This window comes from Pungitius pungitius, chromosome 2, assembly GCF_949316345.1.
Source record: "Pungitius pungitius chromosome 2, fPunPun2.1, whole genome shotgun sequence".
NCBI classification, from domain to species: Eukaryota; Metazoa; Chordata; class Actinopteri; order Perciformes; family Gasterosteidae; genus Pungitius; species Pungitius pungitius.
The window spans coordinates 1,739,919-1,804,512 of NC_084901.1; the positions used below are offsets into that span (position 1 = coordinate 1,739,919).

The 64,594-nt window shown below is 49.8% G+C and overlaps 1 protein-coding gene across 7 annotated transcripts; it reads right to left on the minus strand.

The window, feature by feature from the left end:
- Positions 1-35,489: 35,489 nt before the first annotated feature.
- Positions 35,490-48,362, minus strand: gata3 (GATA binding protein 3). Of its 7 annotated transcripts, none has more exons than XM_037462003.2 (7): positions 44,168-44,612; positions 43,607-44,017; positions 42,353-42,829; positions 40,243-40,299; positions 40,040-40,086; positions 37,803-37,928; positions 35,490-35,863 (listed from the first exon to the last, which is right to left on the minus strand). In XM_037462003.2, exons 2-7 carry the CDS (start codon positions 43,839-43,841, stop codon positions 35,573-35,575), a joined length of 1,233 nt encoding a protein of 410 aa, XP_037317900.1. In that variant the 5' UTR covers positions 43,842-44,017; positions 44,168-44,612; the 3' UTR covers positions 35,490-35,572. The 7 variants fall into 7 exon arrangements, with proteins under 7 accessions (XP_037317900.1, XP_037317896.1, XP_037317901.1 ...); XM_037461999.2 differs by having other exon boundaries at positions 42,296-42,829; XM_037462004.2 differs by lacking the exon at positions 40,243-40,299 and having other exon boundaries at positions 35,491-35,863; positions 44,168-44,611.
- Between the last annotated feature and the right edge of the window lie 16,232 nt (positions 48,363-64,594).

The following is a 64,594-nucleotide window of genomic DNA, read 5'->3' on the forward strand; positions in this document are numbered from 1 at the left end:
TGTTGCCTCTTTCATTCAAACCCCTTTTACAGCATATTTTCTTTTTAAAAACATTCATTGTAACATCGTGAAAAACATTGAATCATTTCTCTTTAAACGCAGACTGTCACACACACACATGCGTACCTGCATATACATTACCCCCACTTACAACATGCCACGGTGGCCCCTATGGACTTATTGTCTCTGTTTGTGTGTCCATTGTTGTGCCTGGTGGGCTGGTGGAGGAGGTGGGGGGGCGGTGGGGGGGGGGGGGGGGATTAATGCTTCCTTGTTGTTTCATTCAGTCTCCTTTTTTTTGAGCCAATAAACGCTCCATTTCTTCCCAAAGATGCCGCACTGCCTCACACACACACACACACACACACATGTAGATACACGCAAGCTCAGCCGCGGCGCCCTTCGGGCCCTCCTGCGGGGCCACCCCCCCCCCCCCCCCCGAGTGTGATGAGCTGCCGCCCTGCACCCTCAATCTCTATCTCGACCCCAGCAGAAAGCCGGAGAAATTACGCGCCTTTTTCCTGGAATGTGATTAGATTCCTGATGTTGGCAGCCGCACATCTCTGTTTTTTAATTGGGTTCCGAGGCGCGACGAGATTAGCCTCGTGACATCATTGATGGTCTGTGTGTGTGTGTGTGTGTGTGTGTGTGTGTGAGCGGGGAGTTGGTGGTGGCTGCTGATAAGAGATGGTAAGGGGGGGGGGGGGGGGGGTTAGTGGGTGAATCCGCTACTCCCCCAATGAGTGATGCTGACTAATAAGCATCACTAGCAATCTGTGGGTTTGTTCCCCCCCGGCCCGCGCACAAGCATGTGTTTGAGCCCGCACATACATGTACACACACACACACACACACAGGTATTTGTTTGCTTTTGTCTGTTGGGTGGGGGGGGGGGGAGCGCGTTGTGGCGGTATTAAACATTCATGCAACATTAGTCACATCTCTTTAGTGTCAATCGGATAATTGTTGCTTCCACAGATGCAATCCACCAAAAGTGTGTCATGTGACATCGTAAATCATGTAAATCATCTACGATATCCAATAAAATCTCCACTGGCCAGGATTTGCCCAGCTGTGTGTTGTTATATTATAAACCCTAATCGTGTTTGGCATCATGAAACAAGGCCTTTCATCTTGTTATATCCCTCCACAATATACATTTTTATATATATATATATAAAAGTGGACCACACATCTCTACCTGGAGAGGTCAGAGTGGTGTTTCACATGTAACTTTGGGCATCTCTGTTTTAATAAACATTTCTGAGTAGATACGCGTTTTATAATCAAAGTCCTTGCGGTTACTAAAAAAAAAACCACTCAAGGGGAACTTGATTGATTAGTAGTTGACACTTTTGCTGATTTCAGCGGCCCCTGTGGCCCGAATCGGTGCTGTTTTTAAAGCCCCCTTCAGAAAACAGTCTGCCCCTCTCAGTCCTGGTTCTGGTTCCGGACCGGTCTCTGCTGCAGGATTATGGGTCTGTCCACGGTGGACCGGTCTCTGTCGGAGTCTGAGCTCAAGAAGGTTCTGCAGAACCTGAATGACGTCATTTTGTTTTCTTCGGTAGCGATGAGATGACAAACTTTAACAAGGAGTACAAAGAAATCTCAAGGACACTGAACCATGACCCAAATAGTGTTATTCTGTAAAAAGGCCCGTTTCGCTCCTTCATACAAACAGACATTCCGTCTCTACGTTATGGACCTGAAACAGGAAGTGCACAGGTGCAGAGACCACCGGGACCCAACAAGTGAAACTTTCACACACGGTGACTGCTGAAGGTCATGGACAGTGTGAATGGGGGGGGGGGGCGAGAGGAGGTTGTGGGTGTAAAGGTCTCCCACTCCTCACCCCGCCATTAGCTCGCATCCCCTCCTCCTCGGGCCAGAGAACAATCAGCCTGGCGTCTGATACTTCCTGCCCAGGCAATAATTACCCCACCTAATTAAAACTTAATTGCCGGCCTCTCCGACCGCCATCTTAAATGAGCAATGGGAGCCGGGGCGGGGGGCGTAAGCCTGCTGGGATGTTTGTGTGGACGGCAAATTGGTTTATCCCTATCAGATTCCTCAGTCCCTGGCCCCGCGCACCCTGCTGCACCGCTCCACTGCCCAGAAACACAAAGAAAGGGAGAAGGCTTAATGTGATGGAGGCCAGACAAGACCTAATGAGATATACTGGCTTTTTTCTTCTTCTTCTTCTTCTTCTTTAAACCACACTTTCACTCCCAGTTTCGATTAGTTAGCCTACAGGAGCCGATCTGGGAGAGAGTGATGAAAAGTTTGCCTCGTGAGCAGAGGAGGAAAAAAAAAAAAAGGCTCGAATGAGGGAGGACTGGGGGGGGGGCGGAGGATGGGGGGGGGGGGGGCAGAGATAAGGAAGTTAGGATTCATGGCCCCACTGCAAAATCATCAGGGGTAAATGAAAGAGAAATGCTGCGTTAATCGCTATGGATTCTCATAATTGTTACGATTAAATTTCATAATTGACTAATGGCCAGCTGCGGCTTGCATTACATGCAGGATAAATACATCACATTAAACATGCAAGCTGAGAGGAGATGAGTGGAGATGGATGGGCAGATAAGACAGGATGGATGGACGGGTGGACAAGCTGCAGGGAGCCCAGCTTCACATGAGAGTCAGCAACAAAGGTAAAAGGTGTGTTAGGCTGGATGCCAGGGTGTGTGTGTGTGTGTGTGTGTGTGTGTGTGTGTGCCTGTGAACACCGATTTTCCCCAAACTCCATCTCCTGCCATCCTTCACTCTCCTTTAACTCTCTAACTCTAAAAAAAAAAAAAATCATTTATTTTTTTCACTTCATCTCCATCCCGGGGAAACAAGCGGGGAAAAAAAGGCAGTTGTGATGAGCAGATAGCGGGGTGGGGAGGGGGGGGGGGGGGGGGGGTCGGGTGGAGGTGAGGCGGCGGCGGGAGAGCGAAAGTTTGGAGGGTGATTAGAGAGAGATGACAGGTGACATCCATAAAGGGATTACAGAGCGGGCCTCAAAGACAGGGCCCTAATCCTGGCTTTGTAGAGGCGCAGATAAACAGCTCCGCTGATGGCTCGCTCTCTTAAAAAGTGAACATGAGCTACACAAATAACTTCCTAATTCCCCCTTTGTAGAAGTGTGCGCACGCTGCAACACAAATAAGTTCCCTAATTCTCCCTTTGTGCCGAGTGAGCCCAAGAAGCACAAAATAACTTGCTCTCGAGGTGTTTGTGAACAGGATGCTGTGTGAGAGGCGAGAGGGACTGTGGGTGTCTGTGTGTTGGCGGGTGAGGGAGGGGGGGGAGGGGGGGGGGGGCAGAGTGCACATACGTGTTTTGGAAACGTGCGATTGTACTCGGTTAGTAGTTGTGACTATTGACGGATTTAAACAGATGCTTTGGACTGAGAGGTAAAGTGGAAATGTTCTTCATGTACACACACACACACACGCACACACACGCAGAGACACACACGCAGTTGTCAGTTTGTGGTCTAATTAAGCGTTACCTTAAAGACAGGGAGGGCGCGTCAGGCACACGCACACACATACACCACACACACCTGTGCTGCACAGACAGGAAAGACCACCAACTGAAAGTCTGGTTTCCCATGTAGGAGTGTGTGCACGTGCGTGCGTGTGTGTGTGTGTGTGCTCTTGTATATATACACAGATGCAAAGCGGACTGTCAATAGTTGTGCACAAACCTTTGTTCCCCCAACGAGAGGTGGATGAGTTACAAAAGAATATTCTGGGATCATGTTGTTTCAACTCAATCATTTATTTAATCATATTTCCATCACTTTGAAATGACTCATCTCGTTTGTGTAAAAATACTTGCTTATTTATTAGAACTTTTGTAATTGAGAACATTTCAACCCCACTTTCTCTTTTGTTTTATTGCAGAAGACGTGAATCTAGAGATTAAGACTAAAAAAAAGCTGTTGTTCTCATGGCCTTCTATCCGAAAACCTTTTATTTTGAAGGGGCGGTGGGCATGTGTGGATCTCTTTAGAACCCGGGCTCGTTAATCCAAGCGGTGACGCCGCTCTCTTGTTGGCGAGCGCTCTGCTGGAAGTTAAGAGGACGTCTCACTCGCGCCCGATTCTTCTTCCCGTCGAGAGCCCCCGAACGTCCTCGCGCCAACTTCGGTTTGGGCAGATGGCGTTTGGATTACGGCGCCGATCACACTCCCTCTGGCCTTCTCTTTCTTCCTTTTTAAATACGCACGGTGAAATCTCTGTCTGCATTTTACACTTCCCCCCCCCCCCCCATTACCTGGTAATGAATAGATCCGCGCTCTTTCTTCTTTTTCCCCCTTTTTCTGTTGAATTCATGCAAATTCGTGCTGCATTGGTGACTTTGTAAGGTATGAAAGTGAAGGGGGGGGGGGCTGGCTAATGACTTCATTTTCTCTTCCTCCCCTGAAGCACAACGATGCTCCGACGCAGAGAGGAGGAGGGCGAGATGTGTGCGATGGACGAGGTCGAAGGCGGAGGGAGGTCGAGTGTGGGTGCGACCAGGGGGGGGGGCAACAAACAGGCAAACAGCAGCTGCATATAAAACACACACACACGCACACACGCACACACACACACACACACACACACCTCAGCCCCCCTCTAATAATCCGCTAATCCTGTTTATCATCAGCCAGCTCTTCTTAGTGCGAGCGATACATGAGAGAAATCACACTCACAAACACACTCCAATGTGCAGAGCCGAGATACTGTACAAATACGCACATCTCTATTCTTGATTTCTTCCTCAATCTTCACTCTGTTTTGGGTTTCTTATTTATTTATTTTTTTGCCGCTTTCCTCTACGCTGTGTTATGCATCGGCCGCGCAGTCACACATCACAATCCCACATCAATGAGGGGAAATGGGAGCGTTTGCTTCTTGCTTCAGTGTCTGAAGAGTTTTACTAAGCTGTGGAGAGCTCACTCGCAACCCCCCCCCCCCACCACCCCCCTTGCTGCTTTTTAACTCCACATGAGCGCGGTAAAAAATATTATACTTCCTCGCGGGACATTGCGAGTGAAATTGGCCTTAAACTGCGGCTGAACTTTTCTTCCTGGGCTAAAGAAAAAGCTCGTTTTTGCGCGATATTCCGCCGTGAGAATGGAAACACGAGGCCTAATCACAGATGATCCTCTGCCTCCTCCACCTAAGACGCAAATAAATCTATATTTTTCACATTTTCTCTTTTGGGATGCTGATTCTACCACGGGCTCAGCGAGTTGTAAATATAGCCGCGGTCGCCGCCTCTCGTTCCCTTAAAGGTAATCTGCCGCTTAAAGGGGGGGGGGGCGTCGTTGGGCTGCTGTTTGGCTGCTGAGAAGCGGAGAGCAGGTTTAACCCCAGCTTCGCATTGTGCGACGCACTCCGAAGGGAGAGCTGAGCGGGAATAAAACGGCCTCGGTTCCACAAAAAAGGCAACGAGCGGCGTCGCGGGCTCTGTCGCGGCGGCGAAGCGCTCGGGACGTTTTTCGAGCTTTCGTGACCTCGCCGAACTTTCAAAGAATTATTTCGACGCCTGAAAACAAAATACAAAGTCAAGTTAAAGTGCTCATCTGTGTGCAGAGTGAGGAAAGAGGAGCTTCGAATAGCATGTAGCCTGACGCACGGTTTAAAAAAAGTATTTAATCCATAAAATTACACTCAAATTTCTCTGATTCAACACCTTTTTTTACAGCCACGCTAGGAGCTCGGAAGCTAAATGCTAAACCTCATTCTCACGTGCTTAGATTAGCAATGTTAGCATGCTAATGTTTATCAGGCCCAGCATAAGGCGTTCTATGCTATCCCACCGTGCTACCATGCTAACATTTGCTCATTCTCAATAAACACAAAGTTCAGCCGAGGCCGATGGGCAAGAATTGGAGACTTAAGGATTTTATGATACCTTATGACGGCACCAGAAACCTTCTGGTCTGTAGCATTTGGAGGGATCTATTTGCTGGAGAGAGAGATGCTTGTTAGTTGTTTAAATCAAGTCCCTGTCAGACGTTCCACATTTCAAATAGTTGCACTCGTCTCCAGCTGTATAATTAAAGAGCGAGGGGTCGCTCGGCAGCGGGCGAGCTGTTTAGCCACCTATCTGCGGCCCCCATCAACACCTCCTCCATGACAAATTACATGCACAACTTGAGCGGAGAGATGGAGGCGGTGGTGGAACCTCCTGCGGATGGTCGAGACAAAGGGCATCGTCTGGAAATCCAGCTTTCTGCCGTAATGTGTTTTCTCTTAAGTGCGAGTGTGACACTTTGATGTCTGTCCGAGCAGCGAGGTCCGGTCACCGAGGGGGGGCGGGAAGGGGGGGGACCACCTTCAACCCCGCGGGGGGCCGTTCCATTTCCTGAGTCCAGGAAGCCCACTTTTGAGGCCGCTCCCCGGGTTTCGGTTTCTCCTCATTTCCTCCTCCGACGCCGCTCCCCGGTTGGAGCGCAGGAATGCGGGGCGGCGAAAGCACCTCGGCGGCGTCCCGCCGACCTCTCTGGACCCTCTGAGAAGTAAGACGTCGGGGGGGGGGGGGGGGGCGGCGGCGTGCGGGTGATCCGTCCGTCGTGGGGAGGCGAGCCCTCGCCGCGTGCACTCAGCCGCAATTATGCTTCTGAGATACTTCTCTAAACTTTAATAAGTGAAAAAGAGAAGGCTGTTAAATACAGCACATGGACCATCTAAGCTGACATAACCCTATTATACACACACAAGTTGCCACACACACACACACACACACACACACATTCCCGGACACACACACACACACACACAGTCATTTCCTCAGATGGCCTGTAATCTTTGCAGGCCTCCATCTCACCGGCTTAGCCCAGTGGACTGGGGCAGCCGCTGCCAGCTTTCTACCCAGGGCGGGGGGGGATGTGTGTGTGTGTGTGCGCGTGGGGGGGGGGGGGCACAGGGGAGCCGCAGGGCCTGGAGGAGCCCCACATGGATTGTATTTGGGAGCCTGAGGCATGAAATGGAATAGGTTTAATCTGTTATCACCTGCAGGGGAGCGTCGGGGCCACTGACAGATATAGCAGTTGAGGAAGGGGCGTCAGGATGGGAAGGGGGGGGGGGGGGGGGCGGAGGGGGGGTAACCTCAGTCCCCGCTGGTAAATGAAATATCAGCCACTACAGGCGGAGATTGATATTAGTTTAATTTCTCTGAAGCTCACCTCTTCTTCTGCCCCCCTCCCAATATCATCTTGTAGAAGGAGGAGATTCAGTTTTGCCACATTAATGCTGGAAATGTCTCCTCATGGTCCACAGCCTGTCAATCCGTTGGAGGTGTCTCAAAAAAACTCAATCTCTTCTTCTTTTTTTTCTCTGAACCTGAATTTTTGGGACGATTTTGTGAAATTTGCTTTCATGTCGAGAATTACGCGACCTCACTGGACTCATTTTACATTAAATAGACATTCAACCAATGGACTTGGACGTTTATTCTAACAGAGTCATTGCTTTATTCTAATTTGTTTCACACACCATCTTTTGAGCACCTCAAGTTTGAGAAGAGCATTTACTGAGGGATCCTCCTGCAGGATCCGATCCGCTCGGCACAGGTTTGGAAAAACATGCGACTCTTATTGTCGACGACGCGCACATCTCGGCCCGCAACTTCCTGTTAAGGAGAGAGCGAGGAAGGGGGGGGAGAGAGTGGGAGAGAGAGAGAGAGGTCTGGTTTGACACTTAGGGGGCGTCGGATTGGTTGAAGGAGGCAGCTTCTTCTTTTTTTTTTTCGTCTTTGAACGTCGCTTTCAGGCTCCTTGAAGTGGCTCACCGTCTCTGCTACTGTACGAAGGGGAGGGGGTGGGGGGTGAAGGTTATGAGGTAGCACTCAGCCACCGGGGGGGGGGGGGGGGGGGGGGAGAGAATGTTGGGAAATGTTGTCATAATGACCTCAAACAGAAGAAGCTTCACCTTCCTCTATGTGAGACACTTTGGGACACCTCATGATGTCATCATGTCAATCCCCCCCCCCTCGCCCCTTTAGTGAACCACATCCACTTTAATAGTGTATTCATGCCTTCCCTGCCTCATATCTTCAGAGGTGATGTTGTTGTGGGTAGTTTGTTTGCTAAATTGTACCCGACACATTCACTACCTTTTCCTTTTTTTTTTTTTTTTCTCGCGAGACAAATCATTTTTGGGTTCACGCCGACATCGCTCTAAAAATAGGTGTGGTAGAGACGTTGATATTTCTCCTCCACGCATGTTTGCAAACTACTCTTTACCCACACACACACACACACACACACACACACACTGCGCTCCACTTTGCCAACAGCCCACGCCAACACACACAGATGCGCCACCCGAGCGAGGAAACATTCCACCTCGTGCGTCTCAGGATCGGCAGGCGGCCCGAAGGGGGCCGAAGGGGGCCGAAGGGGGCCGAAGGGGGCCGAAGGGGGCCGAAGGGGGCCGAAGGCTCAGAGCGCGCTGTCGGGGACGCGAGAGGAAGCGGCGGTCGACCAGTGTTTGTCAGGTGTGAACACGCACCACCGCTGTCCCTCTGTGACGCATTTAGCCGCCCACTGGGGGAGGGAGGTGTGTGTGTGTGGGGGGGGGGGGGGGGGGGAGCGGCTCCAAAACAGGCAACCCCCATCCTCCCCCCCCCACGCTACATCTTCACACAGTGCAAAGCTAACAGGACCGCCACAGGTCCACTATTGTGATTGCAATCAATCCCCCCCACCCTCGCCCCCGCCTTCCCCCTGACTACCAGCACAACAGACCAATTAGGTGATCAAACAAGGCTCCTCCGTATTTCGGCACCTTCAAGGCTCCGCTGTGCAAGCGGGCCGAGAGAAGGACCAGGACACGGCGTCGGGCCGCTTCCTGTGTGACGACTTCCTCCACGGAGGCGAGTCCGCTCCACGGCGAGGGCCGGCGGTGAGGACGGGGTCAGGAGGGTGGAGGGACGGGGGGAGGGGGGGGGGACGGGGGGACGGAGGGCCGGCTATGACAGGCTGCGACCGGGAGCCAACGACTCCCGGCGCTATCGGCGTCCCAGATCGCGGGATGAGCGAGAACAACGAGATTAGCCCGTAATCAGATGACATCCGATACTCCGAAACGGTCCGACCAGGAAGGGGGGGGGGGCGCAGTCAGGCGGTTTGAACGGAGGCGAGGACGTAGGGGGGGCAGGGAGTCGGTGGGACACACATTTCATCTTTTCATCACTTACATCACCACGTTATGTACATTCACTTTGTTCCCTGAGTGAAGGTGAAGGTGGATGAACCTTCATCTTCACACCAAACATCAGCACAAGGACCTCCCCTTCCTCAACCTGCTTCAAAAAAAACTAACTTTACCGTCAGCAGTTAGTTCCCCAAATCGTTCCAAAGCAAAGTGCTGTGCAGCCACTTCCCCCGATGCCACGTGTCACCGAGTGGGGGGCCGCTGCGTGTGACACGCACTGCACACGCAGTACGGAAAACCGAGGCGTACCGGTGTGTGAAAGGGAGGCCGGGGGGGGTTTGCTGACGAGAGTCGGTCTCAGCAGGTCGTGTTTGGAGTGTAAACACGGGCCAAAGTGTGAGAACGGCTCCGTGTGCACGACGGCGTCAAACTCCTTTTGTTTTGGTTCTCAGGCCAATAGATGATGACGAGCCGGGTTACCTTCTGCCGGCGTGCAGGTGGCTGCAGGTGGGGAGGGATGGCGGGGGGGGGGGGGCAGGGGGGGGGGTGACGGCTCAGACACGGACAAAGCTCAACAATCAATTCCCCATTTTTCCTCATCAAACGTGGTGAAACGCAATAAGATGATGCGCTGCTTCTACAGCTGAACTCTCAGTTGCACTTCCAGGAAATTGTGAGGAAACAAAGCGAGCAAAGAGCTCGCTGAGAGCGCCGCCATCTGATAAGGCCTCTCCGCAGCGCTCACCACGTACAATCACAGCGTAAAGTAATCTCATTAAGTCATGGAACATTACTAAACCTCGTTAGCTCATTAGCTCCTAGCGCCCGTAGTGATTAGTCATGTGGAGGCCCCGCCCTTTCCTGTACTCCCACTCGCTCCGAGAGGAAGCAGGAAGCCGCTCGCATGTCAGTCACCGCCAGACAGGAAGTGCCTGCGAGACGGCAAACCCTTTAATGCTGCAATTATTGTAACTATTGTTTGGCTCATTACACGGAGATGAGGTGGGGGGGGGGAGAGGAAGGAAGTTGGGAAGCTCTTAGGCTACGTTTTTTTGGGTCCCGCGGAGGTCTGATGCTCCGCAGGGATGTGAGTTGTGCGCATGGGAACGCTTGTTTGTTGCATTTCATCTGCGTTTCTCAGAGTAATTATCTGGGCCGGTGCTCCCGGGGGGGGGGCGGGAGGGGGGGTGGTCGGCGCTAGCTAGGGGTCGGGATCGCGGGTACGCTCTCTGGACCGAAGCAGCGGAAGGAGAATCTGGGTTTTTTTTCACCCTCATGTGAGATCCAGTGACACCAGAAGAATAATGGCGACGCAAAAAGCACGGCGCTCACGGAAAGGAGGCCGAGTGTCAGGACGTGCAGGACGGTAATCAGAGGAGCGGAATATTCCACACTGCTGTGGCCAAGATAGTAGAAGCTTGACAAGGACAATTAGAGGAGCGGCAGTGATTGCCTCGTCTTTCTTTTGACGTGAACTTGATGCGGGTGCCTAATCCTCCTCCTCCTCCTCCTCCTCCTCCTCCTCCTCCTCCTCCTCCTCCTCCTCCTCCTCCTGTTTGTGGCCGCGTGCGACGGCGCTTTTACATTTCGCCGCCGGCAGTCAGATAGCGAGGCGATTAAGAGCCGAGGGAAACGCCGCAAACCGCCAGGAAACAAAGCTGTTGTTAATAATCACGACAGACAGATAGGATGAAATAATTAGCTTCGTGGGAAAGAAAGAAAAAAAAACTGCAGGTTTTACTGGATTATTACAATTTCAAATTAAAACTCAAATGTTTTGTCCTCTTTTGATTTTCCCAAAGTTTCCAGATGGAATTGACGACTTTTAGCTTAGCTTCCTGAAATAAAGCTTTACCAAAGGTTTTCATTGTATTTTACATTATGCGCTGATCTAATAGGGTCAGTTACGATTTTTTTGCTATTTACCTTTAAAAACACAATGTAATTATTGACTTTAGTCTAAATGTATTATATTTAAATCGACTTAAACGTGAACAGTTCAGCTTGCATTCTTCAGCTATCTAAGGTGGAATAATTAAGCTGGCGGGCCTCTGTATGCACGGAGTGACCTCTTCACCCGGAGAAACAAGCCTGTCCAGTTACACACACACACACACACACACACACACACACACACACACACACCTCCCCCTCCACGTGTTCGGCCTTAAAACAACAAAAAGGAGACATTAACATTTGACCTCTGGTCTAATCCTGGGAGCTGCTACTGTTCCTCACATTGTTTCCTCATTGTGTCCCTTCTTAATTATCCCTCTGTGTCCAGAATGGCTTGTGGGCCTTTTTCTTTTTTTTTTCTAAACCAAACAGTCCCAGGAAGTTAAAAAAAAACGGAAAAGAACAGCCCGTTTGTGTTTGCTCCGTAGACATCGGCTCTATAAATAATACGGACACCTGGGCACCTTTGATTTAGGTGATTACTTTGTCTTCAGTTGGGGTGAAAAGTCGAGTCGATCACTTCTTTTCCTCATTAATACCTCGTAATCTCACTCAAAGCGTTTGGAGATGGATGAATGAGACAGAAGAAGAATGTCTTTGATAAACTCACTCACGTCCCTTGGGCTGAATGCGCCGGGGTCGGCTGATTACAGGGCTACGTTAGCCCCCCCCCCCGGGGGGGCGGCCCATTCACTGGGAGGTTAGTACACACATTTATGGTATTTACCCCCATTAGCATTGCTAAGGCTCCGGCTGAGGAGTTTGTTTAGTCCTGCTGGGGGCCGCCGGTGCTCCACGACCTGCGAGGGGCCGTCAGGCTGAGGGGGGCGTCGCCCTGTTTGTGGGCGTCGCCGTGTTTGTGGACGATAGCTGACCCGCCTTCTCCCATTGGGTCGGCTTTCCTTCTCTCTGACGCCTTTTCCTCCGTCCTGAGAGCCCGGAATGACCTACGTCACCGGGTGGAGGTGAAAGCGAGCACAGGCTCGTGTTGTTAGCTCAACAGTCACAGAGGAGACGGCGCTGAATTTGGTCTCAACATCAAGAGTAATAGTTACACAAGTGAAATGAAATCAATTAGAGTAAATGGCAATAAAAAACAAAACAATTAAAAACTAAAAGCATTCCTGGTCAGAAATGATTGATCACCAGCGACAAAATGTTCTTTGAAGTTCTGCTTCAGGTTTTTTCCCCTAAATTTTCCCCTAAATTTATTAATTTATTTTCAATATCACCGGACCTTTTTTTCTTCTACAATGCTCCTTATTTGTCCGTCTGCAGAATGAAAGCAAGCAAAAAAATGATTTGCATTCTTCTTCTTCTTCTTCTCACCAATGTCCTTCAAATAAGTAAAAAGGATCGGTTTTATTGTTCATTACACGAAGCTGAGCGGCAGGTCAAGAAGTCAATCCGCCCAACAATAGAGCCGGAATAAAACCACACAAGTGTGTGTGTGTGTGTGTTGGCCTCCCTCTGACTGCACTGGTGGCGGCTCTGTTTGGGCTGATGTCTTGGCGTCGCCCCCCCTCCCCTCCCCCCCCCCGCTCAGCCAGAGCCACACGAGACAAATAGCCAATTTGGTTTTATTGTGCCGCTGGAGGTCCACTCGACCCCGGAGGCACACGACGGAGCAGAAGCCCGGGGAGGAGGCAAAGGGGAGCCGACGTGGTGCACACAAGCGCCGCCAAGAAAGAAAAAAAACCCACACCCAGGTGGACCCCCCCCCCCCCGGGGAACAAACACACTGGTCCATTCAAACCAGTCTACAAGTGGTCTGATGAAAAGACAGCGTATTCTGAAGAGGAATCAGCTCTGCACTACTTTCTTGACCTTTTATTCTTTATGCCCAAACTTAATATTTTCATACTTCACCAATCGCATCGCTGTAATGGAGTGAAAGGTACGACATGTGTCTTTGAAAAGTAACATTTGAAACTGTTCCACAGATGGAGATGTAAAATTCTACTTGAATGAATTAACTTTATGTTCCAACTCTCCTCCTCTCCACAGCGGCACACAATACATCCGTCTAATCCCGTTAAACACACACACACACTGTTGCGAGGCGAACCCGCCTCGACGGGCAACAACACACTCCCCGACACAGACACACACCCCTAAGGCCGTAAAGGCCATAAAGCTGGCAACCGGAGTGACCTCTAACCTCTACAGTAGAGGATCCAGCTGAATGAGGACGAGGCCTGCGGGGCTGTAAACTCACCACTGTACTCCGCTCTAAAGGGCCCCCCCATAAACCCACACAGTCGTTGGGAGGGGGGGAGGAGAGGGACGGAGGGTGGGGGGGGGGGTCCCTATCCGGCCCATTGGGCGCTGGGTGGGACAGATGGAGTGCAGAGATGGGGAAAGGTACGGGACGGGTGTACGTAATTAAAGCGTCGTCGGGACTCTGAGGAGACCAACAGATGGAGAGGAGTAACCCCCCCCCCCCACCACCACCACCACACCCCCACCTTTGGCAAGCACAGGAACGCTAAGAGCAGGGGGTGTGTGTGCGGTCCTGGGTGTGTGATAAGCACATGTTCCCCTGGGTGAGTGCTTGAGTGATCTAACAGGGGCAATTAATTTGTTTTATATACGATTTAACTCCTCCGAGCTGCCACAAAAGGAGGCGGGTCCTCCGGGAGCTCTGAATGCTCCCTGATACAAACCGGGACCACAGGGGAGACGCACAATCAGCCTGCTAGTGCCAGAGCTTTCATGTGTACTGACGAGGTGGGGGGGGGGTCCACATGTAGACCCATTGCTCTCAATGAATATGTAATAGAAACTGATGAGGCTAATGACTCGTAGAGGTGACCTACTTCTTCACGCCAAGGAGATGGAGGGTCTCTGGCTTTTCATCATATGTCGCACGTCAGGAGGGATCTCAGGTCGGGTCTACGATGTCCAATGAAAGAGGTTTCAAAATCGTAAACATTTCCCAAAAAAGATGGAGAATAACCGTGGTTTTAATTCGGGGGGGGGGGGGGGCGATGTAATGAGAAGTGCTGGATTATCGGATTTCAAACCCCTGGCAACAATCTGTGGCTTTTCATAAGAGCGAAGTTTCTTTATCAGTCGTATCTTATCTCTGATTGAAAACTCAATGCGACACCACATAACATGACTTTCCTTTCCATTGCGTTGGCTTTGAGGTGTTGGCAGAGGCTGCACAAACGTTTCCTGTATTATGAAATCAAGTCGTTGTTTGGGTGAAGCCTCATTTGTTGGATCCAAAAGCAGCAGTTTGGCCGACGGCGGAGCCCAATCGAATTTAGATATTCCACTTGTTGGCAGGTCAGAGTGTCGTCAAATCCCCTCGAGTGACAACGTCACCCCCCCCCCCCCCCCACTCCCCCCCCCCTTTTGATTGCTCATCTCGTCTGGAACATTTTAGTCATTTCCAAAGGTGCATTACATCATTTATCTTCCAGAGCGATCCAACTAGGGGAGGTTTCACATTTCATCATGTCGTCCGCTGCCCACCAACATTTAACTGAAGAAACTAATGATTAATCACAGCAGATCTGGAAGGAAACAACACAACGACACAAATACTTCCTACAAGCCGGGACTTTTTTTCCTTTTTTGGCCCGTCGGCGCCTCATTGATGAAGATCCAGTGTCAAGGTTACTTATGAGGGGTCAGGGTCCGGGCCCTCTGAGGCCTGTGTGGGTAAACACAGAGGGGGGGGGGGGGGGGCAGCTCCCCGCCCCCAAAAACGCTTAACTATCCCTCATCAAAACCCCTTCCACGCCCCTTTCCTCCTCCCTTTTTTTGGCCCTGGTTTGGTCTCATTAACCCGTCCACCCCCCCCCCCCCCCCCCCCCCCACTCCCCCGCAGTGATGCTATCTGCCCATCAGTCCGTATTGGTCTCCTGAGAGAGCCCCGAAGGCGCTGGGAACCAGGACCCCCCAACGGTTCTCTGGAGAAAGAGGAGAGAAGCGGGGGACAGCGGGTCAGACGATGGAGGCAGTGACCCTTTGAAAAGGATCCGCGGAGGTGGGCATCAGGGGCCCCTTTGTGACCCGGCATCCTCTAATTACAATTTTTTTTTTTTAAAGACAACCTGGACCCGTCGATAAGGAGGGCCTGGGTGCCATCAGCTGCAGATACGCAGACATGAGAAGACGCACAGGAACAACGGACTGTGGGAATTATCTGATGAGCTCGACCCAACGCGACAGTGAAGCCGGGACGAGGATGTCGATCGATCGGTCCGGGGGGTGGGGGGGGGGGGCGCAGCTCGTTTGAAGGGCGATAGCGATATTTAATGTTTCCCAATGAGATCGGTCCTCGTTTGAATCCCAAAATTAAGTCCGGCCTTGAAATCATTCTGCATTGGAAGTGATTCCTCTTCTACTCCGACTCAAAAACCTCTCTTTGTGTCCACAGTAAACGACAAAAACAGGTGAAAACAAAACGCTCGATGGGAACGCTGCACTTCCTGTTTGGAGAACAAAAGCATAATGGGAAAATGGGAGGTCATTACTTACATCATGTTCATCACAAATGGAAAAATGTCACGCTATCAATGTCCCAGAGGTTTGCGAAACATCAGAATCGGAGGGGCCCCCCCGAGGTCACGAAGCCATCGGTCAGAACTGAAGATGACGTTTAATCTCCACAATGGCCTCGATCAGGTAGCATTCCACCAACAACAACAACAAAAAAAGAAAAACACGACTTTTCTCTCATTTGCCAAAGTGTCGGCCCAGGAAAAACTGCAAGCTGCAGATACGGCTCTGAGGAAACATGGACTCTCCTCCCTGGAAACGTTCATTGGGCTCTGACCCGTTTAGCCCGCGTCTTAATGAGGCGAAAAGCCGCCGCGCTGATCGGACCTCAGACGCATGAGTAAATAACACCCAGGGGAATGCTGGGAAATTAACAAAGCACATTTTCGGTCCGAATCGTTCACACATAATTATACACAAAGAGAAAGAATGAAAGCCAAAAAGGAACCTATTTAAGAGGCCAAATGGAGGCTGATAAGTGGTTTGACCTCAGCGCTGGGAGTCGTAAAGCAGTCCAGGCTTTTTTTTTTTTTTTAGCTAAAAAAGACGTTATGGAAGGAAGGAGAGAGAGAGAGAGAGAGAGAGAGAGAGAGAGCAGTCAATCTTTCCTTTCATGCTCTGATTTACAGCTGCGTGTCAGGGTTAGTTGAAGGAATTTCATTTAAAGTGATCGATGCGTCTTGGCGGCGGCCCGGCGTGACGAAAGGCCCGGCGCGAGCAGGTACACTCTCCATTCGACGCCACGCCAACGCCGCGCGATGCTAACGATGCTAACGTTAGCTCCGAAAGCCCCGCCGTCAGCACACTGCGAAAGGCCCCAGTGCATAACTCAACACAAACACACACGCACCCTGGTACAAACAAACACACACACACACAGATTACATCTGGGTCGGCTACTGCTGGCCTCTCACTTTGATGAGCCAAGGAGCCAAGAGTCTGGGTGCTGGATTAAGATGGCTGATCCAGATTCACACACACACACACACACACTCCCTCGAGTGGTTAACCCTGATCCCCAATTCATTTAAATTGAGTAGTCTTTTTTGTTGTTGTTGTTGTTGTTTTGTTTAAAGAGAACACAATGACTCCCTCCACAATGGGTAAAAAGTGCACCTTTGAGATTAGACCCACATCAACAAGCACTTAGTCATCTGAGAGGAGGCCTTTCTACCGTGTCTCCTCTCCCTCGCACACAAGGACCGGGCCCTTCTTTAGTCTGGGCCTGTTAATAAATTATATCCGCGGTCTAAAGGAATGATCCATATTATTGGAGCTGCCGGAGGCTTGTATGACTGGGCTGTGTTGTGTTACACAGCGGAAAGCTCCCTTGATTCTTATGGAAGGCGACACCAGCGGCGGCCATTCAGTGAAAAAAAAAAAAAAAAAAAAAAACGGGTGGATACGGTTGGATTGATGCAGATTGATTCATGGTCCAAGCATCGAGCTTTCCCCCGTCTGTCAATCACAAAGTAGTCTTTAATTCAGGACCTGATTGCTTGAGGTGTGGGGTTCTGAAAGGCCGCTGCAGGGGGAACCGGTCGGTTACCAAGACAGAAGTGAAGCCCTTGAAAGAAGAAGTTCAGATGATGAAAAGTCACAACAACCCGTCAGGTTGGCATTCAATGAATTTCAGCCATAAAAGCAGAAGAATATTAGGTTCATGGGGTCTTTGTTCTGTTATTTCGATAACAATGCAGAATCTTGCTCCCTTTTTGCCACAACAATAGTTCATTGTAGCACAGCTGAAGCCTTCGTTTGCCCAAACTAGTCCCTAAAAGAGTTAGAAAGTTAGACTGAGGCGACCGTGCTGTCTCACGTTGGACGTCAACAGTCCAAACATTTGCACAAACGGACGTACAAATCTCAGGACAGACAGAGAATATGCTCCCCTGAGGGATGTCACCTGCGTCGAGGTTGTCACATTTGCTGTGAAGTGACGGAGAATAAAACCAGAGCAGAAGAACTTGATTATTAAGTGATAATCAAAATGTATCACCAATTCATTTTATGTCTGCAATTGTGTTTATTGAGGTTTGAGTCCTCAGCTACTACTAAAAAAATCATCATCATCATCATCCGCGTGTCTGTCAGCGAGGGATTTAGGAACAAATCGGTCAGGTGAACACAAAGCAGGTAGTTTGTGCGGAGTGAGGAATGTTTGACAGTAACTGAGCAGCAGGTACGGCCTGTGGGATTACCAACGACTTTGAGTGAAAGGCGACGGGGAGCGTTTAAGTATCCACCTGATCCCTCGCTCACGGAGACACGCACCAATCACTTAAAACATCCACACCTGTAATTAGCCATTCTGCCCACTGCCAGGAATCCTGGGTGCGTGCGCCTCAATTTGTCAATTTCCCTTTTGGTGAGTGCCATCTGTCTCGTCAAAATAAACCTCCCGCTCCACGCGTTCATGTTTTGTAGGTGTGTCCCCCCCCCCCCAAGCAAGCCCTCCACAGATGGACACGTTGACCGAAGTGAAGTTCCATTTCTCCAATGAAAAGGCGCTTTTTAAGCTTCCCTCAGACGAGTGGAGCCGTCTCCGCGCGCGATCTCCTCTCAACGCCGAATGCGTTGCAAACCCGGAGCGAGGATGAGACACAAGAGGAGACTGCCAAGCTCCTCGCACCTCCTCGTGGCCCCCCCGAGCGTGGATTTAGTCGTCCGTTATTGTGCAAGCCGCTTCACGTGTGCTCATTGTCCCGTTCAGAGGAGGCATTGCTCAACACATTCCTTCGCCGCCCGCCGCAGTTTAACGCCGAGCATTCAAAGAGGGGGCACAAAGACGGAAGGGGAAATAATCAGTGTAATTGCATGCGCTTACACTCACGGGGCAACGCGGCTAGAAATGTAAGCTGTTGCATTATCATGGTTGGAACAAGACGAGCTGTAACTGTAGAACTCAGGGAGCCCTCGGGGCGCAGACGTGTTCCGACTGTTTGCTCCTTAAAGCCAATGAAGTCTGGGCGCTCCCCCTACTTTGCTGTGGTTGTGTACCGAGAGCTTCATGGTATTTAACATAAGCCATTTGTAATCACATACGAGAGAGAGGTGGAATTGGATCACAATTCTCCTCTTTTTACCTGAGGAGAGGAAAGGAGACACCTTGCCTTGCCTTCCTTCCACGCGGGATATTTGCTTTGCATCAAAACTGGCGGAGCGGCGCTTTATTTTTACGAACAACGTGTTTGAATGAATCGGCTTCCAGGACCTCGCAGGTCCCGTCTGAGGTAAACTGGCGATCGGGCCTTCGGGCGACGCCGACTGGCGCCTCGAGAACCTTTTCTCCTCTCTGCAGGAGCTCAGGAGAGCTGCCCGTGGTTCAACAACAGATCAGTCGGAGGAAGCTCTGGAGCCTTGCCAAGGCTCCCTATTTAACAATCGCAGGGGAACTATCATTACATCTTTATTTCTTCTAATGAAACCTGGCAAGTGCGACTGGATGAGTCACAGCTCCCACACACAGTCAGACACGCGGCCGATCACAACGCAAAGCATGCGCCTTTGTGTAATCATCTTTTGTACATAACCTGTTTCTATATGTGCAGTTTAGTTTAGATTGTGAGTGTGTGTAGCTGTTTGCTCTATTGTCATTATCCAATCCGTCAAATAAAAATAGGTACAGGATGGACTCGGGCCTTGCAAAAAGCCTGAAAAGCCCTTAATTATAAGTAAGAACAAAAAGGCATTACTTCATACAACACATCAACGCTTTGTGTACTACACAAACCAACCACAGCCCACTGAAACCGGTTGACTCCCAACAAACATGTGACCAGAGCCGGTGGGTTGATGCCTCGCTCGTGACGAGTTGTGGGCTCGAGAGACTTCCGTGACCTCGGGCTCCGTCGCCTCCGTCTTGCAGGCTTCCCGCTGGTTGAAAAAAAAACAAAAAAACAACCCAAAGGTGTCACTCAGTAAAAAGGTGCTCTCGCTAACCACGATTCCAAATTTAGACCTCGGCGACTGCGCGCTCCGTGATGGGGTTATTTTCGGCACCGTGGGTGGAACCTCTCACCGTCTCCACAGAGGAAGAAGCACCTACCGTGCAGATATGCATATGTGAATGGGTTCCTACCATGTCCATTCACGCCAATGCTGTGCTAGCGTTGATTTTGGTCTCTCTGTCAGAACGACAACCGAGAAGAGATGGAGGCGCTTTTTCATCCTCATTTAGTGCAGCCAACGAGGGCAAAGGAGCGTTGACCTCGTGTGTGTAAACCATGTTCCTACATCCACGTGAGACTCCATGCTTACAGTTGCCTCTGCAACTCAGTACTGCCTGCTGTGTGTGTGTGTGTGTGTGTGTGTGTGTGCGTGTCTTTGCATGCCTGTGTAACAGAGCCCTGGTTGGGCCCGAGTGGTTCTGATCCATCCGTGGCCGGCATTCGCATCCAGGGCTTCTCGATTGCGCCGTGTGTGTGCGTCCTGGCAGGAGGCTGGCAGCCAGTGTAGCCGCGACTGGCACCGGGCCACCACCCCCCCCCCACCCCCTCTGTCTGAGAGCACAATGGGCGATCCGGTAAAACAATACAGGCCCGGGAACAAGGCCCTCTATAGAGTGAGCGACACACTATCCCTGAAGGAGAAACAACCCGAAATAGAAAGCTGATTTCTACCCTTCCATCACTTCACTCTCTACCTGTTCCTCCCCTCGGGGGCCAAGCGAGCCGCTTCCAGCCCCAAAAGGCTCAATTAAAGTCACCTCCTGCACCTCTCTAAAGAATCGGAGCTCTCATCCTACTTCGCTCTCCGGAGAGAGAAACCACTCAGTGCTTCAACTTGTGGGACTCAAGCACGTCTGGTGCTACGAGGGTCTACAGAGCCGCCAACTCTCACGCTTTCGCCGTGCGACACACGTTTTTGCCTCTTTTCACACGCCACACATCCAATTTCTCACGCAAAAAAAAAAAAATTCCGGCCAAAAACTCCAAAACTCCAAGATAGATGGCGCTGGTGAGCGCCGCTGAAACATATGCGCTGCAAAAATAAGCCACAGAAGAAGAGACACCAGTGGCGTGAAAGAAAACCAAAACGGACGAAGAAACGGTCACTACCGACTAGCTAGGTATGTAACAATCACTCTATTAATCTTTAAATCTTGAAAGAAACTATTAGTTTGTGAATGTGAACATGATTACCTAATCTCGTGTCGTTTTTGTCTCTTTAAGAATACAGCTATTCACAACATGGGCATGGTTTCAGTTAAGAATAAGTATAGTACCATTTTAATCAAAATATCAATCTACCTACCTATGTCCAATCTTAAACACTGCTCTATGAATAAGGCTTACATGTGGTGCGTAGGCCGTCATTTAGACAATAGTTTTCTGGTTGAATGTTCAGCTCAAGTCTAGAATGCTGAAGATGAATCAGAATAAGTTCAGGTATTGCACGTTTAGCAGACCACTCAAAATCCACTAGAATGCAGGACATCACATCTATATAATCCAACATGTCATGGGGGGGGTGGACCTTCAGCTATGTCTGCTTCACAAAATGTAACTAACATTGTCCCATCTCCACTAGGCTGCCCCTATCAAAGGCTTTGTGGCTCCCCACAAACCACCAGAATGCAGGGTACAACACGGGTTCAACAGCAAATTAATTCCAATTCTCTGATATATGAGCCACCAACTTGTGTGGCTGTGTGCGTGGCGTGATTTTACTCACTCCAAGGTTTTTTGAAAAGTTGGCAGGTATGAGTCTATCATTACTTGGTTGGTATCGTTTGTTCGTCAACAGCTAAATGAGGAACAGCAAGTGTCCTTAGTGACATTTGCATAAGAAACAAAGCCTGTGTGTGAAGAACATTCACCGTGACCCGCGACTAGCTTCTGCTTAACGTTAGCCACCTAGCTAGCTGACTTATTCATGTTAGCCACTTAGCTAGCTGACTTATTCATGTTAGCCACCCAGCTAGCTGACTTATTCATGTTAGCAGTTCTAAATTTTTGTTGATCAAAATGACTGTCAGATTTCCGATGAATAATCGTCAGTAATGCGGAAACAAATCGACTAATTCTGTGAAGTTAGTCAACTCAGAAAGTGACATCAGTGACCTTTTTTTATTGCTTCCTTAAGAACAAGAAAAACCGATTCGCCTTGATTGGTTATCTAGGACGAGCTCCGTATCTGGTCTCTTATCATCGGTTTTTTCATACCAGAACATATCCCCCCCCAAAACACAACTTCTGTGTCCATAAGTCTCATTCATTGATCAGTTGGAAGTCCCTTTAGACTTCCAACACAAACGACCGGTGGCTTTTCCCTCGAGAGGAAAAACCCCCGCGCATTTTTGATAACTGACATATTCAAAGAGGCGGAGCCAGGCCACCTGAGAGGAGGGACCGTTTTACCTGGAAGTAATCAGCCGCATGTGTTGCTCAATAATAATCGCACACGGTAACGGACATATTCCCATTAGAGAGAGCAGAGCATGCTCGGAGCTGTATATACAGTCAACAAGAAGGAAGCCCCTCCCCCCTTCCCTCAAACTCCCCCCCCCCCACAGAATAACACACACACACACACCGAGCTCTGACCCGGCCCTGCGGGTTTGACAGGTAAAAGAGAGCGGAGCAACCTGTCGATGCAGGTAGAGAAACATTCCATATGCAAAGCCTGACACACACACTAAATACACACAGACACACTAAATACACACACACACACACACACGTGGGTAGAAAACGGGGGTGTGAGGAGGACGGCGCCGGCTCCCTCACTTCTTCTTCCTCTCATGGGGACCCTGGGACCCGTGTTTGCAGGTGGAACGTCTCCCTTTGCTGCTGACTGACACATGGGCCCGTTTTATCACACCTGTACCCAACACACACACACACACACACACCTCATGTGTAGAGTTATATTACCACTTATGACACATTACACAGTCGATGAGATCCCTGATCTGATAGCGTCACCTTGCCCCAGAAAAGGTCAACAGAATGGTTTTTTATGGGAGGAGGGGTTTTTAAACATGCTAACCTGCTAGAGGCTTGTAGGGAAGAGGTGTGATGGTTTTTCTACGTCTGGGTTTGTTTTATGATTATTTATCCGCAGGTACATTGAAAAATAACCTTAGTAGGACTTTCTACGAAGCATATTAAACATACTTCATACTAATGTGCTGTAATCTGTATTCTTTCTAAATATTCTAAATTTCTGTAATAAAAGAAACATCATAAAACATGTAACATTCACTTATACGGTGAAGAATCACAATACTTCATATGTGATGGTTCCTAACGGAACTTTTTATACTAAATTACTGCATTTTCTTATACATCGTGCTTTGATTTCAACTTTTTTTGCATGTAGACAGGTCAGCTGGTTTATTAGAAATAATGTCGTTGAATCTCATGTCCCAAAAAAGATAAAAACATCCAAATGAATCATCATCTCCAACCGTGAGGTGAAGTGTTTCATCTCTCGGTGAGGTTCTCTGGGTCTGAGGGACCCGTCTGAGGCAGAACTTTCAAGTCAAATCTTGCCTCTGTTACAACAGCGGAGGAATGTGAGCAGTTTGTTCAGAGTAAAAACCAAGCGGTTCAATGACTGAAACATCAGCTCACAGTGCATGAAGTTTAAGTCGCGTACTTCCAGTCACATGACGTCTTCACACGCCCGAAACCCCTTCCTCGTGCACTTCATTTCACCTCTCGACTGAAATAAAACAAGTGTGACTCACCTTCCACGCTCCCCGAACACGCGTGTGTGCTCAGGTATGAGTGGACCGGTGTGTGTGTGTGTGTGTAAAAAATGACCTCGAGCTAAAAAAATGGAATTGGAAATCAAGAATGTTAATGTTGCGAGCAGCCCCGCAGCGAAAATGACTTCTCTGTTAATGAACAGTTGCATGTGAGCATTCCTTCATGCAGTAGCGCGTCCCTTCCTTCTCCAGCACGCACACACACACACGCGCACACACACACACACACGCACACGCGCACACACACACACACACACACACACCTGTCTCTAGCTGTCCCACCTGTTCCTCTCTTTTTGTCCCTGCCTCCGCCGCGGCAGAAGGCAGGTGATGGTTTCGAGTCGCCAGCAGCGATTGAGCTTTAACTCCTGGCCGGTGGTCAGGGGTGTGTGAACCATTGGCATGACCCCCCCCCTGCCCCGCGCCCCCCAACCCCCCCCCCCCCCCCGGCCACACACGCCACCTACGGAGCCGGCTGCGGCCTCGCTGTGAATGGAGCCTTAAATGAGGACCATTATCCGGTTGCACAAGCTCCCACCGGGGCTCCCCTGGGGGGGGGGGGGGTGGGGGCGAGGGCGCCATTACGGCTTCTCGGCCAGGAGTTAGGGGTAAGAAAGGCAGGTGGGGGGACGTGGGGTGGGGGGCATCCATTACGGCTCCAGGGGATGTAATGCCCAGATGGCCAGGTGCTTCGGAGGGGACCTGTCCCACCCTGCAACAATCCCAGCTTTCATCCAGGGGCCCTCCACCAGGCCCCGGGACCCGGCGGTCACGCAGCGCTGGTCAAGCGGAGAGAAGAGGAGGAAGAGGAGTGGAGGAGCAGGAGATGTCCACCCGCCCTCAGCTGCTAACGACGAGCCAGGTTTGGGCCTCCCCGTGACCACGATCAGCTCGTTAACTCTTCAGCTCGTTAGCTCTCCAGCTCGTTAGCTCATCAGCTCGTTAGCTCATCAGCTCATTAGCTCATCGCGCGGCGGCTCAGAGGAGAGTCACGCGTGAGGAATCTGCGATGACAGCGAAGAACATGGAGAAAGTTAAATGATTCCAGGACTTTATCTTCTCAATCTAGTTCTGATTCACCCCTTCGGCACTCGCGCAAACACACACACAGGCCTATTGTCACGCCACCAAACAGAAACAATAAGCACCTCAAAAAAAGAAAAAAAACAACAACAAAAAAAAGAGCACCCAGGGGACTCGCGATTCGCCGCTCGATCAATCGGAGCGGCGTGCGAGCGCTCGCTCTCAAATGATGACGAATGAATGAAAAAGCCTGCGCGCGTGGAGAGAGAGCGCCGCGTCGCCCTCCGGGGACAGGCCAGCGAGGGGGGGGGGGGGTATCGGGTTACCAGGATCGACGCTTCAAGTCCTTCCATTGTCATCGCGAAGATCCGACGAAGGGGGGGGGGCTCTAAGTGGATGCACTCGCAACAGAGCACCTGTTCTGAGGCCGCTAATTAAAGCCACGCGGGGCGGGCGACATTGATTCGAGGGGGTCGTCGTCGGGGGGGGGGGGGGCTCTGTATGTGACGGAGGCCCCGGAGCGCAAGTCAGACGCAGCGCAATGAGAGGCAGGAAACACAATTCGTACACCGTCCACGTTATGAAAAACGTCGCGTTAAAGACACCCGAGTGCATTCTGACGGGGACTGAAAAGAAAAAAACCTTTTGCAGGAATCTTAAAAATGTTCATCCCGAGTGAAAAAAACCCGCCAAAAAAAAAACATTCTTCCAGCTGTCACTCTGTCAGCGACCCGTCACGCTCCAATTTCAACTGTACTTTCAGTCAGGGAGACAAAGTTAATCACGGAGTGGAAAAGAAAAAGACAAAAGGGCGCAGCGGGCGTGAAGGCGATGCCGCAACGTTTTGGTTTCGATAAACAAAGTGCGACGTGAAGACGAGCACAAGCGCGGCGAGGCGTTGTCTCTAGCGAGGAGGAGAACAATGGGACCGAAGGTTGGACGACTTTTGTCACGGAGCAGCCGGATTTCGCTGAATCGGCGCTGAGAGGAGGGACGGGACGGGACGGGGGGGGGGGAGGAAATCAGAGGCTGCAGCAAAAGGGTCGAGGTGTCGTCCCGAGTTTCAGTTGCCAGCGTAATTACCAACAAAAAAAAAAAAAACTCCGAAAACCTGCTCTACGGGTTCAAACCAGAGAAGAAGAAGAGGAGGAGGAGGAGGAGGAGAGGTTTGGGACGTGATACAAAGTCGGGGGTGGCAGGGAGCAGGCCGACAGTGTTAATAACTCATAAACATCCCACCGTAGCCCCCCCTTCCCTCCACCAGGGGTGGGGGGGGGGGGGGGGGGGGGGGGGGGGGGCGATCGCCGCGAGGCATCGGCGGCCCGGGTGAAGAAGAGTTCAACCTCGTAAATACACCTGATGACAACAAAATATAGCCCCCTTCGCTGGTACAGTCTCCCGTGAAGGTCGTTGACCTCTTTAGACTTTACTCCATTCCACAGTGGGACTGAACTCAAAACTTTAGGAGCTGTCAGTCTTGTCAGTCTTGACTCCTTGGGATTGATTTTTTTTTTTTTTTTTTTTAAAGGAGAACGTTCTTATCTCGTGAAAAAAGGGGCACATTAATTCAGGTTTATCAGAATAGTGTCGCACCGCTCAACCTTTTTCCAAGGGATTAATTGCCAAGTGTGAAAAAAAGGACAATAAGAAATAACTCGCAATCACGGCCCGGCAACAACAACAACAACAACAGCAAAAAAGAAAGAAACCGCTTTTAAAAAAACGTCTGGCTTGTTGGAGCTCATTTACCCAACATCTCTTGGCATGTGGGAGTTTTTATTTTTCTTTCTCCCGGGCCAACAATCACAGGAACATTTTCATCTTCCTGGAATGAAAAAATATAAAACAATACGCAGCGGAAAGGACCACTTAGTGGAGAACAAAAACTAAAGGAGTGATGGAGATTCAATAAAGAGCAAGGAGAAGTGTTTTCCTTTCCTGAAGACCCACTTGGGGCCCTTCCCCCCCCCTTCTCTTTTCTACCCACGGGGCTCATCTCTCTCTCTCTCTCTCCTGCGTGTCCGGACGGGCTTCAGGTAAAAAAACAAAAAAACTGGTCACCCGAGTCCTCCTCTGCATCTGGCCCCGCCTGCATCTCCCCTTTTGCTCACCTGCCCCAAGGCGAGCCTCCCCCCCACGCCCCCCCCCCCCCCCCCCCCCTGCATCTGGCAGCGTGAGCAGGAACAGGAGAGACACCACCGGGACGATCTGCGCCCGGGGAACATGGCGTGAAACAAAGCCCCCGCTGTGGAGCCAAACTTTTGTGTCAAACAACTTTTTCGTCGCTTTACAACAAAATTGTTTCCAAAAAACCGAAGCCATGTGTGCATTCGACGGTCCAAACTTTTGTTTGCGACAAAGGGGCCAGCTCTCCCTCTCTCTCCCTCTCTCTCCCCCTCTCTCTCTCTCTCTCTCGTTAAGCTGCAGATGTGTTAATGTGCGTGATCGGGCTTTTTGAGACATTTGAAGAAACAGTCGAGTGAGTACAGCAGAGAGAAGGGAAGAAAAGGGGATGAAAGAGGATGAAAAAGAGCTCATTTCTGCCGACACGGACGGGGACGCTCAAAGGGGACGGCGAGCCAGGGCGGCAGAGAGTGACCGAGCCACAATGGAGGCACAATGGAGGCTCTCCTTCCCCCCCCCAACGGCAGCCATCTCCCCTCGCTGGGTTTTTCATCCCACCGCCGCCCCTGCCAGGCGACGACGTGGGCCAGGCTTGTTCAGCAGAGCCGAAATAAGACAACACTAATAAACGCCAACTGGGTGGGGTGGGGGAGGATGGGGGCCGGGGGGGGGGCGGGACAAACAGCTTACACTTTTTCATTTTACACCAAACTAGTCAGGGCTGATATCCTGCCCCAATGTTTAGGGTGGGGGGGGGGGGGGGTAAACCCACCAACCATCACTCGCCCCTTCCTCCGCCTCTCAAACTGCGCCCGACCTGTTTATCCAGTGGCAACAAGGTGGCCGTTGGAGCGAGCACCTGCTGCTTCCTGGTTCACGGCCAGGCGGTCGGGAGGCGTTCAGATAAACAAACTCCGTCTCGTTCTGGTTGGGGTGTTGACAGCGTCGCATTCCCGCTTTTCATTGGTTCTTCTTCTCTTACGCAACGGCGTGATGACAGATTGGCTTCCCTCGCTGGGGTTAAGCATATATATATGTGTGTGTGTGTGTGTGTGTGTGTGTGTGTGTGTGTGTGTGTGGTGTTTACTTTGCTTATTCTGCAGCTTAAGAATGGCTTGCGCATGGCACCATTAAGTTGCGGCGCTGCGGAGCAGAGACGAGATGAGCGGTTCATCTGTCTGTTCCAGTGGAAACTGCCACCCCCCCCCACCCACCCCCCGCCCCCCCCTTCACCCCCATCACACATCAGCAGCGAGGCCCCGAGGGAAACTTCTCCGAACTCAGAATACACCGTCGCCTCTGTTGCTCAGATGAATCATGAAAGACGCCACGGCCCGAGGGGCCTCCAATAGCACACAAATCAAAACTTACACACGGCTTCGGTCTTCCAAACGGTCTTCCAGCTCTCCGTTTTAATCTCGAGGAGATGCATTTGAGGCAGAAGGTCGTCACGGTGGGGCCTTTGTTTCGCCCGCTTTGTGCGACTGTCACTCGAGTTCAAGGTCATTCAGCAGCGTTCGTATCTTAAGTAAATTAGAGTGAACGCACACTCCCGGCTCGGCAGGATCGTCCTTCCCGGAGTTTGTCTTCGTGTCCCGGCCCTTTCGTGACTGCATGGCGTGAGGCCTGAGCGGCATCCGGTGTGTCCCGTACGGTGTCCCTTCTGGTTCCAGGTTTGGTTCCCAGGGTCCGGTTTCTACCAACCTGCTCTTCGCTGAAACCTCGTCAAACTCTGTTGAATGCGTACGTTCCTTCATGGCATCATTTTAACCATGTGCTCACACGCTGACGCGACTTGGCCGAGCTGAAGGTGGGACTGACAGGCACCGACGGAAATATTTTTTGCCGCTGCAGGCCACAGCAATCTGTTCAGCAGATGAATCACATATGAAAGAATTGTCATCAATCTTTTTTAATTTTACCCAAATTGAAATGCTATTTGTTCGGTTCACACAGAGACGGCACGCGAGCTGCAGTACGAACCGAAGCGCTAACGTCGGCTGTTAATCGTTAACCCGCCGGGGCTCCACGGCCATGTGATCACAGACCATCCGTGACCCCACCCCCCCCCTGCCAGCGCCGCCGCCGCCGGTCTGTACGCCGCCGCAGCGGTCAACCCGGGCCGCCGTTACCTCAGGAAGGAGATTTCGCTGTGAAAACAGCAGCCGTCTCCGCTGGCTGCCTCCAGTACAAACACTCCCAGGGGGGTGGGGATGCAGGGTGGCTGTGGGAGCAGAACCGTAGGGGGTGGGGGGGGGGCGGCAGTTTGGAAAGCACATTTTGTTTCTCTCTGTATTGCGTCATCTCATGATCAAAACTCTACCTGGTCCACGACTTACACAAACAACACCGTGTGTTGCAGTTGAGGTGACGACATCTTGAAACGAGGAAGTCTGTTAATAATAATCTGCCAAACTGGGCTTGTCATCGTCGTGACGCAGCTTCACTGTTTTTCCTTTGAAGGAAATTGTTCTCTCGCGGCACGTGACCTTTTTACCTGCGGAATAAGCACGTATCCTCTTACATCCTCCTCGATTATTCTCACAAATGTGGGTGTTCCCAGCAGCACACGTTGACCCCCTCGTGCTAAAAGGGAGCCTGGTATGCGGAGTACGTCACGCTGCTGCAGCTTCACCAGCAGCTCCCCCGGCGACGCAGCGACGGAGGACAAACGAGCAGCGAGAGGCATCGACCGGCCGCCGTGGACCGCGTGGACCGCGTGGACGGCGTGGCGTTAGCAGAGCAGAAGGGAGGGGGAGAGAAGGTCGCACTGATGTGTGTTTTGTCACTTCCCATCATCACTTCTCCCACTTCCTGGGGGTGCCGCAGATGGACAGAACAGGTCCCGCTGTGCTTGCCAGCGATTGGCTGCGGCCCAACTTTTTCACCCAGTAATGCTTGTCCGATTGGCCCAAAGGGAGACAATGGGATGTGTAAACAGCCCCGGGGCTCCGGACAGTTGACCGACACAGCACTCCCTTTGTTAGTCGGGTAGCTACTCTAACTGTTGGCAGTCGCCGCGCGCATGATCGCACACGCCCTCACAGGGTCGCACTTAGAGTTGGACTTTTGTCGGTTGAAAGCTGCCGATGAGCAGTAAACTGTTAACTCACTCCTGCACAGCATTAGGAATTATTCCTACCAAGTTCTGGTAGTGTCAATGATGGATTCCCCCCCCCCAAAGTAATTGTTGAGTTGTCTCCAACTGGAACGGCCCCAAGTCGAGTGTTTGCCTTTGGATTGTCGAGCAGGAGGTGCGTGAGAACTCGTCAGAGTCGCAAAATGCGACCAATGTGCGGTGTTTCAGCATCGGGTGAACCTTCGAACCTACGCATTTTTTTTTCTCAAACCGGCCCTTCTGGATTCTAATTCCAGGTCTCGTCCACGCGCTCTCATTCGCCATTGTGTAAATTACTTCCGCTTTGTCACCTAATAGTTCCTGAAGAGCTGGAATCTGGATGCTCAGGTCCCATGTGAAACCAGGTCAACCGTGTCGTATTTTATGATTTTGCTACGTAATTCTTTAGTATTTGTAGTGAGCCTGGTAATAAGAGCCCAAACCATGTGTTTTTTCCTCAGAGTACTGCTGCTTTATGCCTGATTAAACCATAAAACATGATTGAACTTTTCAGAGGTTTGAAACCATTTTCATGTAATACGGCCAAAATGTTTCCTTCCCGTGATACATTTATTTGGTCGTGCCACAATCGGTAACGGACGCACCGCCCGAGTCCAGAACTAGAACTAGAGGAGAACCAGGTGCGTTAGCAAACGTTAGCATGCTAGCTAGCCAAACTAAGATGTCAATTTGGGCTGTGCGAGAGTTCTGCAACCTGTAGACACATTTCTCTATCAGTTTATTACATTTACTTTGACGTGTCAAACATGAGTGGCTGGTTGTTACTGAGGATGTGTCGACAACTTGGAAACAGAAGTATTGTATCTAACGGAGACGTGAAGAATAACTTCAACAGATCTGGTCTGCAGTGAGAGGAGAGCTTCTGTTTCCTTAAATGGGACTTTTCATGCCAAGAATTTCTACATGGCAGATGTTTCTTTCTCCCAATTTCTTTTGGCACGGATGGCAGGCCGATTCTTCGGTCTAAACCTCTTTGTAAAACAGTAAGAAATATATCCTATTTTATACGTATGAAATCGCAGAAGAAACCAGACAAAAAACTAAAATAGATTGAAAGTAAACTCATCCCCAATAAAGAATGCAACATCTGCCTTATGACATGAACTTCTCACTCCGTCTCCTGGGGTGATTAAGGGCCTAGTGCAGATATAAAAAGAGCGGCGCTCTCTTAAAACACACCGTTTGCACACAGTGCCAAGATGTCATCAAACACAGCGCGGCTAATGCATGTGTCCCTTGGCACTGCGTCCAAATCAGCGTAGTAACACAAACACCAGCCCACACTGATTTGCTGTGGATTTGCCACTCGGCTCCGAGGTGCCAGTCAGCCGTCAGCCGGTCGCCGCTCTCTCGAGTTCGGGCGTCTCGCGGCGCCGGTTAAACCCCCGTTGACGGTTTGTGGAAACGGGCCCCATGCAAATGTGCTGCTGCTCGCCGCTACGGTTTTGACAGGCGGGTTCCAGTTTTGCCGCGAGGCCCGGGAGGGAAGGCTGTCTGTCACACAGGGACGAGGCAGTGGGACATGTCCAGAGGACAATGTGGTGCAGGGGCGTGCACGGGAATACTCTCATCATTGTGAATGAGTGGACCGGTCTGTATTTTGGCACTTTATTTTGAGGTAATACATAATATAAGTGACTTTATTTGCTTTAAAATACCTTTATGCATTCTTGGAATCATTCAAGCCCATTTGATCTATTTAGCACAATTTCACAAATTTTCTGAAGCTAAGCTAACGCTCACCATAGCTGTGACTTAATATATAACGCACAGATGTGACAGTGCCTTAAATATACCAACCAAGTACATTCTGCTTGAAGTATTGTGCAAAACACATGATGTTTATTCTGTGTATTTTAACTGTTGCAAAGATCCTCTTTGCTCATAAACTCAAAAACAAGAGAAAAAAAACCAGACCCGAGCCGTTTTACCTTTCTCTTCGTTACCATCTTTGACTCATGCAAACATCTCTGAAGGATTCTGTGCTTGACCCCGCCCCCCCCCTGAACTCTTCCCTCCAACACGTCGCCTCACTCTCTTCCTCGTCCTCTTTTCGGGCTCGTCATTCATTCCCTGCGACACGTTCTGTCATCCGTGCCTCGCTGAGTGAACCTGTGAACTTTGCGCCCCCCCCCCCCCCACCCCCACCTCCATTACTCCCGCTGGTCCGTCAAAGCCGGCCTCTGAGTCCTTGCTGCTCGAATCCGAGAGACATCCGAGTCGCGAGAGACGGTTGGAATGCAGATTTTTCCACGCGCACTTATTCACGTGAACACTTCAAACTCATCTGTTAACAAATCTCTCATCAGCAGCAGCCTCCAGAGCCTGTTGCTAGTCTGTGAGAGGGAGTGTGTGTGTGTGTGTGTGGGGTGGGGGGGGGGGGGGATGAGGGTTTAAGCGCGTTGTCTGCTAGGCCGTCCAAGAAGCCCCAGGGCACCTCAGCAAAAGAGATAATTATCTTTTATCTGCGATGTTGTGACGGGAGATTATGGTTCAAATTTACGATTGTTAAGGAGACAATGCAACGCGAGGCTGCTCCTTTCTAAAGTGGCGATGGGGGTCTCGAACAAGTGAGGGAACTCCCACAATGCCGCGGCGGCTCATCCCTCATGTTTCAGGCTTCAGGTCTTTGAAAACAAAGGGACGGGATCAGAGCGACAAGAGCCATTTACTTTGAAAAAAGAGCTATAGTAATCCTGTAGTATTTTTGGGAGGATGCTGAATAAGCAGCACATTGTATCTTGTGTGGGTGTCAAAGTGAAATTGAAAGAGATTGAAGATAGCAATGAATCCAATAAGATCCCTGTTAGCGCTTCAAATGCCCTTAAATTAAGCCTTAAACGACCTTATCTTTTGTTTGGCTGAATAAGTGTCATCACAGTTAAAGTAGTATTTACAGTTTGTTATCTCATTATAACATTTGTATTATATAGGGACACTGTCCTCGCTGGCCCTTTGAATTGTTCAGGTTTTCAGGCTTATTGATTACATATTACACGCTTAAAGGAGTTTACATTTTTGGCAACACACTTTACAGATTCTCTTGTGTCCATCTGTCAAACGTGCTGCTGCAGATGTTTAGCGTAGCGTAGCTCAGAGACAGGAAACTGGGTTTAGGAGTGTGCTCAGTGCAAAATCAGGAATCAGGAATCATCACTGATGACCAAAAACGCCCCCCCCCCCCTCGATCCGATGACCCCGAGTCTGACCCGACCTCTGCCGAGCGGTGACAGCGGCGATGCCCGGATGAAGACGGACTATTGCTCACAGCCGATTACACCCACCTGTCTGTCATCGTCCTCACCTGGGAGACGAGAGGCAGACGCAGGAAGACAGCGAGACGGACGGGGACGGGGACGGGGGGGGGGGCGGGGGCAGAGGTAAGTGGATTGCGACTACGATGATGGAGGTAAGCGGGGAGAAGAGATCACAGAGAGTTCGTCCTCACCTGAGCCCGGCGCTGTGCATCCACTCAAAGGGGGGGGGGGGGGGGTCAGCCAAAGGCCATGGGGTCCCACGGCGGGGCCAAAGCGCTCCTCAATCCCTCTGTCCACACACACTCACCATTCCCGCTCTCATCCCACGTGCCCCCTTGACCTCGCTATTAAAACACAGGAGCAGATCCCCCGATTGGTCACAGCGGCTCACAAACAAATGACGCCAAATACCTGACTGCTGTTCGGGCCTCTTTTCTTGCGGCTTGTCCAAATAAATTCCCATATTGAAAAATGTGGTTCCCATCGGCGGTAGGTAGGAGAGGGGGCGGGGGGGCGGGGGACGGGGCGGGTGGGGGCGGGGGGGTTCTGTTTCAACAACAGCTTCCGGTGGCGCGAGAGCAGCGACCACGTGAGGAGAAACCCGTCTGATGGACGCAGCGGGCGGTTCCTTTATCTGCGCGGTAGGAATCCGGATGAAAGGCTGAACCACTTGGTGCTGGAAACCTGAGATTCACAAACGTCTCGGGGGGGGGGGGGGTCACACTGATTTGTTGTGGACCTTTTATTTGGATCTGGCGACTCTGCGGCGGCGAATCGATGGGGTCCGGTGTGGAAACGCGTTTTCTGACTCACTCTGTAGCCTTTAGAGACCCAGTTTTATCTCTTTTGATTCATTGTTTCATTTGAGTCTTTTCATGTTCATGTTCCTCCATCTATTCTTGTCTTTGTGTTACTGTTTGTCGTTCTATGACCATGTTCCACCGCGTCCCACCGTGGACTGCCGGGAGCTTTGCGGGCCTGTGGGAGGCCTGCGTTGACCTGACGACCTGCTGTCCACGCGGCATCAGGAAGGCGGAGGAAACGCCACGCGCAGCGTGGTCGGTTCCCTTCGCCGACGGAGATGATTGAGAGAAATGTGGCTGAGTGAAGGCTGGGTGTCTGACGTGTGTGCGTGCGGCACTGTGTGTATTTGTGTGTCGGTGGGATGAGACAAAAGACCCTCTCTGGCCTCTTTGACCCCGCCGTTTGATTTGTTCCTCCATTGGTGTGTTTATTTCTGCTCTTCCTGTTTGCACTCAGCTGACCATACAAGTGGTAAAGAATGCATTTATATATATATATATATATATATATAAATACATCTGTATATATTTTAATGTGTCAAAGGCCACACACAGGAGACAGAAAAGACGGCTCTCGACCACAGGGCTAACATGTCAACAGAGATTAAACTAGTTTATTATTTTCAAAGAGGAAAAAAAAATACGAAACAAAAAAGCAGTCATATTTTACACTAGTGATTATTATTAAATTTTTACAACCATTCAGTCTGCATAACATAAAGAAATAATTCTACATCTTTGTTTATTTCGTATTTTTGGTACTCTGATTTATACATACAAATAACAAATACAGGAACTTTTTTCACAATGCATATAATCTGTGGGCAGGAAGAAAGTCTTTCAGAACAAATGTGTGTGCGTGTGTGTGTGTGTGTGTGTGTGTGTGTGTGTCAGCGTGCACGCGTCAACACAAAATCAATTGCCCGAGACCTATAGCACATCCAAAAGTAGAAACAAAAAAAGGAGAGCCGCTGACTCTCTGCAAACTTAATGCAACACACTGGACGCAGGCAACAAACAGAGTCCTGCCCTCCTCAGAAGCCCCCCCCTCGTTTTTTCTTCCCTCTGGGACTCCGAGGCGTCCTCTCGTCTACTCGTACCCTCCTCGTCGTTGCCCCGGGGGGGCATTGTTTCCTTTTTTGTTTTTTTTTCTCACTAAATTAAAAAGTCTTCATTAAATGTACTGTATTTCATACAATTTGTACAAATATATTCAACGTCTGTCTCTCCAGCCAGAGGAGGAGGAGGAGGAGGGGGAGGAAGGAGAGGAAGAAGAAGAAGAAGAAGAGAAGAAGAAGAAGAAGAGAAGAAGAAGAAGAGCGGGAGTGGGTGGGGGAGGGGGTGTTTCCTGTTACACAGGTGCAAAGTGAAGGGAGGCGGGTTTAGGGAGAGTTCATTGTAAAAGTTTCTCAATGTTCTCGTGATGTTCGTGTGTGCATGTGTGTGTGTGTGTGTGGGGGGGGGGGGGGCGTTGAGGGGGATGGCTTTTTGTACACAAATGGAGCTCCTTATGGTGGGGTTCAGCCGCGAGGGCGGCCGCGGCATGTTGGGGGCTTGAAGAAAATGTTCTCTCATTCCCTGGAAAGCAAAATCCGCCCCCCCCCCCCCACCAAGAGGCCAGGGGGCCACGGTCAAGTCTGCAGAGCATTCACATCGCAGAGGTACACTTTGATTTTATAAAAATAAGATACAACGGAGGACAAAGGAGGCGAAGGCCTGCTGATCTCTCGCCTTCGGGGGGGGGGGGGGGGCAAAAGGAGCGGGGAGGAGGGGCGGGGGGGTGCCGGGGGGGGGGGGGGTCGGGCTTATTTGTCTTTTGGGGGACGTAGAAGCAGAGGTACCGAGGGGTGTGGCGGCGAGGCCCACGGCGCGCGGGGGAGGCGGGGGGGTGGAGGCCTAACCCATGGCTGTGACCATACTGGAAGGGTGGTGGGGGGCGAATGAGAGGCCGGAGGAGGGGTGCATGGGTGTGGGGGTGCTCAGCATGTGGCCGGAGTGCGAGAAGGGGGGGAAGGAGGACATGTGACGGGACAGGGCGGCCGGGCTGAAGGAGCTGCTCTTGTCCATCAGGCTCTTGGAGAAGTCGTCCATGCCGTCCTGGGACTTTTTGCTCTTCTTGGACTTGCTGGACATCTTCCTGTTCCTGGTCTGGATGCCTTCCTTCTTCATGGTCAGAGGTCGGTTGATCTGCTCTCGAAAGGAGACAGAAAGGAGGCAGATTAGTATTTTGTCTTTAAAAAAACAACAACAACAACAAAAAAACAGAAGAGAAACGTCGCCGAATGTGGAGCAATGAATCCTGAAGTGAAACACACAGGATTCTGGGAGACGTAATGATTTGTAATGGAGTCCCATTACGGGGCCGACCTGACTGTCCCATCATGAAACGGATGGTTGTTTATACCCGTGTGTGTGTGTGTTGGGGGGGGGGGGGGGGATTTAAAGTGTATCTGAGGCCTTGGCTGTGCCAGAGAGAGAACAGGGGGGACGGAGAGACACGGCGTGCAGAAACCGAGACGGAGAAAAGGCTCTCTGGCAGCCGCCGCCGACCACGGAGACACATGGCCACGGCGGCGCCGGCCTCCGCCAAGTCCTCCTTCCTCCTCCTCCTCCTCCTTGACCGCGCGGCCCGTCTCCTGGCTAAAACTGCCCACAGCTGCCGTATTCCAGCAAAGGTTTAGCCGAGAGCCGGATGATGATGATGGAATGCGCGGCTTCCTCCCAGCGGGGGGGAGAACGCCACTTTCACGGCAAGCGGCAGAGATTTGTGGTTTTATTCTCTAAAGATGTGGCTTTCTCTCTCTGCCTGTCTTCTCCAGTAAAGCCGGCAAACTGCCCCCCCCCCCCCACCCCCACCCCCCCCCCAGAGGATAGAAGAAAGAAGCCCCGGGCCCCTCCGGGCCGCCGCCCCGGCACATCAAACAAGGCGCAGCGCCAAGGCGTTTGAGTCAGTGACCGCCGGAGAAAACACACAGACCCTCACATCCTCTCTCCCTAAACACCAGCAGCTAACCACCAGAACCGCCCCCCCCTCTCCCCTCCCCCCTCCCCCTCCCCACCCACCCCACCGAGCAGAGAGGTGTCAAAGCCAAACACACTTCAGTCAGAGACGGGGGAGATGAGAAAGACGTGCGGTGACTCAGACCCCTGATTACTAGAGAGCCGGGTGTTCACTGTGGACACCTTTTGGGGGTTTTCACGAGCGGTTTACGTGAACTCACACACACACACACGCACACACACACACACACGCACACACGCAGGACTTTGCTAAACTCCCCATGAAGAATGTGGAATTTGTTTCAAAGGGCGCGAGCCCCAACAGGAGCCCGGGTTTACCCTGAAATAAACTAGGCCGGGGGGGGGGTCGGGGGTCACTTCACACGCTGATATGTAAGAAATATTTATTCCTCTCTCTCCGAATGCGTCTCTGCAGCTACCTGCCAAAAGGATCATGGGAAAAATGATTTAACAGGGAGCGCTCGCGTGACAAGCAGGGCAGGAACCTCTTCCCCTGACACACTGAGGGAGGGGGGGGGGGGGGGTGTGTGGTCAGAGAGAGGGGGGGGGGGGGACACATTCACTACATGTGGCCTTTGAGCAGTAATTATTATTATATGTTAGGGCCACAATAGCTGTTTGATTAAAAGTGACAGTTTTTGTAGGATAGAGAGAGAGGGGGGAGAGGGGGTGGTGGGGGTGGTGGGGGGGGGGGGGGGAGATAAACGGGTCCCAGGGGTTTCAGATTGAGGATGTGAAATGATGTGGTGAGGGCTAACCAAACCCCAAAACGAATCAGGCGGATTGGTGGTCAGAGGGGGAGGGGGGCAAGGGGGGGGGGGGGGGGGGGGCTCAGGGTCCCTGGCGCGATTGGAACCAAAAGGCAAGAAATATGAAGTCGGAAAAAATAGGGGGGGGGGCTGGAAATTAATGGAATTATAATTAAGCCCCTCCTTTAATATTCAGAAGCAGGGCGGCTGCGGGCTTCGTTTTAGATTCACACTTACTGCCAATAAATCACATTCATTTGTTATCTTCGTGCCCCGGAAAGTCTCTGCAGGGACCAGTCCGACCCAATATTCTCAGGAGGGGGGGGGGGAGGGGGGTAGGAAGCTTCGTTACTTACATTGTGCAGTTTGTAGTACAGGCCGCACGCGTTACACACCGGGTCCCCGTTGGCGTTCCTCCGCCACAGCGTCGTCGTGGTCGTCTGGCAGTTTGCGCACGACGTCCCCGCCCGTCTGGCCGCGGACTGCAGCGCGCAACACGCGGGAGAGAGAGGGAGAGAGAGAGAGAGAGAGAGAGAGAGAGGGAGAGAGGCCAGAGAACGTCACATGACCACGCAATGACCCAATGAACAAGCGGCTTTATTCGGACACGTTCAACGGCCGGAGTCGAGGGCGTCGTTTCTTTTAGAAAGCACTGAAATGCACTTTGAAATCGGGCGATTTATTTGGAAATGCACCAACTTTCATGGTGCTTATCCGGGATATAATAATAAAAAATATAGGGATTTAAATACATTGAGATAAAGGTTGTGCCTTAGCAGATACACGGCGTCTTACATTTATTTCATTGCATATTAACTGCATTGTTTTTATTTTTCACTCACGTGCATCAAGTGAAGCGTTTTAAACGCCGTGGTGGTGAATACAGGCTTTATTCTGACTGTGCGCGCTCTTAATGTCCACCCATACTTCATATTCTGCATTCAGTGCAAGCTGAGGAAAATACTTTCAAATAAAGACTGAAATAGCAAAAACAGAGCTGCTTTCACTCGAGGCTAAAAATAGAGCACATACCTCCTAGAGAATAAATATTTACAGAAGACATAAAGAGCAGTGGTTTGAAATGGGAGAGCTATTAAATGTGATTAAATTGCCCCTCCTAAAGTTCATCCTTGTGCCACGAGGGCTTGTTTTAAACCTGGTGACGTTAAACAACAGGAGCGAAGAGGAAGGGCCTGAACATGTGGATTCAAACATGGGACACCGTGGATAGAATAAATGAACACATCATGCAGTGAAATGAACCACGTGAGCACGTAATTGTGCGCCAATTAAAAGCATAATAATGGAAAAAGAAAAAGTGGTTATTTTTAGCTCGCCGCAGGCCACCATGCAGTGAAAGTCATGTCTTCCCATGGATTTAGCTGCCTGTCTTGCTGCAGTGGTTTGACATTGATGTTATAATCCTCAACAAAAAAACAAAACAATCAATAGACAGGTGACCGCAAAGGACACACGTAAGGTAAAAGTAAAGGGACTACATTATCTCGGGGAGGGATTTCCAATTATACACACGTGGTGGCCTAATAACCCCTGCTGCTGCGCGCGTGCTGCGAATAACCAATCAGATCCGAGGAATAAGCCTCTTTAAGTCCATATTTGATCCGTTTTATGTCTGCTTCTGATATTTACTTTCACTGCATTTTCTTCATTCATCTTGTAGATTTAATTTGTTTATGAATTATTAGACCAATACACTTAAATGCATTTAAAAAAAAACGTTTCGGCCCATTACAACGTTAAATGTGAGCAGGAAAGACATCAGTTGGTTAATGTTGTTCATTTTTAACTCAAACGGCCCTAAATACTTCTCTGGTGTATTTTTCATTTCTGCCCTAAGAATAACTTTCGGCTCCTCCATAAATAAAAATAAAACGACAAGGTCAAATGTTGCGTGGCAATCACGCACCTGACCCGCGTATTTAAGGACAGATTGTAACACTAAACAATCTCAAGTCGTGACTCTGCTGGCCTCCCGCAGCCCCTTTCTGTTATGACTGGGAAGCGGCCTGTGTTGTTAAAGGCGACTTATCTGCGCTGCTCAGATATCCGGCAGCCCTTTCCTGGGGAGGAAGGTTTTCACATTAGAGGAAAGAAAAAAAAAAAAAGGGGGGTCCAGAGGCGGCACTGCTGGACGGCCATCTTTGCGAATGAGAATTGAGAATTATTTTGGTTCTCTTTTTTTCACAAGAAGTCATGGAAGGTGTGTGTGTGGAGGGGGGAGGGGGAGGGGGGGACTTCTCTAAAGCTCGCGAGAGGGCCTTTCCCTAAAAATAACTGCAAAAAAAAAAAAAAATAGTTGCAATTGTAAGAATTGCAAAAAGAAAAATGTATCGTAAATACTAGAATGTCAAAATAATGGAGCTCATTGAATGCAGGCCTGCAGCCACAACTCTTTAACGGAGGCAATGCAACTCCAAAATACACATTCAGCCCTAGTGTTTGAACAGAATACTGTGAATCAATGACAATTTTAGCAAATAAAAAATAGCAACGTCATTGCATTTATTAAAAAAAAAAATAATAATAAAAAAATGTGCAGTTTTTTTCTAAGGTAGTATCTGAAAACAGAGACCTGCACTTGTCGAGTCAATTTCCTGCAGCTAATAGGCCTACTTCTTCCTGGATAGGGGAAAAACAGAGAGAGAGACGGAAATGTCATCAATAGAGAAATGTGGTGGAGACGTACCAGCCGCCGCTTGGGTTTGATGAGAGGCCGGTTCTGCCCGTTCATCTTGTGATAGAGTCCGCAGGCGTTACACAGATAGTGACCCGTACCGTCCCGCCTCCACAGCGGAGTAGACGTGGCCCCGCAGTTCACACACTCTCTACCTTCTGCAAGAGCCAACACACGCGCGCACACACACACACACAGAAACAAACACACGCACAGGACACGGAGACAGATCAGGTCAGTTGGTCCCTTTGAAAATAATTCGTAATGCATATAAATGATGCTGTAAAGTTCTGTTTGCATCAAAACAAATTACATTCATGTAGCATTGCAAATGAGTTCTACTGCAGCAGGTATTATTTATAGCACTCGCACAAACACACACACACGCACGCACATATGTGGTGAACACAGCGTTAAGGTCCTTAAGGTATTTTTATCTTCATAAAATATCACAAGGGATTTTCAGACTGAGCTAAATTAACTTTGGTCCTTATAAATTATAATGAATCGCCTCCTTCTTTCTTTCTTTCATCAGCCAATCCCTCATCGTGATAATAATTACAGTAATAAAAAAATATGTAGTATGCAAATGGCATCTTTGAACACGCGGCGTCCTTTGTCGTGGGCTGAGTGACAGCGTTCGCATGTGTGAGTGACACTTGGGGTGACACCGACAGGTGAGACGCGCACTGACGGTTTGATTAAGAACGGGCCTGAAAGCGAAACAAAGGGCGCTGCAGCCACCGTCGGATTATTTGAAAGCACAGGGATTTTTTTTTTTAGTGCAACGCCGAGGGCATTTTGCATTTTCATGCAGCCACACTTCCCCTTTTTTTATGCGAGATGCAAAAACACAAAGCTCGACTTCTTCACACATACAGAGAGAGAGAGAGAGAGAGGCGCATCAGTTCGAGTCGTGCTGCTTGTCGACGCTACATGAGTGTGTGTGTATGTGTGTGTGTGTGTGTGTGTGTGGGGGGGGGGGGTGGGGGGTGAGGGGGGGTGGTGTACAAAGTAAAAACGGCCAGGGACCGTGCAGAGCACTGCAGTACAAACAGGCCTCTCCATTGCAGATTTTGCATGATGCTGACGGTGCGTTCAGGCTTCCAGAGAAAGGAAGTTAACACTAGCCTTCAAACAACGGTTAATGCTCATCAGATCTGGAAATATCGCAAAACGCAAATTATCTCACATTATGCTCCGATTAAAAAAATCAGTATTTGCATTAGGAGTGTGATGTAAAATAATCCCGATGATATGCATCGACTAATCCACTGTTTTCTATAGCCGCTGATATTAATCTCATTACAGGAAAAAACTGCTTTTCAACAACCTTTAAAATAATTACCCCCGCGCTATCAATTTGGAAGGATATCTCCCCCCTCTCTCTCTCTCTCTCTGTCTCCCCCCCCCCCCCCTCTCTGTGTCTCTTTCCCTCGGCGGCGGCTCCCTGAATGAACGAGCAGCATCCGGTGCTCCACCGCTGGATAAACAATGCAACTGTGGCGCGCACTGGCCTGACAGTAATGGGATTATCTTAAACATATAAACGGGGCGACAGGGCCCAGAGAGCTGCCCCCCCCCCCTCCCCCCTCCTCCCCCACTCTCCCTTTCTCTCTCCCTCGCTGTTAGTGTGGAGGACAGCGAAGGGGGGGATTGACACAAATAAGTGTACAGCATTCAACTCTGAACTCTGTTGAGATGTTTTTTTTTGGGGGGGGGGGGATTCAGGGAAGAAGTGAGAATAAAATAGTTTTAAAATGTATTTTGTTATTTTTTACTCTAAATGTAGTTAATGTATTAATGAATACATTCAATATGTTTTCATTGGTATTTTAACGCTCCATATATAACTTTTGTTGTATTTTTATTTGTATTATTATCGTTATTCTGAATTAATATGTTCAAATGAGTGCATAAAATAATATAATTTCTACAGTTATTATTTCTACGAGGAAAGAAAGAGCATGGTGGTATTTTAATGCGCCTCTTTAGAGGACAGGTCGATGGCCTTTGGCCCCGAAGGAGCGTTTTCATGAGAGGGATGAATGAGGTGCTCATGGGCATTCCTTCTTTTTAAGTATGAGATCATTAAGGCTGCACATCTGGGGAATAATGTTAGATCAAAAGGGAATGTAATAAAGCGCAGCCTACCTGAACAGGACCTTGCTTTTGGTCTTGTTTTGGAACCATAACTAGAAGGTGACCCACCTATCAGGCTACTTGGTGGGAAGAGGCCTGGGCCGTATTCGGGCACATAGGATGGGTATGTGGCGATGGGGTGGTGGTGGGCAGAGGATGACCCTGCTCCGATTGATGCCACGCTCCGGCTGTGAGCCGACTCCAGTTTCATACTCTCGGCCAGGGTCACCTGGTACTTTATGCACTCTTTATCCTCCTGCCGCCCGGAGCTGGTCCCCGGGTTGGATATACCCGGGTCCGGGGACACGTCTTTCGGCGGGGTCGGGGGAAACGTGAAGAGGTGTGGACTGGAGTGACCGGTGGACAAGGAGGAGGAGGAGGCCGGGGGGTAGACGGACAGGCTGGTCGGGGAGCCGTGGTGCAGGGGGTTCTTGGGGAAGGGGCTCAGGTTCCAGGGAGAAGTGCTGTGGTGCGGCGCGATGCCTTTGCCCCCCTCCAGCCAGGGCAGGGAGCCGTGCAGTAACGAAGGACGGCACACCTGGCTACCTGAGGCAGCACAGAAACACAAGAAAACCGTCAAAAGCCTGGACCCCCAGTCCGCAGGGCCCGGACACACACACACACACCGGCAGAGGAAACACGAGCTCACATTTACGCACTGATTTACCGGACACGTTTACACATTCTGGTTAATATCGAGCACGGAGATTTCCTTTTGCCCCCAGCTGCCCTCCAACAGAAGGAGAGACGGGCTGGAACCTCTCATGCAGAGAAAAGGGAGTTTCTATTCCACTCCACGGGCCTTGATGCCGCAGAAGAAACAGCGTCGCGAGTGACTGTTGAGGAAGTTCTGGTGCGCAATATGGGGAACTTCACAAATGACTACGTGCCCGAGAATGAAACGTTACAGTGAGGGTAAATATTGTGCATGCGATCGGAAGCGAAAACATGGCTGTTACACAAATATTCTCCGTTTCTGCCAATAAGTTTTAATTTTTAACTCAACACCTGACAATAGAAAAAAAAGCTAAAATTACGCACAGGCTGTCGGAAAAAAAATATTCGGTTTTTTTCAGTCAGATTAATGTCGCATTTTTTTCCGCGTCTGTGAAGTTCAGAATTTTATAATATCGGAGGACAGAGACCAAAGACAAACTGGAGGTAAACCATCGGTTTCACAACACTTCTCCGGTTCAGTCAGGTCTGGATCCCCGTCAGAAAATACAAATAATTCTTTACTGCGGAGAGCGGAGTCAATTACGCGCGAGGATCCAACCTGGATAACAGTATTAAACAAAAGGCCCAACGAGGCCGTGTACTCACTGTGTGGAGGAGGAGGGTACCTCTGGACGGCTCGCACCGAGTTCCCATAGTACGGAGAGACGTGGTTTCCCTGTGCGTCGATATTAAACAGTACATCCACATCGTCAGCGAGCTGATACTGCGAAGGGTCCATGTATGAGTGGCCGAGGCCCGGGTGGTGTGAGCCGGGATGCTGCTCGTTCAACACCGCGGGATGATGGCTCATCCATCGTGGCTGGTCCGCACTTACTTCCATCGCTTTGCTTCTCCGTGTATTCTTCTTTCTTTTTTTTGTCTCTCTTTAGTAAATATTCATGCGCGCCGGAGCAAGCCGGTACAGGTCAAGGTGAGAAAGAAGCAGTCCCAAATCCGTGTGTCTCTATTTTTTAAGGGGAGGTTAAATCCACAGGTTCTGCGCTTGCTTCCGATCACCTGGAGATAGAGAGGAGAGTGGAATTGTCCAATTTTCACCAAATTGTTTACATGCAGCACGAATAAAAGACTTCAACGAATTACGCCGGATTTTGTTTTTTAACAGCAACAACAAACAAAAAAATATATATATTTAAACACGAAACATACCCCACATTGCAAATGCCGCAAAAGGTGATTGTCATATAAATACGTCCAAAGTGGAATGCAGTCCCCACGAGCACAGCTCCCGAACTTCTCCCTCTTACCAAAAAGAAAAGAAGAAAAAAAAAAAGAAAAAGTAAAGAATGCGCGTGTCTCGGGCCGCTCAACAAGTAGTGCGGGGCAACGCGGGGCAACGCGGGGCGCGTTCGTATCGGGCGGCTCCGGTGCGCACTGACCAGCACCAGCGAGTCAAAGTCACTGATCAAATCTCTGTTTGTGCGCAGTTGTAGCCTTCTCCATTAACTGCTCCCCCCCCCTCGCGCGCTCTCTCTCTCTCTCTCTCTCGTCTGTGTGGCTGCTGCTCGCTCAACCTTGCTTTACCTCTCCCTCTCTCTCTATAGCTCCCCCCTTTTCTCTCTTTTTTTTTTTTTTTTTACAGTGAAGGCATTCTTTCAGGATGGCGCCAGGCAGCTCAATGCTTGCAGACAGCTGTGGCGCGACGCAACTTAAGGAGGGTCTGTCAGTGTCATCAGTTAAGGGGAGGGGCTTGCCCTAATTGAATATAACGTGAGCCAGGAGGGATGCACTGTGCTGCATGGTTTCTTTTTTTTTTTCAATGACTTTGTCAAAACTCAATATACTCAAAATATTTAAGTTTGAAATAGGCCTCCTAAAAGTTTACACCAAGTTCTGCATTTAAACACGTTTATGTTAAATATACATGTATACTCCTCCACTTTTAGTGAAAGCATCCGAGCCAATACATTTGAATAAAAGTAGTATGAATGAAAATGATTTGTGTCACACACACAGAGAGATGGGGGGGGCTGCAGGGGAGCCTGTTGCTCCAGGCCAGCGGCACGTTTACGCTTTTAAATTGTGTGACAGTGCGTCCTCTCGCGGTGACAGGAGCATTATTCCCCTCGAGGAAGGACAAGGAAACCTGAGAGACAGAACTCCCAGCCCCCCCTTTGGAAATAGAAGGAGCCCAGCGTGGCCCTTTGCTGGCTGCCAGCTAACGCACCAACATGTGCGCCATAACCTCCCCTCGGACTGACAGGCAACGATGGCTCGTGCCATTATTTATTCAAAACAGTGCATTAAATGCAACACGATATTCGGGATTCCTGCGCTCGGGGTCACGCGGCCCGCGGTGCCGCGCGGTGAAAGTGCGCTTCTCCTCGGGGAAGTATTCTATGTCGGAAGGTTCCAGTTTGGCTTCTTTTGTATTCTCTCAGATTGTCAGAGCAGAGATCGTCCGGGCGCGCGCGCGCGCGTGTGTGTGTGTGTGTGTGTGTGTGTGTGTTTAGTCGGCGCAGCCACGGCGACGTCGCTGGAGGTGACGTCACCGCGGTGTATAAAAAAATAAAATAAAAAAGTCAGGAAATGAAACCCCCTCCTCCGCGGCGCACCAGCCACAGCAAGATCCTGTGTCGGAAGCCTCAGGTAAAAAAAAAAAAAATCGGTTAAAATAAATTTAAACACAAGGCCGCGCGCTCAGGTGACGACTCCAGTGTGTGTTTGATTTAACTAATTCCCAATTTACCCCCCCCCCCTTTCTTTTGATACCGAGGCTGTTCTCAGATAGACTTGGCAGAGCGTTGTTATTTCCCTTTCTCCCGGATAGACCTACCTGGTGGTGGTTGGGGGGGAGGGGGGGGGGGGGGCGTTCCGCACTGAGGCGAACCCGAGGCTGAACTTGGATGCAAACTGCTGTCGCTGCTTTTGTCAAACTGTCAGCGGACTCGCGTAATTATCCTCTCCAAAAGTCCCGCGCAGCGATTCCCCGCCAAAGTGCCCCGTTAAAAGGTGATCGACACGCGGCGGCGGATGCAGATTAAGTTCGGTTTGTTTCTTGACTGGATGTATCCAAGCTTAGAGGACGGGACGTGGAGGCCGTCCCGTGACTCCACGTCTCGAGCCTCGGTGTCAATAACGGAGCTTATTCAGCAGCGGAAGGAGACGCGGCTTTGAAAAAATACAACATTTAAAAAATAAAACAAAGGTTGTCATTTATAATCCCCCCCCCTGAAAAAATACTGTCTCCGCGGAGGGAGAAATTGTGGCTTCACTTTCCCCCCTTTTTCTCCGTCTCTGGGTCGAGAACGAACCCCCCTCCGTGGGTGTATTTTTTTTGCAGCTAATGGCCTACAAACAGCAGCGCGTGTTGTGCGTAAAAGGAGCAGCTCTGCGCCTGATGGCACAGATATGTGATTATGTCAGATGGCTCTGATTAAAATCCACACATGGCACAGTTTCTTTCTCTGCGTCGCGGCTGAGAATTTAAGACACGAGTGGATTATTCCATTGCCAGTGTGGAGGATGAAATGTTTCAGATAAAGTCTGTGTGTGTGTGTGTGTTTACTTTGTGTCACCCCCCTCCCCCCCAATTTCCTGTGTATGGCCGCATCTGCAATTACAATCATTGTTTTTCCTCGTAAATAATAATTCTTTCCGTCAGCTGATGTCAGCAGAGGTCATATACATTAAAATCACACACCAACAATCATTATGAACGTAGTAAAACAACAACAATCTACTACTATTTCAGAAAAAACGTACTTTAAACTTCTTGTATTCATTTTTAAAATAGATGATAAATAAATGATTTTTTAAAACAGGAGAATGAGACATGGGAAATAATTTTATACTATTAATAATTTCATTTCAAAAGCTTTGGTATCCGGGTACCATTTTACAATAATAACAATAAATCCAAATAATAGGACACCATTGCTTTTTATCAAAACGTAAAAAATACAAATAAAAGAAATACAAATACAACTGAAAGCAGTAGATGAAAAGCGTTACGTGTAATGCGTGAAGCTGCGCGCGTGTCCAACAATTGAAGATGGATGAAAGGTGCTACGTGCGCGAGGCATGCGGCAAACTAGTGATACACAAAACACACACGTACTGGTGAAATTGTTTTTTTTTATACACATTTGGAAACCGGGTTAACGAACCTTTATGTAACCCCCCCACCCCTCCTCCGTGAGTCATCTGTCACCTTTCTAGTCTTTTCAAGAAAAGGAGCTGCTGTAAACTATTCAGTCAGCATGAGAACCGACTCGGCTTCTTAGAACAAAACCAGGGCGCCAAATTGTGCTGCCCGACTGACTGCGTGGATTTCCTAGAATGATTCAAATGAGAACGCACTTCACGGGCTGTTTTGTTCGCGCGAAAGAGGAAAAGGGAAAGCAGCAGTTCTTATTTGGTGAAAGGGTCCGAGCCGCGCGGCCTTTTCACCTCCTCTGGATGCAGGAGAGAAAAAACGCTCGGCTATTTTATTTCATTCATTCTGCTGTGAACACGGCGGCGGGTTATTGGTGGGATTTGAATTAAATCCAAGCTGAGAATTCAGCCTCTCGTAATAAAACAATAAAATGTGACCTTTTTTTAAATAAATATTTCCATCACAGCACAACACCAAATCACAGTAAATATCCGCATCCTCTACACTCGCTCTGCCATATCAAGACGTATCGACCAAAGACGACATGGGCGGGGGGGGGGGGGGGGGGGGGGGGGGGGGTAATAAACGGGAATGGAACGCAGCCTCAGCAAACCCGAAACCTTCTTCTTTTAATGACCCGCCGGGAAGGTAATCAGATCAATTTCACGGCTCGTGTGGGATTCTGCGCGCATTCCGCCAACCTGAGCGGCGTATTAGGGTCGTTAAAAACCCTCATCTGGTTCTGAGGTGTGTTAGCTCATATACGTGGGGGAGGGGGGGTGGTGGTGGTGGTGGTGGTGGTGGTGGTGGGGGGGCATAGTTGTCCGCCGTTTTAGGCATCGCGTTTGAAGTGGAAACGGCCAGATGCCATTGAAAGAAATAAGCAGCTCGTTCAGGTCAGCGACAACAATGGCGGACGTTGTGGATGTTGTAGCCAGTATCATCAACACTGCAGACCCCCCCCCCCCCTCCCTCCCCCCCTTTAGATATTGTAGCTACACCCGGCAGATTTCGTTAATTTTTCCGTTTGACTTTTTTTAATTTTTTTTTAATTCTCGCGGTCACAACAAAAGTTTCCCATCGTCCGCAGAGGAGCCGCGAGCCAAGGAGAGAGGAGAGGAGGAGAGGAGAGGAGGAAAGGAGAGGAGGAAAGGAGGGCAGCCCATTGGCGTACACGCGATGCGGAGCGAGTCTAAATATTTACTGACCTGTGGTGGACGAGTGGACGCTTCCCCCCCCCCCCCCTCGCGTCTCCTCTCCTCTGTGCAGACGTGAAGAAAGAGTGACATGGAGATGGAAACGCCGATGGCATTTAGAGAGAGAGAACAAACCCGCGCGCTCTCACATCGGCGGCGGTGTCGGTGCGCGCGTCCCTCGGTCCCGGAGTCGCACCGTCGTCGCGTAAACGTAACACACCGCGAGAAGAGACACACGCGTGCACAGTGGGCTGCACCGGGCGGGCTTGCACGCGCACCGTGGGCCAAACCAAGAGGCGGCCCCCTCTCTGCCGTGCACGCGTCCTCTTCCGGGTCTGAAAGGCGTCACAGGTTAGAGGCTCAGACGCCCAATTAAAGGCAGTGGAATCCAATCACAACGTCGCAATGTAACCTTTTAAACAGGCACACGTGCTTAGTGCGTGCTTTTTTTTAACATGGAAATATAGGGCTACTGTTATTTATGTCGTATTTCCTTTTTTCCTATTTTCTGGAAGTAAATGTAAAGAAACCTGACCAGGTGTCGCCCACTGGCACGAGCCGAACGCCTCGTCGTTACCAGGTGTCACGGAGCAGCAAATGTAAAAACACCGGGCACAAAACACGCATTTTGCAATGGTCGCGTGGGAGAAGAAAATGTTTTAATCGTGCCACTTGAGGCTGCCGTGTAGGTGTACTATCAACGAAGCCGACTAATACGAACGGAGCGTGCACGCGTATTTGAGTCCTGCAGATGAAGCCATGCGGCCGGTTGTCTGATGGACAGCAGAAGATCTGCGCCAATTACACACCTTTCCCCTCACCAACGTGCTGACGGGTTGTTGTTGTTGTTGGGTTTTTTTTTTTTAAACGGCAATGCTTTATTTATTTATTTATTTATTTGTGCACACACGCACGCACAGGCACGCACGCACGCGCACGAGCGACAGAGGCCTGCTAGCCTCCTCGTTGACACCACGGTTCATTGAAAGGAGCACCAAGCCAAATCCGATCCTTCTCCCTGAGACGCGCTGAGGGGGGAGAGGATGCTGCGGCTTTGTGTCTCTCGGCGTAAACTGATCACTCTCAAATCTATCTTTTGGGCGGGGAATTCAATTAAGGTAATAAATTAGCGATAATTGCCAAAAAAACGTCTTTTTATAAACTTACGAATGCATCTGTATTTGTATTTTTTTTTTTTTTTTAAACCGATGAATAATTCAGTATTTACACGCAGTGGAGCTTTTCGTTTACGGAATTAGTATTCTAACATCTAAATAGAATTACGAAATAACACATCCAGATAGCAGCGATTTATTAATCTGCCTCTTGACGTAAATTAAGTGCTTATTTTGGGGTAATTATTGGCTCTTCCATTTTAATGTAAAGGTGAAGTTAATAAGTGATAAATGCGCGTACTGATTGCTTTGATACAAGCTACAAACGTGTAAACCACAGATAATTAAAGCATAATATAGGTGAAATAAAAAGATTAATTATAAGGGGTGAATAAGGAGAATCAATTTGTTGTTCTGTTCTGATAGAATTTAATAAAGGAGAAAAAATCACTGGGATTTTGAGAGGGAGCGGATATAAAATGACGTGCTTTTGGGGGTTTGGAGGGGTAAAGGGAGGGGGGGGGGGGGATTCCGAAGAGTCGATCCTTAATTAACTGTAAATGCTTTCGGGTTTACCGTCTCCGTTACCGTCCACGCAGAAGCACTCCAGTCTCTGCCGGTTTTTTTTTTTTTTTGGGGCGTTACAAAAAATGGCGTGATTCTTTTGGAATTTAACCCGAGCTCCCCGCGTGACAAAAACCTCCAGTACGTTGGTCCACAACAACAACAACACAACAACCAGCACGCGGGCCTTTCTCCGTCCCAGCTGATAATCCCACCGAGGAGCCAAAACGTCACCTTTACGTTCTGATCAAATACAGCAGTCTATGGTCCCCATGAAACTCCCACCTTTTTAAAGTTCATTTTGCAGTTTGCAGCAGCACCAGATCCAGTGAACCGTTATCTGTACGCGCCCCCCCCCCCCCCCCCACCCCCACTCTTCACCCCCCCCCCCCCCCCCCCCCCCCCTCCTGCACCGTGGCTTTTCTGCCCCGCTATGGCGCTTAAACGGAGTAAATCACCCGCGGTCACCCGCTTTTATAGCTTCCCCGAGCAGCCTAAATTTTATTAGACACTTCCCACTCTCCAAAAGTGAAAGAAACGCTGCTGCATCTAACCCCCCCCCCCCCCCACCACCCCCTCCCGTTTCCCCCTCCCCCCCCCTCCCTGCCTACACGATTCTCCGCTTTAAATGTCGAATAAGATGACCTTAATTTGAGACAAAACACCTCCAAAAATGTATGGGCCACGTATTATCTATTTACTTATTTATTTCCCTCAATGTGTTTTATTATTCTCGTGCTGCACCCTGCAAACGTTAAGCCTGTGTGCCTTCGTGTGTGTGTGTGTGTGTGTGTGCGCGCGTGCACGGCGGCTTCTCCCTGAGATTTTATTTTAAAATATTAGGCCGAGGTGGGGAGAATTATAAACGACTCCGCTCTTATCTGCTGCCTTCACGTATCCAGGATCACAGAAGCTGATTAAGAAAGAAGTCACAGCCAACGCTGGATTCATAATGATTTGGAATAATGAATCCTTATCTCCCCTCTGCAGATTATCAGCCTTTCAGCTCGCCATGTTTTGTTACATGGGATAATTTATTGCATCTAATACATCACAATGAATCTGATGGGGGAAAGTGATGGCCATGTTAGGAGAGAGGCTGCTTTTTTTTTTACATCCCGGGGCAATGAAATGCCTTTACGATTTTTAATTGGTAAAATATAAGGGGGGGGGGGGGGATCTGATAAAAAAAAAAATAGAAGCACAGAGGTATAATCTTGCCTGCTAGTGTTCCAGCAGCACTCTGCACTATAATTAGTGTGTCAATTTCAACCTGAAATGAGCAGCATCGACCTGCCATCTACCGCCGGTGGAGTCACGTGGATCCTAATGTCGCGTGATTTATTTTCACCAAGAAGAGATAATTAATCATAAACACTGAAAAACGCTGCAGCACAGTGGAGATAACGAAATATTTGCATCTAAAAAGATCCAATGAAGCTAATTCGTGCCCCCCCCCCCCCCCCCCCATCTCAAGCCACCTGATCGAGCCACCGCTGCAGTTCCCATGAGTGCGTCCAAGATTCGTTCTTTTTCTTCTTTAATTTTCCATGATTAATCTCGGGGTGGTGATGTATCATTAATCACTACGTTGGGGGGGGGGGGGGGGCAAACATGGCTACACTGAGGAGGAAACTGTATTCGTTGGATTGTGGATGCGTGGGGGTGTCACTGTCGTTGGTGACAAGTGTGCCATCTTTTTTTTTTTTAATTCTTACTCAAAGGAGTGGGGGGGGGGGGTGGCCTCAGGAACAGAACAGCACGCCGCGCGCAGGAATATAACAGTAATAATAATTCACATACGGTGTATTTCCGTATTATTACTGGATGATCATCCTTTGTGTGGAAGTCGTCATTGGCTCGATGCCCGCGCAGCACAGACTTTTTTGGGATGGCGCCGTGTCCAAACTCACGTGCCAGGGTACATTAGCATTTTATTTGCAGCTGTAATTAGCTGATCAGCATCTCTCTCTCTCTCTCTCTCTCTCTCTCTCTCTCTCCATCTTCTCATTATGATTGTGTGTCCTCGCGCCCCCCCCCCCCATCCCTCATTTTCCAATGTCCTGGCAGCGCCGCCAGATGTTTATCTGGGTTTTATACCCAGGGACGCTGCCATGTCAAATAAAGCAGGGATGGACACTTACAGGCGGCTGGGTTTCCACCAGGCAAATCCCACCCCCCCCCCGCGCCCCCCCCCCCCCCCTCCCATTCCCACCATTCTCCTCCTTTCCTGGCTGAGCAGAATAATCCTGGACAGGGAGTCCAGCGAGGGGAGACAACAAGCAGATCACGTTGGTCGTTGCTTATAGAAAAAGGGTTTTATTTGGGGGGGGGGGGGGGGGGGTCTCCAAAAGGCCCTCGTGGAAGAGATTCTCTTGTCTGCAGAAACAGGCCGCACATGAGGCTGCGCTGCAGATGGAGATGTGGAAGATGAGGAAAGGGGCAGGAGGGGCATGTGGGGGGGAGGGGGGGGGGGCAAACATCCAGTTAGGAGTCCTCCCAGGAGAGACCAGCACAATGCAACCTGCCTGTTATCTGCAGGGGAATGCACTCTCCCTTTAATGAGCAGTCGTTTATTAAAAAAACACTCTCTTAACCTCATAATTGAAAAAAGGGCTCCCCCCCCCCACAGACAGACTATGCGGCTCCACGACACAGAGGACGTATATCTCAATGCAGATCACCTGCACTGCAGCAATCACAACAACACGTCCCCAGCTGGCCCATGATACACAAATATTTATCCAGCGATAAGGAACCGCCGCGATGGCAGATAACCTGTTTTCCACCGCGTCAGGGCTCCTCGTACAGTACCCCCCCCTCCCCCGTCCAACCCCCCCCCCCCCAACCGCTTCTTAACGCGTTAATAGTGGAGACTCCCCTAAGCCGCTTTAGTCAATGGCTGTTTGTGGAGTCTGCAAGAGAAAGAGAGGAGGGAAGAAAGAGGAGGAGAGATGGGGGGGCCGGGGGGGGGGGGGTGAATGGCAGAGTGGCTTGGTTTCCCTCGCGGTGCACGGAACAAATAGTTCACGTTCAACGTGCACACCCGGCCAGGCGACTCTCTGGCGCTGCGGGGCCGAGCCGAGCCGGGCTAAAGTGTCCCCAAAGCCTTTTTCGGAGGGGTCTAAGTCCCCCCGGCTATCGGGTTCCCCAGACCCCCCCCCCACCGCCCCCCCCCCGGCCTTAAATGACTGTCAAAGAGGCAAATATCAAATGGCACGCAGGGTCTCTCGTGCCAGCCCGCCAACCTGCGCATGCGTAACTGTGAATAAAGAATGCATTTCTCCTCATTTAATTGATATCGTCTCTTCAGCAGAAACACGTGGAGGGATTTTAATCTCTGTTTTATTCCATTTACACTGATATAATAAATGCTATTAGAAGGGAAAATATGGTTGAGGATAATAATGATTTCTGTTTATGCGGCTGTTTTTTTTTCAGACTTACGTCAGAGTCTTTTCAGGTTTAATGCATCAACAACATGATGAATAGTTGTATTTATCAACGGGGGCTTTGTGAGGGGAGTTTGCTTCCATGTTAATAGAAACACAGAATTGAGTGAAGCCTTTCAGCAACAATATTAAAGGTGGTGGCCAACCTAAGGGGTGAGGCCCCTAAAATGGCTCACAAGAATAATCCAGAAACGTTTTGATAACCCTATATTTATATATTGTATTCTTTTTATTATGGTTTTCTTTCTACTTGAGAGCATTTAAATGCTTTGTGGGCATCTGATCACGTCGATTAATTCAAACGAAACAGTCTGAGAGTTGTGTTTTTAACCTGATGCTGCGTAAGAATTAATATAGTATAAAAGGACAGAATTAAAAATGACAAAAACTCCCTAAAATTGCAAACAAAGATTACATCCCTGTTTTTCTGTTTTCTGAGTTAAGTGTGATGCTTTTATGCACATGAGGTCCATCATTGAGATGTAGCCACCGAGATAAATGCAAACCCAAGGTTAAAAAAAACTCTTTATTTTACTCGATTTCCCAAATTAGACACAGCGGTGTGTTGGAAATAACAGTGTACAGCCTTATCTACCGAGGGCCTATATGCATTGTCATTAATCTTCACCAGGCTAATTAAATTAATCCATCGCCTCTTGGCATTGGAATATAACGACCTGCACTAAATCCACTGCAGGATAACGGATTTGTTGTTTTTTTTAAAAAACCAAGAGTAGTTCTCTGCTTTAATGGCTCACAAACAGCAGCAGCCCGGATTCTTTATCAGACTCATTTATTTTATTTTCTAACAGATGATCTTGAATTAAAAAAAAAAAAAAAAAACACCTCATGATTTTTGGGAGGTTTTTTTTTTTTTTTTTTTGCAAGCGGAAGGATGTTGGAGAGTTGTGGTTTTGATTGACAGTCCGTCCGCAGGATCATGTTTAATCCCTGGCTCTCTCGAGCCTGTTCAGAACTCATTTCTCCACCGCGAGATGGGGGACTCAGATGGTTGCCGGGGCAACGGCGATAGTGCTAAGCCATTTCCATTTTCTGCGAATGAGGGAAGGGGGGGTGGGTGGGGTGGGGGGGGGGGGGCGTTTGCAACAGAGGTCGTCACAAAGTCATCGACAAACAGAAGAGGGGCTCATTACTCGAGAGGGAGCCAATTACTCGTTACTTTGCTCTGAAGTGACGTCTCAGAACATCATGCATCGCGGCCCTTTTTCTTAAGTCAGTCATGCTTTTTCTAAAGTCAAATACCAGCAGTGTTATGAGTATTTTAAGTGCTGAGTGGCCCCTGTGACATATATTCATCATACAAGGACTAAAATACTCTAATAAACAAAAGAAATGATCTCTTCAAACCAACAGCTGTGTAAAAACAAACAATGTACAAAGCAGCTGGTTTTATGTCAAATCTCAAATTTCTCAAATAAATGGAGATTAACTTCTTCCAGATGGAAGTTGTGTAAAATGTACTACATTCACATCACACCGTAGTGCAGTTAGAAGGAGGTGTTTATTTCAGATTCCATGAAAGAGCCACTGAGAGAGAAGTGAGCTGCTTGTTTCTTTATTCTTGATGTCCTTTATTTAGTCATGTGACTTGTTGCCAAAAAGGGGAGGGGAGGGGAGGGGGGTGTGGTTGATTGGGTTGTTTGACGTCATCCGTAACCAACGGAGCCGTGACAGCTTCTCCGCGCCACAGGAACACACCGGGGGGGCCCCCGCCTCCTCCACTTCCTGTCTCCTCAGACGGCGTCCTCGGCGAGCCGGCGAGGACGAAGCGGCCTGCGCGATCAAAGCGGCGGCGTCTGAGGCTGAAGGCGGGCCTCTGTCGGCTCTACACACTCCCTTACAGTGAGAAAACCTTTCAATCCGTCTTCCTCCTTTTTTGGGGGGGGGGGGGGGGGGGAATTTAAATCAACTTCACCCGCACCTTGAATCCTGTACCCGAGGGGGTGGTGGGGGGCAAGGGGGGGGGGGGGGGGGGGGTGCTTACAGGGCGTTAATGCACTGCTTGTTACTTTTAATTGAGTAGCCTGCAGCCAGGTGATCAGCGAGATCAAGGGCCCCGGTTATTTAAATAAAGTCGACTCCTGGCGGGGGGGGTGGGTGGGGGGAGGGGCGTGCCGGCTGCGCCTCCAGCCGCCTGGCGTCGATCACTCGCGGCCCCACGCCCACACACACCTGTCGGGGGGGGGCGTCGCCCCCGCTCCGTCCTGGCACCGGTGGTCTCGGGACTTTTTAAAATTAAAATTTATTTTCTACTTCTACAAAAAGTTTGCTCCCGCGGGGCGTCGGCCGGGTTTATTCGGTCTGTGTCGGCACGATAAGGAGGGGGGAAAATTAGGTGAAGGACAACAATCGGATGGGGGGGGGGGGGGGTGATGATAATAAGGCTAATAAGGTATCTCAGCGCAGCACATTGTTTAAGAGTTTGCATGTCGCCTATGAGGCTGCTTAAATTAAGCCCCACCCCAAAGGTTCTGCACACTGAATATGCAAACCCCGGTTGACGAGGAATGGTGTAATTGCGCAATGGCGCTTTGGGGGCCCGTCTCTGAAGGAGAAAAAGCCATCAGAAATACATTCAAACTGCCCCTCTTTCCACATCACACGCCCACCAGCTTCTGAAAGCCCGATGTTTGAAAAGTAATTGATAAAAGAGGGAGAAGATCCACAGGCGGAGGAGATGGACGCAGTGGCTCTCGGGCTGGAAGTCTGCCGCAGTCGACACATCTGATGAAAGGTCGGCATGTTGTTTCAAGACGGAGCAGAATAGAACTACAAGGTACCGATTCTTCAAGTGAAACGGGTCTATTATGCAGTTTGAACGTTTTGAAGAACATGTATTCGTACTTTTATTTATTTTTAAAACAACAAAGACACCCGATTTGGACCCGTTGTTCTGTTGAGATTCATTCGAATCAAGCTGCATCCAGTTACTGATGTCAAAGCCTTTTAAAAGGACAAAGTAATATATTGAAGACCTTAAACCCTCTTGCACGGTCTGTTCTTTCATGGAGACAGTTCTACGGGACTGTTGAGCCATTCGATCCAAATGGGCACGACGCTTTGAAACATCCATCTGAACACTGAAGCCTTCTGGACCAGCAGATGCCCGGTGATCTGTGGGCCCGAACCCCCGAGTGGCTGATACGCAGCCGCCAGCCGTGATGTCAGAGCAGGCGTCCCCACCCCCCCACCCCAGATGTTAAAGGTAAAACGCTGCCTGGTTACTTAGGGTTGAGTTACGCTCTAATTTTCAGGTGAAATAACAAGTAGCTTCTTGCACAGCTCTCTCAGGTGACCCGGAGACGTGTTTGAATGCTGCTCGTCAGCATTATGGAGGCAGAAGGAGACTGTGAGACAGAGGACGTGGAGGCAAACATGTTTTAAAAAAGATGGGGTCAGTCGTTTTTTACTTTAAAACCCAACAGTGGCCGCTTTGAGTTAACACACAAAGTCATTTTACAAAGTTATTACTCGGACTTCCTTAACTATCAATGAAACAACGTTTAAATCCAATATTCTTTTTCCTTGAGGTCCCGTTAAGAGGATTACGCCTCATGGTCACCGATACTGTCCAAACAAAAAGACTAAAACCCGTCTGAAGCCAACATCAAACACAGCGGGCGGGAGCCTCCCCCCCCGTGATTACAGATAGCCTGTCCCAATAATTCCCCATAAAAACACACCAACCCGGGAAAGTTCCCCTTGGAGTGTACGTGAGTCCGGACGCCGCTCAGGTGCTCCATGAAGTCATTAAGACACAATCCTCCCATCTGCTTCCCCTCCTTCAAAAAACAGATTACCTTATCGTCACATCTGACCTCCAGAGTATTTCTTCCAACCAAAACAACAGGTGAGAGACGAAGACTGTTGCTTTTTTTTACGTTACCTTTGAACCCCCCCTCCCACCCCCCACACACTTTGGTGGCTCTTCGTCCCGCCTCCAGAGCTTCCTCCGTCGGGCCTTTTGACACAGTTTGGTGGCGAGGGAACAAACCCGCGGCGTTTTACGAAGGACGGCTCGACCACATCTGGGCCCCCGAGTTCCCGCAAACATGAGAGAAAGGAACCCTCCGCTACAATCAGGACGGAGCTCATGTGGAAAACATTCCCCTTATCGAGCCCACCCCCCCCCCCCCCCCCCCCCCCCCGACCAGGCGGCGGCAAACCGCTGCCGGCTGCCTGCTTCTTCTCGAGGAACCCGGAGAACATTTTTGGCTTTGATCGGTCTTATCACAGAGCAGGAATCGCCCGATTGTTCTCGTCCCGTCATTACGTGAAGCTAATGCCTGGTGGAAAAGTTATGAGAGCGATTATTGCTGAAAGGGGGCGGGGGGGGGGGGGGGGGGGGGCGATTATCCAAAAGAGGTAGCCCAGCAACCACGAGGAGGGAAACGAGGAGGGGGGGGGGGGGGGATGTGCGGTTTGGGGACGTCGAACCTGTCCACTGGGAAGAAGAAGATGGATGAAGACGGAGACAGAGGCTCACTAACTGGAAGCCACCCCCCCCCCCCCCCCCCCCCCGCAGGCATCTGCCACTCATTTTTACTCCTTAATACTTGATTGTATTATCTGGGCTGTTGATGAAAAAAAAAAACAGAGTGTCAGTGGAGATACGCGAGGAGACGAGCAGATGCACAGCAGATTGGGCTTTATGAGCCGTTCATGGAGACTTAATTGTGAGATCAAAGTTAACGGCGTTTGGCGGCGGAGCAGATTTCATCAGGCTGAGAAGTAGCAGCGCAATAACAGCGTCGCCTGCACACTGCGAGGCGCCATCTCAGAGGGTCTTAATGGCGACGCGCAGCCGTAGCAACAACGTTACGGGACTCAAAAAAACCCTCTTAAAAACGCAATAAGTGTTTTGTAATTGACGATTAGACTCAAATAAGAAACCCTCTGCGGTCGCTTCATGTCATGTGAGATGACTCTAATGGAGTGTCATGAAGCTGTAGGTATTTACTATGATATTTATATGATTATATATGATGATCTATGATATCACACTATGTTGTGATACAGGTGTAACTTAACTATTAACATTCAGCCACGTCTCTTTTAGCTCTGCGCCGCTTTGAGGGCTCGTTTCAGCTAGAAGCCTCATCAGCAACTTGCTGCCTTCAGCTCATCTCCAGCCGGGCTTTCGAGGCCAATCAATGCATCCTCACTAATGTCCACTAGGAGGGAAGTGACCTCTGAAGTCTGTGAGAAAAGGACCCGACTTCTCTCCCGATCAGAGTGAGAGAATACGCCAATAGTTACAGCCTTATAATCATCTCTGGCTCCAAGATGCAGATCCTTTGCAAGATGATTTTCCAAATGGGGGAAGAGTGGTGGTGACTCAGTGAACTACGTCTCCTCGCCAACAGAAAGGAAAATTCAACATTCGGAAACTTTACTCACGAATTTGACTTTTGGTTTGTTCGTGTTTTCACATGTCGGCCTTTAAGGTTGAATAAAAGCATCTGTTTGGAGTCCCCTTTGTCCCTCTGCAGTGAGCGTGTCGGGAGGAGAGGAAGCACCGTGCGGCTCCTCGCATTGATCCGACCTCCATCGCACACCTGCCCAAATCCCCCCCCGCCCCGCCCCCCCGGACGCTGCTGCAGCAGGTGATTCTGTTGTTTGCAACAAGTGCGTGACAACGAGCCTGAAAGACGCGCAAAGAGAAAGGAGGCTGCCCGCCCGGGGGGAGTAATGGTGTTGTGTCGCTCTGTGGGTTTTATTTTTTTGGGGGGGGGGGGGGGCAAAGATGAAATGGGCTTTTAGTCGTGAGGAAACTGAGGGAATCAAACACTTCCTGACTTTAAAGTGGAAACAGCGGAGACTTCCTCCCTCATATGCAGGTAGACGAGGGAACAAAGACGCAGAGTCTAAACACCAGGACCTGTGTGTGTGTGTGTGTGTGTGTGTGTCTGTGTCTGTGTGTGTGTGTGTGTGTGTGTGTGTCTGTGTGTGTGTGTGTGCGCCTCTCTTGGGGTTGGTAACACACACCGCGCCGGTGCCGTTTTGGGGCAGGGGGGGGGCAACTTCTGTGGAGCTCATTCCACAACCGGTCACAGGGTTAAGTGCCGCAGTCACACACACTCAAGCACACACACACACACACACACACACACATATATATGAACACTGGAGCCTTTGAGACAAATGTACAGAGTAGACACCACCAAGTGGGTGTGTGTGGGGGGGGGGGGGGGGCGTCTCTCACACACACACACAGGGCAGCAGAAAGTCTGACCACACAAGCTGCAGCCGCTTTACGCCCAACATCCTTTAATTGACTTGTAATTGGGGGCCGTTGTAGGAACCGTTCTGACGTCGTAGCAGCAGGAAGCTAATTTCATGGATGAAACGCATTGGCTACATACTACTGTAGGTGACACATTATATATACTTTCACATTGCAATTGTTTCACTTGTCAAACATGCATGAGGACTAAACTGTTCCAGTGAATAGGTTGACTTTAATCTCTATTATTAAGTGTGTACACAGCCCTGTTTCTGTTCATATATGCGTACAGGTTTCTCTTCAGGGCGCCATCGTGGTTTTGGGTTTCCATCTCGAGGTTCTCCTTCACGCTCGTCACACGGTACTGAAGTTTCAATGGGGGCTTCAATCTGCAGCCTCAGCACCAGATGTCCCCAAATCCAACGCGTCGCTTTCGTTAAGCACCGTTGAACCTAAAGAGAGGAGGAAGACCCCGCCCTCTGAGTGTCCCTTTGTCCCTCTGACGACTCAAAGAAGGGGCGTTTGGAGACATCTAGTGACGTCTGTCTGATGGGACATCGGGACACGTTTTTCCACCCACCAGTCACTTGGTCACTTGGCCCGTGTTTTGCGGTCTCAGGGTCAGGGAGGCGTCCTCGCGCGGCGCCATGTGCCGCCTGGAGGCGGGCGGACGGGAGGCTGGTGTGGCGCTGCAGCCTGGCTGGGCTGCGCGGCGTCTGCCTTTGTGTCTTTGTGTCGGGGGGTAAACCCCCGCTGCTGCCGAGCTTTTGTCTCTTCCTGATCGCCTCTAATGCTGCAGCACTAATTGTTTAACACAGAAACACGTCTTTTCTCCCTTTAATGTTTGGGTTTTTATTGTCGTCGATGCATTTATTACAAAACCTTTGTGGATTTTCGAACACACGCCTCCCCCCCCCCCTTCCTCCCCCCCTTCCTCATCATCCTCTCTCTCTCTCTCTCTCTCTCTCTCTCTAAAATGCCCGCCCTGAGAAAGAGAGGAGAAAAAAAAGAAAAGAAAATGTGGACATCAGCAGAAAAACGGATGTCTGGCAAGTTGCATCATTCTCAGAAACAAACAGCGTGAAACCGTGTTAGCCAGCCCATTAGCATACGTCCATAAAAGGCCTGTCTCCAAAATAAAAGGAAAACACAAAAAAAGAGGCGAGCGTTACTCTCCGCTACCCGTGACGGACGCTCCTCAAAGCGATAGCGCTCTGGGTAAACATGTGATCGCCACAGATCCAATCAGCTCAAACAAAAGGGGATAAGCAATGGAGCCGGGTGAGTGTGTGTGTGTGTGAGTGTGTGTGTGTGTGTGTGTGTGTGCGATGTAGGTGTGCATCCGCGCCGCGCTGTTGTCGGTAGTTTGGAGTGCAGAAGAAGACACAAAAGGGAAGAAAGAGGGAGCCAAGCGCCGCCGTTATCATTTGCATCATAATGGCGAAGCGATGCGAGCAGTGCTGCGTCGACGCTTAAGCCCCCAACGTGCGTGGAAACTGCTTTACCTTCAAGAAAATGTGTCGCCACGTGTGCAAGTATTGTTTCGTGGTTTCATCATACCTTTTTTCTCTCTCTCTCACCTCGCCGAGGTGTCGTGGGAGTGATTTGGAGGCCGCGGCGCCGCCTCTTGAAATAGGTAACGTGGATGAGAAGAGCGAGAAATTTGGGTGAATCCACTTTTTGTTCCCGCGATTCTTTTGTTGCTTTCCGAGTTTGAAGTAAACCGTCCGACTTTGAGCCGAGGAGACGAAGACGTTATCCTCCTCCTCGTCCTCCTGGTCGTCGAGGGAAATCCACTCATCATTCCACTCGTCATGTGATTGCGGCCCTGAATCGACACGCGTTGACCTCAGCCGCCCGAAATGAAGTTTATTACTAAATATGATCAGTCAAAAAGGCATTAAAAAAAGAAACCATTAGAGGACACATCCAAAGACACCGAGTCCCTCCCCCCCCCCTGTCCAACCCCCACCTCCTCCTCCCCAAACATAACCCACCTCCGCCTCCCCCCTCCATCGTCCCCCCAGGAGGCTTCAGAGGCCCTGTACTTCCCCGATAAGACCCTCTCACAGGGACAAAGGAGGAGGTGGTTGTTGGGGGGGTGTAGGGGTGGGGTGGGGGGGGGACGGGGGCTTCAGGGTCACCTCAACGGCGCGCTCCTGATAGCGCTATCAGCTTATGCTAATCACCAGCTAAGTGTTTCGGGATGAGGGGGGGTGGGGGGGCGCTCCCCTAAAACATGCGCCTCCTACTTAACCTGCGCCGTATCGCGATGAGCCCCCGCTCCTTCAAAACCGCCCCCCCCCGCTCCTCCTTTAAAGAGTGACGCCGCGCCGAGTGAGTCCAAATTGATTAATCGTGTCACAAATTGATGTTAAGCGCCATCCCAGATACCCTCACCCCCCCTCCCCCCTCCCCCCCCCCATTCTCTTACCTTCTTTTTTTCGACCAACTTGGCTTTTTGAGGGTATTGTTCTGCCGATAATGGCGAGGACGGCGACGGGGTGTCGGAGCCGCTTTGGATGTCTCCACTGGATTCGGCGGGCGTGTAATGTAATGTAAGGCGCCATTGTTAGCCGGGCTTACTGTACATGACAGGTGAAAGATAAAGAGGTGTGCAGGGGGGGCAGGGTGGGGGGGGGGGGCACGCTTTCCACTCAACCCGTGAATTTAAGATGAAAAAGTGGGCTGATAAACGCTCCTCAGGAACAGAAGATTTAGATAAAAGTCCCTGAGAAAGTTGAATGGGAGACGTTTAGGGATGAGACCTTTTTGTCAGAACCTGCCTCTCCTCGACCTTTTCACGACGCCGTCTTTTAGTCAAACTTAATTCTTCTATCTCATAACTTTATCGGTTTGGAACCAAGTCTTTCAACACCGCCGTGTACTGCTTTCATGATCTAAATATAACACAAAACGCTTAAAGTACCAAGAGTACTATGATATTACTGTGCTACAATTATTGCTGGCAGCTGGTAACGGTTGGAGTATTTATGTATTATATACTGACAGTTGACAGTATTATTATTAGTTTATATTTTGTATAAACTAAGTAAATCCAATATTCTACATACTCATACTCAAGTATATTTGCCTCCAAAATGTAGCATAATACTTAAGTTAAGAATAGATACTTAAACTACACTACAAAACCATGAGTAACTACTTCTTACAAACCTAATTAATAATTTCAAATTAAGCAATTATTTCATTGAGATTTGAATGACTTCCTGATCCGGTTTTTCACATCAAAAGCCTTCCGGCAGCTCAAAAAGCCCAGTCTGTACATCCCTGTTTAAAATCTGCATTTCACCTCCATTAGTCTTTAACGGCGACACAAAGAAGAAGAATTTCCTTCATCTGTTGTAATTTGTTGAGACGTGAGTCTGAAGAAAACCGTGTTTGAGACCTTTGGTGAGTGACTTAAAGCCACGTTGGGAGGACTATAGTAGGATTTAGTAAAGTGAGGTGGATGTGATCTCGGGCCAGACCCTGAACCCCCCCCCCCCCCTCACCCCTTCCCTCCCCCGCTAAACTCTGAAAGGGAAGTTTGGTTGGCCCCCGCCACATCTCCTCCTCCCCCCCCCCCCTTGTCCATCCGCGCGCTCCTCCTCCTTCCCTCAGTCTCTACTCCCGCTCAGACCGGAGGAGCTTTGGGGAGCTCGGGGGACACGAGGTGAGGTCCACAGATAGAGGGCCCCATTGTGGTCCAACGGGAGATGCATTGTGGCTGGATTTGTCCAGTTTTATGTAAAAGCAATACTCTTTTCACCTGAACTAATACAAGCTGTGGCGTAAGCCCCTTACTGCCATGTGCTGCATTTTCCCCCCTAATCTCTCCGGATTCAGCAGCGTCCCCACATACCTCGGGGCACTGGCTGATAAAGCCTTAACTCTCCCTCACCCGGGGCCTCCTCTGCGCTCTCTCTCTCTCTCTCTCTCTCTCTCTCTCTCTCGCCCGTCCGCCCGCCTCCTCCTTTTCTCCTCCGCCGGGACACCGATGGAGCAGCCTAGCAAAAAATTAAAGTGATCAAGAGATTTAGAGGAACGAGGAGAAAAATTCACTTTGTGAGTTCCATCTCGGAGGGGGGGGGAGAGGAGATGAGAAATGTCGAGGGGAGAGGAAAGGGGGGGGGGGGAGAGACCGGTCGGAGGGGATTTGTGAACCGAGAGTAAATCGGCTTCGGCATCGTCCGCTACCATGAGGACAAACACACGTTCCAACTGTATTAATCACCAAGTTTATTCTTTTATCCTTTTCAAGAGACTTTAGCTCATGGAAATAATGCAAGGAGCAGTCAAAATGACAACAAACGTGTATTCCATTAAACAAGATAGATGCTTGGTACTATGACCCGTCCCCTCTCTGTGTAAGGATTATTTTAGATGATTAAAATGCTCTGATGATTGGGGGGTGATATCCAACCCAGTCTCCAAAAAAAGCGTGAAATGGCTACGTTGGTCCACCGTGATAAACGTAGTCATGTCACGTTTTCACCCAAAATAACGTTACTATGTTACGTTTCTTTTGGCCCATTCATTTACATTGCTTTGCAAATAGGTCACGTGACTATCAAGTTTCCCGGTAGCGAAAAGAAAAACATGGCGGACGGTCAGCATAATCTCCGTGAAAAACACAATATTTTAAGAAAGCATCAGCATTTGTATGCATTTCGATGGCATTTCTAGCGAGAAGTATGCGTTATTCTTTCATAATCTTCTATCAGAGACTGTAGAAGACCTTCCGTTTATTCGTTTCTGCGAAGATTTGAGTGTCTCTTTGGGAAAGCGTGGCTACGCAACGCCTTTAACGGCGCATTATTAAAAAAACACTTCCAGTGGGGGCGTTACCGTAAAGAAGCGTTCAGCCTTAAAGCCACTAATCGGCAAACAAAACAAACTC

Bases quoted from the DNA above. Each gene is read 5' to 3' on its own strand.
- gata3 (XM_037461998.2), bottom strand. From the start codon at position 43,841: ATGGAAGTAAGTGCGGACCAGCCACGATGGATGAGCCATCATCCCGCG. The intron at 37,929-40,153 runs GTACGTCTCCAC...TGCGCGCTGCAG, and splicing joins TCAAACCCAAGCGGCGGCTG to TCCGCGGCCAGACGGGCGGG. The intron at 35,864-37,802 runs GTAAGTAACGAA...TTTCGAGAGCAG, and splicing joins TGTACTACAAACTGCACAAT to ATCAACCGACCTCTGACCAT.